The sequence below is a fragment of the Epinephelus lanceolatus genome, chromosome 4 (assembly GCF_041903045.1).
Source record: "Epinephelus lanceolatus isolate andai-2023 chromosome 4, ASM4190304v1, whole genome shotgun sequence".
Classification (NCBI taxonomy): domain Eukaryota; kingdom Metazoa; phylum Chordata; class Actinopteri; order Perciformes; family Serranidae; genus Epinephelus; species Epinephelus lanceolatus.
The window spans coordinates 13959406-14030016 of NC_135737.1; the positions used below are offsets into that span (position 1 = coordinate 13959406).

Sequence of the window (70611 nt, forward strand, 5' to 3'; positions counted from 1 at the left end):
TCATTTGTGAATATGATGTGTTTCCCCAATTCATTTTTATTCTGTAGACATTAGTGCCAAATCATTTTAGCCAGTGAGCAGAGTTGTGTGGTCTTTTATTTTTTCCCATTCATTCACTCACCGACATCTGTTTTCATCCCCTATCATCCACCTTGTTTGGTTCAGGTGATAACTCCAAACAGCCCGGGAGTTTTCAAAGAGCCAGCAGGGGTTAACATAAAGATGAGAGAGGAAAAGAGACGGAGCAAGAGATATGGTCTGCTGACTCAGACTGCGATAAACATCTTCGCTTAAACTGCAGGTGTGAAGTGCGAGGGACGGCGGGAAAGGTAAGACAGGTGGAGAGGGGAAAACCTGTCAACTCACGCCAGCCTTCTGCATATTCAGCAGTTCTGCCTTCACATAAAAATCTCAATGTTCAGTTAATGTGCTGACAATTTGAATTTCTGAGGACTCCAAGAGTTTAGTTTATATATATCACAAACAATCACACATAAAGATTTAGATCCACAACTACAACTATCACAAATCTTTTTTGGAAAGTGCAAATACAAACTGCAATTGATTTTACTCTGGCTTCCAAAATCACTGAAGTTGGTATTTACTTGCCCCTCGTATCAACAGATAATAAAGACCAGGGCTTCCACTACATTAAGGGGGTCAGTGGAATCTATGCTGGATGATGGATCGAACTACCAGTCACGCGCATATTGATTTTAGGGATGCATTAATTTACTGGTCAAACATGCATATCAGCCCATATTTGCCTTGTTTACTGCCATCGGCCTATCAGTTGATATGATGACATTTACCGATGGCAGTAGCTGAGGTTAAACATTTGTTAGCTTTCTTTTCTGGCATAGTTCCAGGAAGCACAGAAGGTTACAAATAATATCGATTAATATTTTGAGTTTATGGGTTATTGATTCATAGGATTTTTTTATTTAGATGATTTATTTTCTTTGTATTGTATGGTGTTGGGTTTGTGTAAATATTTTTCATGTCATGTGGTGGTGGTCCCACCTAAAGCCTGATTTATGGTCCTGCGTTAAATCAACGACGTACCTACGTCGTAGGGTATGTGGCTACGCAGGAGGCTCGCCATAGCCCCCAGCGTAGCCTGACGTGCACCTCCCAAAAAATGTAACTACACGTCGAGGCGACACAGACCCAGCGCAGACCGAGAGGGCTGTGATTGGTTTGCTTGGTAGCAACGCATTTCCGGTTCCGTATTTCCAGATTGCGCCATCCCCGCCATCTTTAAACATCGTCTGTTGCGATGTAGATGTTGCAGTATTAACATACTTTCTTCAAAATCCAACAACTCCAACTCCAGCAAGATTCTCTCTCTCTCGGTCGCCATTGTTCACTGTGACCGGAAAAGCTGGAAGCTAAACAAAGAATCAACTAGACGATGATAACCATTCAGGAAGGGAACGCAGCCCCCTACCGCTCTGGCGGTGAATTGCACAGCGACGAAATGGAGTGACGGACAACTGCAGCAGGGAAGGTATATAAAGCAGCCAGTAGCTTTTAGTATAGCTTGGTGTCTCATGGTGTCTGTAAGGAAGACAATAAATGCCATGATGTTTGCTTTGCAACTTACCTTTGTCTTATGCCTCTCTGTGTGAAACCAGCCACAGCTGGTCTTATACCGCTGTAAAATAGTAACAATGTTTCTTTGAAATAAATTCATGAAGTTTATAAATCATTACAGAGTCTTAAACTGACATTAAATGGCAGCCGGTGATCGAAATTGAAATTAAAATATGAAAATATATATAAATAATCACAACACAGTCATAACTTTGAGTAGGAAGGCATGTTTGTTGATGTGTGAGTATTTGTGTGTATATGCTCACAGATTCAGCACCTGGAGCAACAATGGCTCTGAGCAGCTGTGTGTTTGTGAAGCAGAGCTGAGCAGCAGCAGGACACCAGAGTGTGTTATTAAGGTCACAGTCAGCTCCGTCTGAGTCCACAGGAATTACACCGGCCTGCTTTACTGCTCCACTTTTAATGACCAGTTGTGGCAAAAAGATCAGTGGACATATAATTGCAAATGTCATAGATGTTGTAATAAGACGGAACCCAAAATAACATTTCAAGGACCGACGGCGTGGCGAATCAGCTTACGTTTGGCATGATCGGTTTTCATTGTGAACTTGTAAAAGTGCCTCAAAGAGAAAATGTTTCAGGCAGCGTTAGATGGAACAGAGCCTTTCATTTTTTGCAGATAAAAGAGGACCAATCGCAGCACACGGATGCAATTAAAGGGCCAATTATGTCAAAATTGTCTTATTCGCTCTGATGAAGTGCAACAACAGAACAATTTTCCGGTTACTCATGCAGTCATATAAACTTGGCACGTGGATTGCATTAGCGGTAAAAGAACACCTGCTTGACCTTGAAATGCTGCAGGCATCCTTCTTCACTCTTTTTTCTTGCGTAACACTCGTACACAGTGCGATGGATTCAAGTGCCCCTTTTTTTCTCTTTGGTTGGAGCGTTTTCTAGGTTGTGCTTCAGTATGCGGCAGGAGGTGTCAGCAGTTTGTTTCAGTCCCATAAAATGCCCGAGGGCTCCAGAGGAAGCAGCTGCTGAGAAATGAACATTGGTTAGAAGGACAAGCCTACTTAAGTTTGACTTCCCTCTGGGACTGTTCCATTAACACCATGATAGATTTATGAGTCTCTTGTCAGTCATACCCTTTGTTTGCTCATTATAGAGAAAGTTGAGCAGGAGGAGGTGCAGGCATCTTTAGAAACAAATTTTAATGATCTTGTCTCCTCCAACAAAACTCATGTTGTGCTTGTTTGGCTTTGGTAATGATTCTGTTTTCTTAGAGGAAAAAACCCTTATAACATTCCAATTACATCTGCCCTGCCAAGATAAAACAGCACATCTTGTGCCTCGGCACCATTAAATATCAAGACTTGGCAACAGATCTGTCTGAATCATTTTCAGAGGTGAGACAAAATGGGATTCAATTATGTTGATCATGTTTCATTTTACTTTGTTTATCTGCCTTTGGAGAGCACTTTCCAAACAAGCACTCTCTGTGTTGGCTCGCAGGAGGAAAATTCCTGCGCTTTCCAGAGGAACCCTGGGTAACATGACCAGCTTTGGAACAAGATAGCACAGCTCACTGTCACCTTGTTAGCAGCACAAGCATCCCCCACCATCACTCTGTAGCAAAGAGCTTATGTAAGGTATTTGACGTTGATGTGTTTGAGCCGTGGCTGTGTGTCAGTGGGTTCAGTGTTTTCATGTGCATGTGTACAGTATGTGTGTTTAATTTTCCATGTAGTCACTGCCCTTAAGTCTGGGACTTACCAACAGGTCTGGACCTGCTTTCCTCACTCCCAATTCAGCCTCGTGGGCTGCCAGTAATCCCTTGAGTACTGAGGGAGAGGGGTGGGGCTGGTAGGGTGGGGGTGCTCGGAGATAGTAAAAAAAAAATGTTGGTATGGTGTGCATCCTTGCAGGTAAAGGCAGTGCCAAGAGCGGGGCTGTACGTCTGGGAATTCTAGTGCTGGCGTAGCCGTTGGTGAAGCCCTGCAGGGCTGCTCTTCTTCAGTCAGTCCACACTCGTCAGAGTAAACAGGCATCTACTGCTTGCCCAGAAATAGACCACATGCACCTGGCATACGCCAAGCTTTTCCACTGGTGGATCTCTGGTGGACAGTCTTTACTAATTGCACAACCTGGTCTTGATGTGTGCTCTGTGCATGCTGAGTGAAGTATATCCCCATCAGCAAAGGATCAGATGAGAGATGTTTGAAGGTTAAGTGTGTAGGATTCAGAAGAATATATTGGCAGGAATGGAATATAATATAATATAATAAGTGTATTTTCTTTCATCTATAATCACCTTAAAAAACAGGGATTGTTGCACTTTCGTTACAATGAGCTGCTTATATCTACTTACGGAACTGCTTAGGGAACCAAACACTGGTTCAAGTTGAGGCTAATTGCATTTTTGTGTCAGCCACTTTAGTTAGCAGCCCCAAAGCAACGAGCTGAACAGCATTGAAAGAACAAATATTTTCTTTAACTTGGAAATGCTGTATGCTGTCTTTTTACTGGGTAAAATCACTGGGTCTGTTTGTTTTGGAGAGGAAGACGCCTCTGCGGATGATTCGGCTTCCAGTAAAAACCTCATGAACCTTGAGGAATCCTAACCAGGAGAAGTTTCAGCTGGTTGCAATCTGCAGTCCTCACCACTAGATGCCACTAAATTCTACACACTGCTCCTTTAAGTAGAAGAGTAACTTCATACTGAAAAGGTGTAGGAGGTGTTGTAGTTCCTCATTCATAGACCAAAACGACTAACACTAACAAGATTGAACATTATATTCTTGCTTTTTTTGTGATGAACAAAACAAAACTACATGTCTTAACGGTGATGGCATTCATGTCCACAACATTAGGTGTGTTTCAGTTTGTGCTCATTTCACAAAATGTTCACACCCCTTACCGTAATTTAATACACACACATACATATGCATGCACTGACAAGTGCAACACACACCTTCACAGCACAGCTCTCCGACAAGTGGAAACATTGCATGTGGTTTTATTTCCTCACAAAACTCTTCCACTCTGACGTGATAATTTAACATCAATGTTTATTTCAAATTGTTAAAATATTTACAAATTTCAAATGGTAAGTGCACTACAAAAAATATGTTAAACTAAAAAAATTGTGTTGGTTTTTATCCCTAAAACAAATCATAGAAGCTGAACTGATTCTTGAGCTGTGCAAAAAGCATCACACTTCAGATGAAAGTAAAAACTTGTCCTGAAATAAAAAAGGCAATAAATTGCCCCTAATTTGCTATGGCGATAAAAAACAAACAGCAAATGTGTGTACTGAGTCTGAATGACTTCCCTAAAACCAACACTACGACCACATCCCCTGACCCTCACCATCTAAAGACAACAAGCTGGCTGTAAATCCTAAGAGGGAGAAAACATGGTGTCATCACTCTTTCAACCATTCATGTTACTCATGGCTTTGACAGCACGGGAGGCTTCATAAGGACGAGCAGACATTCAACTATGAACACAAAAAGCATTGTATAAATCACGTGGGTTGAAAAAACAAACAAAGCAAGTAAAACTGATGGACGGTTCGTGTGAAACGTTGCTCAGATGGCTGACGACTCCAGCCTCTCTGTCAAAGGGAGTTTCCCCAGGTTGGACTGTCCCTGCGGTTGTCTGTTGTCCTTTACACCATAACTCTCTTCAAAAACACCTGTGGCGTTATCGTCCAGGAAAACCCCAACAACCACTGTTTCCACACCTGGGATTTAGCACCTTTAACTATGACCTCTTTAGGAAGATGACATGGAAATTACAGAAATGTCCCAGACAATCATCTGTGAAAACAAAAGTGTTCTTCCATTGAGGTCATTTTGGTCCTCGTGTCCTTTGGCATCCTTTATCCACATTTTAGGGGTTTTATAAATCATTTTTATCCTTTTCACTGTGACACCCTTTTAAGCATGTATATCACCTCGTTACAGATCTGTCCCTCCAACAAATAAATTAATTCATTTCAAGACAGATTTTTTGACTACTGCAAGTAAAAAGTGTTTACACACAGAAAATGATATTTGTAATGTCTTTATAAGGAACTCCACTGACTGATGTGCGTTCAAGATGATAATGGTAGAGCTCACAAGAGGAAAGGTTGACCACGAAGATCCCAATGGCTTTAAATATTTTGTTCCCTTCGTCCACATTATTCTCGTCCCCTTTATCTCCATTCACATGCTCCTCTCTGTGGTCTCAGACACATCTCTGTGTATGTTTGAGGGGAGGCAGAGCCGTGTGCCATGCTGTATTTTTAGCTACACTTGCAGGACTTCACAATCATATTGGACAGCTGCTCCACCTGAAAGTGAAAATCAACAGTGACGTGATAAATCATCTTCAAGTGTTGCTTTCACATAAAATGTTCTGTAAACATTTCACCTCAGGATGAAGGTTACTTGGCTGCAGTATAAATACCTTGTGTTGCCTGCCCACGTAGTAGAGGATTGGCAGGGGCTCTAGTGCCTGGGGAACACAGCAGGGTTGGGCAGAGGCTCCCGGGTTGTGATGCTTGTACAGGGCCAAAATCTGTAAACAATTATGTGGGGGAAAGACATGGAAACAGAGAACTTAGCTCAGAATTTCATCACCAACATGTGACGTGCAAAGCGGCTGTAACAGACAATGAATTTACAAGTTTGAGTTACAAGAGTGCTTTTGTTCAAATCCAGGTGTCTTGTTGAACAGTCTTTGCATAATCATTTATTTAATTCATTGTTAAAAACATTTGTAAATTAAAACATTAACTTAAATAATAATTAAGTTACGAATAATGTTTAACAGATTTTCCCTTTCCTAAAGTTTTAGTGAGTGCTGTTTTAGTGGCTATTCCACTCTGAAAAAGACTGAAGACTCAGACTAAATTAGCAAAAAACTGATACACATGACCGACTCAAAATGTTAGTTACATGTGACTACTGAACAAGCCTAAGAATCTACAGCCACACTAGTCACTGAGGCAACCTGTGGGGCTGAAAAATGAGGCCAACACGGAAAACTGCAGTTCCTCTAATGGCCACTTGAGGCTGGCTCCAAAAGTTAGTCAATCCTCAGAGACTTTCATGTTAATGCTAAACTTTACAGCAGAAATAAACATGTTTACAGCCTGGTAAAAATGGTTTTGGTCTCTTAAGCTATTTTTGGGGGGTTGAATTTTTATATAAATCACCCGTTTACATTTTATTAAGGCTTAAAGTTACACATAATTAAGGGCGGGCTGCCTTTAGTGACAGGCTGTCTGTGAGGCATCACCTTGGGTCGTCATTTAGATCCACCTCTCACAGATCCAACCTCTCGTCCAAAAAAGACACTTATGGCGCCAAGATGATGATGGCCGAAATGCCAAAATTGAGTCCATTATTTCATACAGTCAATGGTAGCGACTCACTACCATGCTAACATTTGCTAATTATCACTAAACAAAAGGTGTGTAGCTGAGGCTGATGGGAATGTTACTAGTTTTGTATGTATCTGGTAATTAAGTATAGTATTAAAGCTGACAGTGGCACTAGAAGTATGCTATTTTTCTAATTAATTGATTGAAGATTGTGAAAAAGGCTGATTGCAATTTTTTATAGCTTAATGTGATATCTTCGAAATGTGTTTTTTGCCCGACCAACAACAGCAAAATTTTACATTTTAAAGGGGTTCTATGCAAAATTCAGAGCATTTGAGTTGTCTGGACACAGTTTACAAAATGGCTGAGCCAGCGACTAGCAGCTAACACTGCTAACTCCATAAAAAGTGCTAAACAATGGGAACAGTGCTGACAGAGCTAACAGTGTTAACTACGGGAGAACTGGGGGCTGGGTGCTACGCTTTTGCGATGACACTGTCTAGATATCTGCAGTAACTGCTGTATGAACACAGTAAAGAGTGGTGGCCATGAGCTAGCCAGTGGGATACACACACATAGAGTTAGCCTGACTTCATTTTCTGTCTCTCTCATTCCCATGGCATCAAATACCAACACTTTATCACGATCCTTGATGTGATATCAACAGCATAGGCACCCTTTAGTGTCTCTTTGAGATGCACCAGGCTAAACTAACTTCAATATAAACCCATGCAAACCAATGAAGCTGAGAGCAACTGACATAGTATGAGTGAGGGGAGGTGGACGGGTCAAACAAAATCATTTGTATCATCTAGGAGTTATGTTACATAACAAACACACTCGTTTTAAGCAAAAACATTATCTTTTTTTAGTTGTTTTGTTGCCCAAATGTGACAGTTTCACAACATTTACCACATGTTACACTGTGTTTTCAGCTGTGGCTCAAATGGGCACACAAAAGAGTGCCCTATGTGTTGCAATGTGATGTGATGCCAAGGGGTGTTATTGTCTGCTCAAGATGCCATTACTATACCATTACTATGTCCTTACATAGCAAATAGTGGTTTGCTGTTATATTAATGCTCTGAAGGTTGCATACAGAACCTTTAAGAAGCTGTAACATTGAATGTTTGACTTTTCTTCTCAATGAACAACTAAAATGATTCATCAGAATTGTTTATTTTCTGTCAACCAACAGAGTGATGGACATTTTAGCACTAATGTAACTCCTCTCAACAAGCCGTTACAACACAAACTTCACCACTTCATGTGTTTCACACTACTGGTATGTGAATCAAAACAGTCCTTCAGTAACCAGAGGGGGAGAAAATCATGTTTTGAGGAATCTTTCCGTCTGAGCTGCCAAACCTTCAGTCAGCCATGTGATCAGATGTGATTTGCACACTACAGTGAGTTGTTGCACTATACCTGTGAATATTTGTTTTCAGCATTCCAGATGTAGGTGCAGGACCCCATGCAGTAGTTAGCGTTGTAGCCTGTTGGCTTATGTATCCACTTCCAGCCCAGATCTTTCCTGAAGTCGATATACAAGCTCCGCACGCAGCAGGTCTCTGTCTGACTGCATGTGAGGAAACAGAGAAACATCAGCTGTAGAAGGTACATTTTCAACATCAGTCAGTTTTAAAGCTGCACTAAGGAGAGTTTTAATGTAAAATTACACGTATCCTGTCAGTGTAAAAGCTGCATTTTTTCCCAGCCTAAATAAGACCCAAAGATTTACTGTATTTACCTAAATGAAAGTCGGGCGTCTGACTTACTGCAGCCACTTCTTTCCTGAAGCAAGTAACACATTAAATATAGGCTACAATACAAACTGTCTCTTTAACGCCCAGACACACCAAACCGACATAATGAACTGGTGATGTCTGTTGCGTTTCCTCACCACAGCTGTATCTCAGCCAAAAAGGTGTGCTTGAACACACCGCAAAGACTACAGCCAGCAGCCAATGAGCACAAATGTTCTGCACCTGCGTAAGAGGAAATAACTGTCCATACCAGCAGCTGCAGGTAGTTTGTATTTGTCAGTTAAAAGGGAAACCAGAAGACCGACAGTATGGATTCAATACCTTGGTTAGCCAGTTAGCACACTGTTAACACAACCCGTTAAAACAACCTGTTGAATGCTCCTAACAACTAATGTCCCTGATGTTTTCACATTTAAACTTAGACGAGTCAACTAGACTAACGGTAAAAAAGCACTCAGAAAACAATCAAATTTTAGCACAATTTAATCTATAGGGGTAAAAATTGTCTGAAAAAATGTGTATATTACAAGAGCCATTTGATATTGTTAATCTTATTTATTTAATTAGCAAATTGTGTTATACCACTGAAATGATTGTTGCTTTGCACTGTGCAGTATGAACACTGCATGCTATCCTACAATACATAACAAACACCTCACTAAATGAAAATTAACAAGTAACATTTATTGAAAACAATATTCTTTCAGAAATGTGCTTGACTTGATTACAACAGCATTTTTATTTGGTCAACACAATCACATAAAATAATAATAATTTTACTGATTACTTCAACTGACTTGTATTTGTAGTGCCAACTAGTACGGGTGGCAACACTTAATTGACTGTTCAACTAATCATGCACATTTCCAATATTTACTGTATGCTAGTGAAGAATAACAAAAACAGTTACACACCATTTCCACTCACAAGCTCAATAGTTAAAGAAATAACTTACCTAATATACCAAGTGTGTATCAATGTCACATACTCTTTACTGTAGCCATTTGTTTGCTTTCCTCACATCTGTTTCTCTTCTGGTGCAATGAGCTGAACTGCCAATCAGAGTGATTTCATTAACCGACAGCCTCACCATGAACAACAACAGACGACAAAGGCCGACCAGGGCCAACTAATGCCAACAGACGCACCACAAAAACTAGGGTGACAGAAACTCACTGACAGCCCAACACTCACCAACGGCCGATCATTGGCTTCTTGTGTCAGGGCCCTAAGATTTACTCTGTTTACCTAAATGAAAGTCTGGTGTCTGATATACAGCAGCTACTTTACAGAAGAAAGTGACAAATCAAGTGTAAAATACAAACTGTCCCTGTAAGGCCCAGAAACACCAACTGACTGTCTGCTGTTGGTCAACATCAGGCCATTGGTGAGCGTCTGTCACGCGGGTTTGTGCAAAGTGTCCCGAACCATTGGCACTAGTCGGCCCTCATCAGTTTTTATGGCTAATTCAGCATTTTGACTATACATCGGACCTGATGGAGCCCATCGATGAGTGAAATCTCTCTGATTGGCACGAGAAGAGACACAGAAGTGAGAAAATCAAACAAATGGCTGAAGTCAAGAGGGCGTGAGATAAAACAAACTTGTTATGTTGAGTAATACTTTCTTTTTAGCTATTGAGCTCTTTAGTAGAAACAGTCGTTAATTGTTTTTGTGGTTGTTTGCTAGTGCACTGTAAATCTCGTGTTTTGGTGGTTGTGTTGTTAATATGCTATCTGGCTAACTAGCATCTTGAATCCATCCTTTCGGTCTTCAAGTTTCCCATTTTAAATGACAAATACAGATTATTGCTGCCTGCTGCGATGGAGAGTTATTTCCTCTCAAGCAGGTGCAGGACATGTGCTAGTTGATCATTGGCTGTAGTTTTTGCAGTGTGCTCAAGTACAGCTTTTTGCCCGAGGCACAGACGACGTGAGGCGATGCATTCATTGCCTCTTGTTCTTTGACATCAGCTTGGTGTGTCAGGGCCTGAACGGCACTGAGCAGTTCTACAGCACATGTGTGCCTCAGAAGAAAGAGTAGATTGGTGGTTTGAACCCCAGCTCCTCCTGTGCACACATCAAAGTGTCTTTGAGCAAGACACTGAGCCCCAGTTGCTTCACACTGCAGCTCAGCCTTGCGTTAGTGTGTGTGAGGGGATGAATGAGAGGCACATTGTAAAGTGCTTAATCCAGCTGAGGTTGAAAAGCTCAGTAGTCTATTTACCATACAGTGATCGAAGCTGCCTGTACGTTAGGTTAGCTTTAAAAATGTCAGTGAAATAAAACACAACAGAACAGTGTGATTGCTTACGCTGTACACGTATCCTTTACATCCGTGGAGCGTTTTTTGCGCGAGGTGAGGTGGCTGCTGACGTTCTGAGGGATGGACATGGTCAGGATGTAGGGTGGTTGCTGTGTCATCGTTTGTATCAATCCTGTGTCTCCCCTACCAGTATTTATCCCAGAGATGGTAAAACTGAAGCCGCGGTCATCACTTATCTGGCCGCATTCACAAAACAGCCGAAGTTGGAAACTCCGCTCATCCTCTGGTAAGACAAAAATTTAGAACTGTGATCAATTTAAAACTGGTTGGTTACTTTTTCTGTAAAGGTAAATATACTCCGGAACCAAACAAATGGACAGAGGTCACAGTAGTATCAGATCAATAAATGAAGCTTGTTTCTCACCATTCCCTTTGAGCCAGTTCTGCAGGGTCTCAGTGACATCGAAGGACAGCCATTTGTTTTTCCACTGATTGGTGATGAAGCGGGAAGCGAGGTAGCGGGATGTTGTCCCCATATCCTGATACAGCTCCACCCGCTCCTCAGCAGTAGGTATGTTAGTTTGCCTGATGAGCATCCGGAGCTCAGCACTGGTCAGCAGGCGGTAATCCCCCACACTCCGCCGTATCTCGGAGATGTCAAAGAACATCGGGATAATTTTTGACGTCTTGGTGGTTCCCGTGTCATTTTTTGCTGTGGGATTGAAAACAATTACTCATTAGGAGATTTGACAAAACCATTTTGTGCTTGACTTTATCTCAACACTGATTCTGAGTTTTTGGATGTTTAAAGGCACAACATGCCATGTATGAAGGAATATAAGTGAGAAAAAGCCTACTGGCCTGTCATATAATGTGTGTCTCAAAACAACATTTTCCCTAAAGAAGGGAAATTACTTTGAATGGGAATTGTAATTATAAATGCTCTAACTTTTTGATCTGCATCTTTAAGCTATTTATGATATTTGTTAGTATTTTAGCATCAGTTATTTATCCAAAAAAAGAGTGCTGGCAGTGAGACCAAGTCATTGTTTTGCAAGTTACAAATAAGTCTCTGCACTCAAGTCCCAAGTCAAGTCCCAAGTCCTAACCCTTGAGTCCTAAACAAGTCAAAATGTGCTCTTCCCCAAATGTAATGCCATGTGGCGAGTATGCTGAATATTGTTTTCAATAAATGTAATTTGTTAACTTTTATTTAGTGAGGCGTTGTCGTCTTCTTTAGGATAATGTGCAAAATCCATAATGCACGGGGCAAAGTGCAAAACATATCAGCAGTATTTAAAACAACATCTGGTTACTGAAAAATGTGATTCATGATTTTAAATGGCTCCTAGAATGTATGCGATATTATATCGGACAGTGTACACCCTTGTAGATAATACTGTGCTAAATCTGGATTGTTTTTTAAATGCTTTCCTGCTTTTAGACTAGTAGACTAGTCTAAGGTTAAACTTCCATTGAAATGTCAGGGAAATTAGTCGTTAGGAATGGTCCTTGTAAAACACTTTGCTGCAATATCTCTTGGCACAAGAACGCAGGATTTTTCAACTAATAAAACATGACAACTAGACAAATGGATGCTCTCACAGGACAATTAATGGATGTAAGGTTCAAAGAATCAGGTCCTTACTGAGCTTAAAAGTTCAGCTAATTTGAGCTGTGAACATTTTTCTGTATTACACTATGTTCAAAATTCCTTTTAGTAAGTCTTTACTTATTTTCATACTTGATCCACACATCAATGCAATTTTCTGAATGATGTAACAGTAAGATGTTTATTACTCTGTTTTTCATAAACAAACTTCAGAATTCTTTGCACACACTAATAAAATGTAATAGCCAAATCCACAGTGTTACTCAATAATCTTAACTGCAGCCAAACATTCATCTCTTCCAGCTGCTGTAAAGTTGACCATAGAGAGTGTTTTGTGTTCTTACAGTATTCCTGCCCATATTTGCAACTTTTATTCCGGAGCCTGCCCATATCATGACAGCAGGAACGTTCCTCCTGCAGAGGCTGATAGAAAACAGAGCCAAGCTACTGAAGACTTTAACACCATAAATCTACCAGCGTTACATTACAAAGGATTAAGTAGAAGGGAGACGTGCAAAGATAAGAAGGCAGATGATCGCTATTGAAACACCGTGCAGAAAGACAGAGAGTGGGAGGAGGTGTAGAAGGAGGGGGTTGTAACCGACAAAGAAAACAGCAACATGAAGAATGCACTCATATGAATGTAACACAGTTGTGAGGGGTGGAAGGGTGTAAGTGGGGGTGCAGAGAAACTGGAGATGTGTATCAATGGAGCTCGGGTCTGGCTCAGGCCCAAACCTTCTACTCTGCCTCAGCCTGCCAAAGCCAGGATTCTCTGCTCTCAAGTCCGGGAATTACTCTCTGACAGGAGCTACAGCCCAGCCTTGCATACTTGTGATCCAGGCTATACCAGGAGCCATGGCTGCTTGTGTATCATTTACCAGTATCACCATCTGTGTTGCTGCTTAGGTAGTGTTTCACCCCTAGTAGTGAAGCCAAACTGAAACTGAGAAAAGAGCTGGTGCAGAGTGTAAAGGGAAACGAGATGGCATTTTACTGGTCCCACCCAGAGCATAGTCAAATGTTTGGTTGTAATTGCCTAAATGGAAACACAGAGTGTCAGTACAGTATGAAGTGCAGTGAACTGGCAAGGATGTACCAAGCAACGCCAAGCACGGAAAGTCATCGTCTCCGGCCAGTTTGAGTAAACTGAGATAAATGTGTTAAGGGTTAGAGAAGTGTTTACGAAACAGGAAATTAAGTCACTTCCTCTAAGAAGCATACTGGCTGCATTGCCATAATTATGGTGAAGCTTTATCCTCACTTCTACTTTCCAATTAACACAGCTTGAATTGTCTTCCTATTACTAAATTGCTCATCTGCTCAAAATACAAAGTGCAAAATCTCTTCTTCATGCTCAGCTGAGAAAAGGCCTCCAGGTAGGGGTAAAGATAGTACCCCAGCTTGCATACTAACATGGGTGTGGGGGGATTTGTGTGTTGAATCAGGGCCTATCTGCAGGTAAGCTGGGGACAGCTGTTGTGACAGGTAGGGAGACAGCACTGTAATTACCAGTGGGAGGAACCAGATTCCAGCAACAGGCTAAATATCTGCCTCCTTCATACGCTCAACTACACCCTCCTAGAGCTCACTAGTCAATCTCTAGTGTCCCACCTCACTCTGTTTTACACAAACGGACCCCCGTTTCTACTCTTCTTCATCGTAGGGTAAATAAAATAAGTACTCAGTAAACTCATTTCACTCCTGTGAATGGTGCAAAGTGGCTAGTGTTCACTGTGTTTATGAGCTGAATTACATTTGGACCAACACCATGTTGAACGGGAGAGGTGAATTTGTGTGGGCTTCAAGGGGGGTGGGGGATGTGACTGCTAATTTACTAAGGGAATCTAGCCTAATCCACCACACAATTACCATGATGGAGGCTAAAACTATTAAGTTCTAAAATGTTCTGCACACAGATATGCATGCCCGCAGGCATTTTTTGGGGTATCAGGAAAATGTGAGTCGTACAATAAAAAGAACCGCAAATTGAAGTGACGAATAGGATTTGCTAATGGATATTTTAAAACCGTGTTCTCCACTTGGCTTCTTTTTTAATTGCTTTGCTCAAACACAGTCCTCTGTCTTTTAAGAGCAGAGGCTGAATTGTCTCCCACACCCTTTTGTGTGTGTGTTTTAAATAATTGCAAAACATTTCTTGCTGGGCCTGCACATGTACACTCATGCACTTCCATTTCCCAGTATGTAGAGGTTGAGTCTGTTTTAAGGCCCTGTGCTGAGGGATAAATGGATACGATCTTTTAACCAAGTCTGTATCATAACAATGTGTATAGTATGTGTAAATGAACTACGTTAAATTCTCTCCATCTTACCAGTGGCCAGATCTCCGTGCTCATGTCTCAGCTCAAAAAAACACGTCACCTGGTGGATTTTGGCTGGCTCTAGGACTGTCGCTTGAACTACCCAGCCCCAAGGAACAGCGTCAGCCTTTTAAGACAATTTTACAAAATAGCCAAATAGAATTACAACGTCAAGGGATATCGCTTGGAACCAAAAAGACTTTTTCTCGTAGACTTACATTGTGAATGAGATGTCTGTAAATCAGTGGATTACTGTTGAAGGTCTAGTTACCGAAACACTGCAATAAATATATTTCTTTGGCAGGTAAGAGTGCGTGTGGGAGTTTCACTGCAAACTGAGCTGCTTGATTGCTCTAGTGCGCTTGCTCTATGGGCCTCACAGTTCGGAAAATCCGAGTAATTTTATGCTGGGGTAACAGAGCTTTTTTGGCCTCGTGTGCCACTGAGCAACTTTCATAGGAATGAAAGACTGCATTTTTGTTTGTCCACCACCAAGGACACAAAGAGCACAGAAGCAAATCAAGAAAGACCCACCCCTCTCTCTCAAACTCAAATCAAACGGTAAAACTAGGCAATGCTGTTTTTTTGCAATGCTCATTAGGTAAAGGTAAAGGTAAAGGTAAAGTTCCACTGATTGTCACACACCTGAATGTGTGAAATTTGTTCTCCGCATTTGACCCATCCACCGAGGGAGCGGTGAGCAGCAGCGGTGCAGCGATGCTGAGTGTCAAGCAGGGAGGCAATGGGTCCCATTTTTATAGTCTTTGGTATGACCCGGCCGGGGATCGAACCCACGACCTCCCAGTCTCAGGGCGGACACTCTACCACAAGGCCACTGAGCATTACCCATGCCATTGGAGCAGAGCTGCACCAATCACATCAGTGTATCTGATATAGGCGGGCCAGAGGCGAGCTAAACAGATGATGACAGCGCTGCGACGACGAAGTCCGGATTCAGTCAGTTAACATTGCAAGATGGCTACGGATGAACACCAGTTGTTTGAAATGGCTTTGGCCGCTACAGTGAACGAGTTAGACTTGGCTTTTTCTCTAAAAGAGGAACAGAAGACGGCGCTCGAGTCTTTCCTTTGCAAGAAGGATGTTTTTGCTGTTTTGCTGACCGGATACGGCAAGAGTCTAATCTACCAGTTAGCTCCGCTGGTAGCTAAGCTCTGGATACGTTACCCCGTGTATTGTTCTGATAGGTCGTAGTGTTATCTAATTGCGTGCAGTGATATTTTCAAATTCATGCTTGGTGCCACCCATCGAGTTAGGCCATTTGCATTACTCATAGCCAGACCCCAAATCTTTCTAGATTTGGGTCTGGATTTCCAGGCTACTGTAAAAGACACCTTGAACTGCAAACAAGGACTCTTTTTATTCTGAATTTTTGAGCCATGGAGGTTTTATCTTTGTAAAACTGTCCTCAAGCCGAAGAAATCGATTTAGAAATCTGTAAGGCCATTACAATGTAAAGTCTATAAGGCAAGTGGAAACTTGCAGACAGGGCCAGCGGGAGAAACACTACTGCACATATTCAATGGGCCTCATACCATGAAAGTAAACCCAGGAAGCGAGAAAATTGTTTTTGTGTATGTACCAGCAGTATTGGAATGAATAGGCACCATCTTCAGATCCGCTATGTAGTTATAATTATACATCTATATCTCAACTCTCATCAAACTCTGTTCGCATGGTAAAACTAAGCAAAGCTGATCAAATATAAACTTGCCTAAAATGTCTTCACAAACATATTTTAGTGCACTGTTTGGCTGTAATATGAGAATTTGTGGACAGGGAGCAGGCATCTTACTGTTTCCTGTATTGAGAAAATGAGGGCTGAAAATAAGCAAAGTTGTGCTGATTTAACATCAACCAAAATTCTGTTTCTGCAATGCCTTTTTCTTGCTTAAAGTATTTTTCAGAAACATATTTTGGTTTACTGTTTATCTCTAATTTCATATTGTTTGTTACCAGTTGGCAGCCATATTTTTTCCTGTGGGAAAAAAGCCAACCTCGCATTACGTCACCAAGCAGCAGGAGCATTAACTGGTCCAGTGCGGCACAGTGCATTCTGGTAATTATATGTTTTCTACCTCAAGCAAAAGCAAATGCCACAGCACTTTTCCTGTGTTTTCTATTTCTAGCACCAATTTCAATTTCAAGTATTAGTGTCTTTCATTTGCATAGACAGCTCAGTTTCATGAGAGAACATCTTTCCAGCAGTGAAACACTTCTTCAAGACAGTGGATGGGTGTTCTCTGGCATTCCACTGAGGTAGGAAACACATGCTCCCCATGGGCACCGCTTGCACCGGACCTGAGTCACACTCAAGATCTCAGTGGCCATCAGCCTGCCTTCCTTCCTGCCAAGCTGCCCTGTCACAAACATGCTGCAAACACACTGATAATAAGCTCAGGAAACCCAGCAGAGAGAGAGAGACAGACAGAAAGAGAGAGAGAGAGAAGGGTAATCATGGGCAGAGAGATATGGGAATGAAATGTGAAATGGTCAGGGAGAAAGAGATATGATGGAGAACAAGTGACAGGATAAGCAAGGGAGAACCCAGTGCTCAAGTTACAGGAAACCCCCAATCCCTGAGGGACAGAGAGAGAGAGAGAGAGACAGAGAGAGAGAGACAGAGACAGAGAGAGAAAGAGAGAAAACGAAAGAGAGGCAGGGTAAGGGCAAATTTTCTCAATTTTCCCATAATTCCCTCCTGTTCTTTGGTTTTCATCTAAGCAGAACAAAATCATGCCCCTTCATTTTGAAAGTTCCTTTGTTCTCCCTTTGGTCTGCACACTCCTGAGCACCGTCCATCCACTCAAGTCTTCCTTTTGAAGTGGTGGATAAAAGAGGGATAGTGTGGATGCCTGCCTGATAGGGTGAGGAGTATAGGCATGTAGAGAACAATAGAGCAAAGCAACAAACTAAGAAAAAAGTCTGTTTATCATAATAGTTTTGGGAGTCATTGCAAAACTACAGCCAAAAACCATTTGGCTGAACAAACAGCGTATGCGGGCAAGCCAAACAAACATCGCTAATAAAGCAGTAAAAATGCCATAGACACCACGAAAGCAACACGGAGCATAAGACCAGATGCAAAGCACAGTTCTCCTGCTAACTTGTTATGCCTGTGATCTCTGAACTCCTCAGGCTGCCTGAAGATGTTGGGTGGAGATCAGAAGGGGTACATATGTTGAGGGAATTTATGGAGGAGATTGGAATTGACACCAGCCATTGGGCATATGCTAATTAATTTGGGCTGTAGCCTCAAAGTTTGGAACGTGAAATATTGGCTTTAATGACAAGACACCTTCTTTGGCTTTATTTGTATGCAGTAGTTCTTGCTATAAATAGATTTCCCTCTGTCAATAGCAGTTGTGAATGTAAGACCTGAAGAAAAACGCAGGGAGCTTCTACCCTCTGAGCGGAGCACGAGACCAGTTGCTATAGAACAGGGCCGGTCAATGAATGTTATTGCCACGTTGTGCCATTGTTATTGTTCAGAAAGTGCCTCCAATGTGTCTATGTCACACTAGAGGCTGACACTGTTGTCCTACATGTCATGCCCATCATGCCTCTTTTGCTTCTGAGACACCAGCATTCTATTAAAAAAAAACACACTAGAGCGACACCATGCAAATGTTGTTTGGTTCTGTGTAAAAATACAACGGCAGTGTAAAGAAGGGTCTCTGTGGCGGCCCTACAGTGCAATCTTTGTGTAACAAAGGCTACTGTGTCCTTTTCCTAATTCATTTACTTCAATAAAGATTAAACATGACCGTTAACTTTAGTCTTTGTTGTTTTTTTCTGAACCAGTAATAAATATAACAATTCGTATAGGGGCAAGTAAAAATTGACTATGAGCAAGTAGATTTTTGTCCCACTTGCCCGACCGGAAAAGTGAAAAACAAAACATTGACGTGGAACCCTGTAATCATCTTCAGGATCTTTGCTGTGTGTGTGCGTGTGTGTGTCTTGAGCAGTTTGCCTGAAGTGCCTGTAAATGTAGGGAGCATAAATCACCATTGTACTATTACTTGACATTCTTAGTGCTGTAGTTAAGCCATCAGCAATTTCCCTCATTCTTGACAATGGGTGTCAGTGTGCCACAATACTTGACTGATGTGTTCTGAATGATCTGGCACTCACCGGTCATGTTGAACTTGTGCAGGACCTTGGCAAAGTACTCTTCCTCCTCCTGCTCTGTGGAGATGTCTGTCTGGACCTCGGTCTGCTGCTCCTTCAGCATCTCCTTGGTGCTGTTGTAGAGGGACAGTAGGGTGGAGGGGATCTCCTCCTCATCTCCTGCCTGATCTGGCTCTGGCTCTTTTGGCAAACGCAGTTTGCTGAGGATCTGGCTCCTGATGGCTTCGATGCGCTTTTTCTTCACCATCTCTAGGTCCAGCGTCTTACACGTAGACATACCACTTACATTGCCCACCATGTACACAACCATGAGCATCATGAACGTCAGCTTCATGGTGTCGACCTGACTGTTTGCACCCACGTAAGCACTTTGGTTCTGAGCAAATTCTCCCTTACCTTTTCTTTCACTGCCTTGCCTCCAACCGGGGATGCTTAGGGAACAGTGAATCACTCAGGGGAGAGGTGTGAGTGACGCAAGGTGTTTACACACAGCGGAACAATTAATGCAGTGTGGAGAGTCCGAAGAGTTCAGGACTGCTGGTGCCACCGCTGTCACTGCTGCTGTGAAAACCACCTAAAACTTTTGCCCTCTTTGCATAGAGGCAGATGGAGAGAATCCCAGTGGGCGGACAGACGTGGAGTGATGAGCCAGCCTCTGACTCAGCCACACAGGTAACACAATGACGTCCCAGACGCTGAAATGAGTTCAGAGTGGAGCTGTCAAATACTAACAGAGCCCAGCCAAACATACAAACAGACAGCACCACCAACACTTAGAAGGCCCTCACTGAGTCCACAACAATCAACACTCAGATAGGTAACGGAGCTGATTCTGTACTCAAAGACTAAATTGTGAATGTGATTTCAAGACCTGCAATATCAAATTGAATCCCTTCCTACTCAAAGCAAGTACATAAACCTCCACATGTCAGCTCAAGGTTGTGTTGCTTACCAGGCTTAACTTACAAAAAATTATTAGTGGCAGAGCCCAACGTACTTACTGCCTAAATCTACCACTTTTCAGCTGACACTGCTTCTTGTCCTCCTTGACCCACAAGGTCTCTTCATAGATTATTGAGGACTGCTCTTTACATGGGTGTAATGTCAAGGTCCTTTCTAAACGTCTCTAAGGAAGAGAAAACAGCAGCGATACGTCCTGTGCTTTAAGTGGAAAAACTGCCTTCCTGTTTCTCTGCTGGTGAAGTTTGATCAGATGACCCCTGAGGCTTTGGGTCAGGCCAGAGCCAATTAGATATCCACAGTGCAGAGAAACAAGGTACAATGTGGTATTTAAAATCTCACTGACTTACACCAGTCGCAAACATATGCAGCCAAGACCTAAAGAAACGTCCCCACAGATCTGATAAACTTGTATCGCTCTCCTCTCTCACTACCTCTTTTTAGCAATAACAGCATGTGATCTGATCTGTGTACAGCTGCAGTTCACCAGAAAATGCTTCAGCGCCTCCGACTCATGCCGACTTCACACACAGAGCAGCTGCCTCTGTAACTGTGTCTTCATTCTCAAACACAATAATGTGATCTCAGGCGAGGGATGTTATCAGAAGATAAAACCACAGCTTCTGCCAATCAAACCCTGTCCTCATGTAACAAAATGTTAAGTTTTGACACACCTTCTCTTTAACTGGGTATCATCCAGACACAGCAGCAGTACCGGCAGCAGTAGCAGGAGTAACAGTCCCTCTTAGCTCACACTGTTGTGAGAATCAGATTGTAGTCTTGTCTCTGTCCATCCATCGGTATCATCTTGTTTATGCCCTCTGCAGCTCCTTCACACCTTCCCTCTTGAGTCTCATCTGACACAACTCCCTATTCACACCTCTATTTAACTCCCTGCCTCTCTCCCCGTCTCTTGAGCGCTCCCTCTCTCTTGGTGCTTGTCAGAGCTTGCTGGTGACAAAGTGATTTGTGGGAGCTCGGCTAACTTTTCTCTCGCACTCCCTCGCTCTGCCTCTCTCTCTAACTCTTCTTTTCTTTCTGGTTCCTGTTACTCGTCTAATAGAGCGGGGAGCTCTCCGCCCAGGAAATGAGGGTAACGGCCGCAGTGTAAAACATCTGCTGTTTAACAGAGCTCTGCTGCCTGCCTTCTGTCCACATCAGGAAGCCAGGAGCTCAACACTCTGAATGACTGACTTTAGAGGCACCAGCTCTCTCACACTCTCTGGCCTGTCTGCCCACAGAGGCAGTGATGACTGACATGTCAACAAGCCCTGCATGGCACCAGTGTCCCGCCAACTGACCGCCACATTTACCTGGTGGCTGTGAAGGTGAACGCCTGCCAGGCCAAAGAACTGAGCAACTTGGGAGCAGCGTGTCTAAAAGTAGAATGGTGAATGTCAAGGGATGGAGAGCCAACAGGGCTGGACTGTGTGGTGCAGTGACCTAGGTCTGGGTGCTTTTTAGAGGTTGGATTGTGTATTTTCAAAAGGAAGGCAAGACTAAAACAAACCGGTGATGGTTTCAATCATTTTTTCTCTGTCTGTACAGGGAAGTAAAGATAGTAAATTGTTCTTTGGTCTTGGATTTTTTTAGGTTTTGCCCAAATGTGTTTCACATGTTTGTTTATTGTCTTCCATTCAGTGTGACAGTTATGAAGAAAGAGCCATTCATCATACACTGGCAATAAGTGGTGACATTTAACATAGGGAAACTCAACGCAAAAATCCCCTAAAATACCAGCACTAATAACAACTGAAAACAATGATGACTCAAACAAAGGCACTATAGACAATTAGTCCCACAGTCTCAACAACACTGTATCTCTGATTACCACTGACGATAAGCAGGTGGGAATAACATGAGTGTGGCTATCAACTGTCAACAACTATTACTGTAACTTGCCCTGTTGTGTTGATCTGTGGGAGCTTTGATGGGTGAGCACTGCCACCCGGTGGCCAAAGATGGTGCATCATTTAAAGGATTTTCATCCTGGTAAAAGGGCAACGAGGGCAACTGGGCAGCTGTGCTGAGCACATAGCAGCTGAACTTCTGGGGGTCATCCTTGTTGAGCAACTATCCTGGCAGAGGCACACTGATAAAATATTTGGGGAAAATGAGGATAGGTACACCTATGACCAGAAGATGCTCCTTTTTCCTTATACCTGACCACTTTGCAGGTCATACAAGCCATATTAAATCATCTTGACTACTGCCATGGTCAAGCACTGCAGATAAAGAGCTACACAAGCTTAGTGCAGAACAGAGCAGCTCATCTTGCACTTAAGAGTTCAAGAGGAGAAGTGTAGACTAAATGCACACTGATCTGAGCCTAGCTGAAAGCAGTCTTCTAATTATATTTGGAAACATATGCATTTTAAAACAACTCTACGGCCTGTACTTTAAAAAAAAAAAAAACGTTTTCCAGAACAGACAACCACAACATAAGACATTTTAGGAGGGATCAGGTTACAATTCCTCAAACTAGAAACAAATGCAATGAAAGAAACTGTTATTTATAGAGCCATTTCTCACTGGAATAGTTTCTCAAATTGTATAACTCAAGAAACAAGTAAAGAAAGTTTTTAAAAGCAACTAAAGAGTTTATTCTGGGTAGAGGCCTATATAATTTGGTGAAACAGGTAATTGTTCTTATACTGTTTTAACTGGGGTGGGTGGGAGGCAAGGTTGGTGATGTAAGTGTATTTGCTGTAGGCATGTATGTGAAACAATAAACAACTTTGTGGTTGACATCGCTGTCTTTAAGCCTTAAGTTTAAACATTTGCCTTTTTTTCTGATCCACACTACAATGTAAAATGTACACAACTGTAAAATCAGTAGTGCAACTGAGGAAGAGAAAGGTCACAACAAATAAAGTTTCAGATCTCCCTCCTGTAACATTTTGTCAAAGACAAAATAACAGCAGTGACTTCTTCCATACACCCATAGCTTTGGTTAACATCGCAGTCATGTATTTCAAAATTCCTCTTTCACTCTTTTAACCAGAGATGCATCCTGTAATAAAGTTAAGAGCTTCTGAGCACTATCAGACAAAAAGAATATGAAAGCTGAACAGAGGAAATGCCAAAAACATACTGTGCTAAATTTTGCCCCAGCAACACAAGCATTCTTATCATGCAAAGAAAGCCTGATTAAAAATCCAAAGTAAATGCTCTGACCTATTTTCTCTTCCAACATACTGTCTCTGAACACAACAACCTACGTGACTTACTGACCCCTGTTCATCTGTTTTACCAGTCTGCCATGGGGTATTTCATACCCTTCACCACAAGGCCTCCATGCCAGCACCTCAGGGTGTCTGTGTGTCTCTGAGCACATGAGTGCAACATGGTCTGCTTTCCCATAATTCACCCTGAAGTCCTAAATGATTCTGTGTGTGATTCTGCAGAGGATCCCATGGAGCTGTGGCAAACCCAAAAGTCTCTAAGCCAGACGAGCCGAGGGAGGACACTGAGGGAGAAAAAAATTCACAGTCAACAGAGAGAATAGAACAGTCTATTAATCATGCAACCACATCAGAGTTGGTCCTGCATACATTTCGTATCTGTGGCAGAGTGACATGACGCTGTAGCTTCTATGTGACTGCTGCAACCAGGCTTGCTCTGGAACTTTATTTTGGATAACAGCTATATTAATGGTCGCCATTTCAAGTCCCCATATGGACCAGCATGAAGTGTGGACCGGCGACTGGAGAGGTGCCAGCTTGCCTGCTGGGCACTGCCGAGGTGCCCCTGAGCAAGGTACTGAACCTCCAACTGTTCGGGGTGCCTGTCCAAGGGCAGCCCCCTCAATCTGATACCTCTCCATTGAATGCATGTATAGGTCCTGTTTGTGCATGTGTGTGTATTTCTTGTGTGTATATGACAACAGAATGGAAAAATGCAAATTTGCCCTCTGTGATTAATAAAGTACAGTACAGGCCAAAAGTTTGGACACACCTTCTCATTCAATGCGTTTTCTTTATTTTCATGACTATTTACATTGTAGATTCTCACTGAAGGCATCAAAACTATGAATGAACACATGTGGAGTTATGTACTTAACAAAAAAAGGTGAAATAACTGAAAACATGTTTTATATTCTAGTTTCTTCAAAATAGCCACCCTTTGCTCTGATTACTGCTTTGCACACTCTTGGCATTCTCTCCATGAGCTTCAAGAGGTAGTCACCTGAAATGGTTTTCCAACAGTCTTGAAGGAGTTCCCAGAGGTGTTTAGCACTTGTTGGCCCCTTTGCCTTCACTCTGCGGTCCAGCTCACCCCAAACCATCTCAATTGGGTTCAGGTCCGGTGACTGTGGAGGCCAGGTCATCTGCCGCAGCACTCCATCACTCTCCTTCTTGGTCAAATAGCCCTTACACAGCCTGGAGGTGTGTTTGGGGTCATTGTCCTGTTGAAAATTAAATGATCGTCCAACTAAACGCAAACCGGATGGGATGGCATGTTGCTGCAGGATGCTGTGGTAGCCATGCTGGTTCAGTGTGCCTTCAATTTTGAATAAATCCCCAACAGTGTCACCAGCAAAACACCCCCACACCATCACACCTCCTCCTCCATGCTTCACAGTGGGAACCAGGCATGTGGAATCCATCCGTTCACCTTTTCTGCATCTCACAAAGACACGGCGGTTAGAACCAAAGATCTCAAATTTGGACTCATCAGACCAAAGCACAGATTTCCACTGGTCTAATGTCCATTCCTTGTGTTTCTTGGCCCAAACAAATCTCTTCTGCTTGTTGCCTCTCCTTAGCAGTGGTTTCCTAGCAGCTATTTGACCATGAAGGCCTGATTCGCGCAGTCTCCTCTTAACAGTTGTTCTAGAGATGGGTCTGCTGCTAGAACTCTGTGTGGCATTCATCTGGTCTCTGATCTGAGCTGCTGTTAACTTGCGATTTCTGAGGCTGGTGACTCGGATGAACTTATCCTCAGAAGCAGAGGTGACTCTTGGTCTTCCTTTCCTGGGTCGGTCCTCATGTGTGCCAGTTTCGTTGTAGCGCTTCATGGTTTTTGTGACTCCACTTGGGGACACATTTAAAGTTTTTGCAATTTTCCGGACTGACTGACCTTCATTTCTTAAAGTAATGATGGCCACTCGTTTTTCTTTAGTTAGCTGATTGGTTCTTGCCATAATATGAATTTTAACAGTTGTCCAATAGGGCTGTCGGCTGTGTATTAACCTGACTTCTGCACAACACAACTGATGGTCCCAACCCCATTGATAAAGCAAGAAATTCCACTAATTAACCCTGATAAGGCACACCTGTGAAGTGGAAACCATTTCAGGTGACTACCTCTTGAAGCTCATGGAGAGAATGCCAAGAGTGTGCAAAGCAGTAATCAGAGCAAAGGGTGGCTATTTTGAAGAAACTAGAATATAAAACATGTTTTCAGTTATTTCACCTTTTTTTGTTAAGTACATAACTCCACATGTGTTCATTCATAGTTTTGATGCCTTCAGTGAGAATCTACAATGTAAATAGTCATGAAAATAAAGAAAACGCATTGAATGAGAAGGTGTGTCCAAACTTTTGGCCTGTACTGTATATCGTCTTCTCCTAACTATGAGGCATATTCTTATGTCAGTGCATTATAAGCACTGGGATCTGTTACTTAAGTAAAAGTAATAAAACACATATTTTGACTCAAATGCAGGATTGGGCACAAACAGACAAAGAGAGCAGACAAGATCAATTAAGTGATTTATTGCCAAAGTGAAGGTATATAAGGATGTATATAGACTTACAGGCAGGCAGAAGGTCAGGTGGACAGGTACAGGCTCAAGGTGACAGGATTACAGGTTGCAGGGATCAGAGGCTTGAAAGCAAATGGGCCAGTTAAATGGGCTGTTAAGGGTGGTAAAGTAAGGTCAGGCAACTGTAGAGCAGGCAGCTTAGTGGGAACAGGTGAGTAGGTGGGTGGGGCAGTCTGGAGAAAGGGAAAGGAGGGAAAATGCCAGGGCATCTGGTGACCTGATAGAAAATGGGAGAATGCGGAGGAGGGACAGAGAGGCGCACTAAAAAATTCAAGTCCTGCATTCAAAATCTTACTCAGGTAAAAGATCATCAGGCAAATGTAGGCTACTTAAAAGTATCAAAAGTAAAAGCAAGTTTTATGCAGCTGAATGGCTGCTGTCAACGTTATATTATCATATATTACGTTATTATTGCACATGTATTATGAGAAAAGAAGCATTTTGTTGTAGCTGGTCAAATTTGAGCTCCTTCTAAGTACTTTATATGCTGTTGGGTGTATTGAAATAGATTATATTTCATAAATTGATCATATATTCTGGATGTAAAACATTAAAGGAACTTTTATATCAACTACTCACCTTGTGTTACACTGAATTTGTGAGTTTTTCTCACATGCATCCACAGTGAACAGAGAATCCAAAAAGGGCAAACACTCTATCAATTTAAGTAAACGGAGAACACATTTAATAACAGTAAAACTATATCAAAACATCCCTTTACAAACTCTCACACAACTCCTGCAGTATAATTATGGTCAAAGAATAAATAAACGTTCGTCTAAAGGCTATTTGTAGGCACAAAAATGATATGACTGAAAAGCTATGAATACTGTGCCACTGTTATGCCTACTCTCCTACTCTCCTCTGTCTTTACATGCTGAGCTTAGTAATTGTTCGAAACTGACATTAACGGGCGAAATAAGCAAATTACCATATTTTTTAGACGATCAAATTTCATTGAGGTTATTGTCCTGCATAGTTAGCGAACCTCAGTGGGTTTTTTCGTTTGTTAAATAGCAAAGCCTGACGCCAACTCATATTCAAAAGTTACATTTAACATTGTGATTAAGTTTTTAGTCTATCTTTTAGCTAATTGATTAGAAATACTACGCCTTGGTCTTTTTCCTGTAAACGTGCGTCCAATTCACCTCACGGGCCACCCGTTTCCATGGTTACAACGAAAGTGTAGCCACGTGCGTATATTAACTGACGTAGACAGTATTGTGAATTGCTATCCTGTTGGCAGTGACCTACTGCTCTTACCTGCGCCGTGTTTGAGAGGTAAGTCAAACGTTATAGTGTCCGTGTCTATGAATGTAGCAGACATGGTTTCAGCCTGAACATTTGTATTAAAAATGAAGACGTACAGTATATTGAGTTAGACTGTGCTGAGGGGGAATAATAACCTGAGAGCGTTACCAAGACAGCGACGACGCACCGGACGCGGAGACAGCAAAGAGACAGAGACACAGAGGGAGTGAGAGAGACCTGTGTAATCCTTACTGGTGAAATATTTCACTCTGACGTTATGAAATTAGGCCCAGAGAGGCTGCGCACGCACACATGTAGCTTTGCTGACTTTTGGTGGAGTTAAATCATCCGCAGACTCGCTGCTGACTCGTCGATGAAGACCCTCTTAGATTCTGGACAGGTGAGTGTGTGTCTCATGCTGGTTGTGGCACTGTAGTTTAAGGTCTGCATGATCCCTGCATGTTACAGTTAGTTAAGTGCTGAGTTTGTGTCTTTTGACAGGTGACATCTACAAACTGCCCAATGGAGAAATATGAAAAGTTGGCCAAAATTGGCGAGGGTTCCTATGGCGTGGTGTTCAAGTGCAGACACAGAGACACTGGCCAGATAGTAGCCATCAAGAAGTTTGTGGAATCTGAAGATGACCCTGTCATTAAGAAGATTGCATTGCGAGAAATACGTATGCTGAAGGTGAGAAGAGATTACCGTAGTATCACTCTATAGTATCAAGTTTGGGTACATCTAACACCACAGGCAGAGTAGACACGTGCACGCACCCAGGTGCACATGCACTCATTAAGGTATATGATCTTTTGTTACTTTGTTGGGAATCTGTCATGCACAGGCAGCCTATACACAGTTAGTTTAAGTTAGTTGAAAATACTTTACAAACATTTACATGTTTAGAAACAAAGTGTGAACATGTTGGGGGTAAAATAAAGCCATAAACACAATGTTAGGATGCAGCAGAAGATAACAGGGTTTTAAGTCTGCTCTTAAAGGCAGAGTTGGGGCACAGCTGAGATGCTCTGTAGGTTTAATTAAACATTTTTGCTGCACAGTGCTGACACAGTGTCCATGTTCTCTGTTGGTCCTGCAGCAGCTGAAACACGTGAATCTGGTCAATCTTCTAGAGGTCTTCAGGAGGAAAAGACGGCTCCACTTGGTGTTTGAGTTCTGCGAGCAGACAGTCCTCAATGAGCTGGACAAACACCCCCGAGGGTAGGTCAGGGGAAACACAGTAAGGCCATGTCTCTGAGTTGTTCTGAATTAGACCAGTGAGTTATGGAAGATACCGAAGTTAAAGATACTCAGTCACTTTAAGCATTAGAAGTGTATTTGTTATCTTTTTTTGTTGGCACCTCTCTTAGAATCCATGACCAAAGTGCAGTGGTAAAAGGTACTTTTAATCAAGTACTGTACTTGAGCACAATATTGAGGCACTTGTACTTTGAGTACTTCCCTTTTATGCCACTTTATACTTCACTACATCTTAGACAGAGAAATTGTATTTTTTACTCCACTGCCTTTATTTGACAGTTACAGGTACTAGTCTTTTTGCAGGTTAAGATTTTACATACAAAACCTAAAGTCAGTTTATAAAGTATGATGCCTTTTTTTTAAAGTGTCACCACCCACATGTGTATAAATGAGTTGAAATTACCTGTTAGTCAACCAGCTACGTTAAAATTCTGCCCACATGCTAACACTGACAGGGGCTTGTCTGTTACTTAATTGTTAAAGTACAACATGAATGTGGAACTTTTAGTTGTATTTGAGTAGCCTATTTTTACAATGTAGTATTGTTATGCTTACTTAAAAGAATACTTCACCTGTAAAATGACTATTTAAATATTAATTATTCACCAGTGTTATGGTGAATTCATGGAGAAAACTTTTTCACGCATCTCTCCACAGTGAACAGATAATCCAAAAAAACATTCGTTAAGTACTAGGGGTCTGCATTTAATAACAGTAAAACATATCAAAACATCTGTCAATTCAATCTCTTACACAACTTGTGCAGTGTAATACAGGCCTCACTTAGACAGTTGTATGCTCAATACTTCCAAAACACTTGCATTTCACTAAAACATTACATTATAAAAACACATCCACCTCCGAGTAGTGCACCCTGAGCGTGCCTGAACACACATGCATGACACTGTTTGTACTTATGTGCTTTAAATCTTCAGGTTTTACCAAAACTACATGTGTTTGGGAAGTAGTGAACATTCAACTGGATACCTGAGACTCGGATTATACTGCACAAGTTGTGTAAGAATATATTAACGGATGTTTTGATATAGTTTTGCTGTTGTTAAATGTCTTCCTCACTTCAATTGATGAAGAGTGTTCCTCTGTTTTGGATTATCTGTTCACTGTGGATGCAGGAAAAACAAAGCTTTCTTCATGAAAGTATTCCTTTCAGTAAAGCATCTAAATATTTCTGCCATCACTGCAAAAGTGTGCCTCTCTTTTGAAAGAGATATCTGAATAACTGCTTACAAGAGAAGGGCAGCAGAAAGGAACAGGGTGAATTACAAAGAGGGAGTCAAGACTGTTGCCAAAAGATTTCAAAGACATAGTGTTGGCAGCGGAGTGAGGGAGGAAGGGCCGAGTCTAAAACAAAATATTACTTCAGTATTTAGGGGAAAGGGTTCTCCTTTTGGCTTTGTGCTTTTAGGACTCCTCATGCAACCTAATGTCACAAGATAAGGTGTACATTTGTCATGTGAGGTCACACAGCGAGCACACGCCACAGTGACTAGTTGCTGTCTGACCATTTTTCCTTTTCCCACAAGGCTGTGCAGCAGAAACTCTAGCTGCTCCTGAAAACAAAGGTGCTGTTGCTGTTAGACACAGGCCTAAGGTTACCCGGGTGACAGTAGGGCTGTGTAAAGCACCACTTCTTTTTTTTTTTTTTAAATAATAAACAAGGAAAACATGAGGAGTCAATAGGCTTTGTTTTGTTCCTCTTACATCAATCGATATTCCTTTGTCTCTGTAGGGTACCCGAGGCTCAGCTGAAAAGTATAGTGTGGCAGACGCTGCAGGCTGTCAACTTTTGCCACAAGCACAATGTCAGTATGTTTTTAATCTGGTATTTCATTTAGAGCTTTTCCTGTTATTTCCATGAATTATTTTTTTAGTTTCTCCCACATTGTTAATTTCTTCTCCTTTTTTTTTTTTTGTAATAAAGAATAGTATTTGGGTTTTTCTGGTCCTTAGAGCAATACTCGGCCACATATTCCATATGTACAGTACATTGAATTTACTGGTCTCAGTAATAATTTCCTCCTTGCTGTACTGGCCATTCAGTGATCCATTTCATGTGTGACAACACTATAAAAGATGCAGGACAAATCCCCAGCCTCATATACTGTAAACTCCTGAATTAAAGGGACAGTTCACCCCCTAATTCAAAAACACGTATTTTTCTTCTCACTTGTTTTGCTGTTTATGAGTCTAGATTGTTTTGGTGTGATTTCCTGAGTGCATAGAGTTGCACAGAGATGTCTGCCTTCTCTCTAATATGACAGAAATAGACGGCACTCGGCTTGTGGTGCTCAAAGTGCCAAAAAAAAAAACCCTTTGAAAAGTCCAACAGCAATAATGACACGGTTTCTCAAGGTAATCCACAGACCCAAAACAATCTAGACAGATACATAGCACTGCAGGTAAGAGAAAAAAATATGTATTTTTGCTTTGTGGGTGAACTGTCCCTTTAAGAATAAATGTTTTACAGAATGAAAACTGTGAATTTTGTTCCTATATTTTACAGTGTATTGAAAAAGGACAAATGACTACAGCAACAAATGACAAGTACATACAGAATCTGATTGTTTTAAGATAGACTTGAAAAAAATCTGAAAATATCCTTAACATGTTTTTTTCCCACTGTTAACCTGTTGACTATTTTACTTTTACCAGACATGTTATTTATTGTTTTGTTGCTTCACTATTCTGCTTAACTTTATCTCTACATTTTAATTTAATGACATAGCTGTATCATTTCATTACATATGCTATATTTTATTATTAATCATTATATAAGGTAAATACAGAGCCTCTAAAGTCCCAAAAGGTGATATTTTTTATTTTGTTCACACAAAATAAAAAAATGAAAAAAGTATAATATGTTAAAGTAGGTAATTCGCTGACTGTGGCTGCTCATAACATCTTCCTGTCACAATTGTAAACAGAATATGGCAAAACTATCTTATATTTCACTAGCTCAGTTTTCAGTGCAAAATATTTGTCTGGAAAACTTGTTAGAATTGACTGAGGTTGTCCAGCAGGCACCTGTAGGCAGCTGTTTAGATAATGAGCAGGGTTGACTGAGAAATTTGATCTTTCTCAAACTACAAAACTCATGAACAACTGCTCTAACTTCTCTAACTAAAACTGAGCATAATTCCAATCCATAATGAGCAGACTCTGACTTTTCTTAGGCTGCAGTTCCCCCAGTAAGACTTACTGAAGTCTCAGTATTCAGTATCCAGTTTCAATATTAAAATGTGTATAGGTTTCTGAACTCATGCTATTGTTTCTCCACATCCATTCCTCATCTGTCATCCTAATATAATCTTCTCTTTCTGTCACTATGACACCATGTATCGAGTTGCCATATCCCTGATGCTGAGTGTTTATGTTGCAGTGCATACACCGTGATGTGAAGCCAGAAAACATCCTCCTCACCAAAACCGGAGTCATCAAGCTCTGCGACTTCGGTTTTGCCCGCATTCTGAGTAGGTCATCAAGAGAGCGAGTGCATTTATGTGCGTTTAGTGTTAATCTACCTCTAATGACTTATTCAACATGGAACCTGAATCAGCTGCTGCTGATGGCCTCCTCACTTTCAATGTTCCAATGAATGCATTGCACAGGAGGACTGTTCAGTCAGTTAGTGCTCCTGTGTGTAGTGTGTCTCTGTTTACCCTGCCTGCTTTAGGTTTCGGTGTTAGGTTACCATACATTAACATGTAGTCATTCAGCAGGCCTTGTAATCCCTTCTTCTACAATGTACGTGTTATTTAGTGTTCATTATTCAGCATCTAAGTGTACGTGTGTCCGTACACGTTATCGCCATCTGCCTGTGTGTCTGTACACTCAGCTGGACCAGAGGATGACTACACAGACTACGTAGCGACCCGCTGGTACCGCGCTCCTGAGCTGCTGGTCGGGGATACTCAGTACGGGCCTCCTGTGGATGTGTGGGCTCTGGGATGCGTCTTCGCTGAGCTGCTTCATGGGAATCCGCTCTGGCCTGGGAAGTCTGACGTTGACCAGCTCTACCTCATCCGAAAAACTCTCGGTACACTGATAAGGGGCCATATGCTTAACAGAACTAAACAACCTATGGATGCACTTCCACAAACTCACTTGCATAATTATCAATTATGAAACTGTCTTACTATGGACTTTGCTTTTGTGGGTTTCTTCAACTTGTATAGAAAGCAGGCCTTGTCCTTTTTTTAAAGGAGATAATGCCAAAACCTGACACCCATGGGTGTTTGAAATTTAAACATGTTTGTTTTTGTAGTTAGACATTTTATTTACCAGAATGTCCACCCCTCCACACACACACTGGTTCACATTTTGGTTCTGTATGGAGATTCTGATTGTCTCATTTCTGACCTCAGGTGACCTGATCCCTCGTCACCAGCAGATCTTCCGCTCCAATGTTTTCTTCAGTGGAGTCAGTATTCCTGAACCTGACACGACGGTATGACTCCTGTTACCACTAAGAACGCATGTCTTTATGGAGAGGCAATGAAGTGTGGTTGACGTTAACGTTCCTTTTTATTTGTACTCTTAGGAGCCTTTGGAAAAGCGCTTCCATGGCGTGTCTCTGCATGCCCTCCAGGTTATGAAGGTATTTTATGTTTATATGTGATGAAGCCTGACAGACAGACCTGCATGTGCAATATTATTGGTCGATACATCTGTATTAGTGTACTGTATAATGTTGGCTGATAGGTAACAAGAAATTGCAGTGCAGAAAAGCTAAAGATACTAGGCTATATATTTGAGGTCATTTACAAACAGCGTTGTCATTACATACTGTAGTTTGTCCACCAGACAGCACTGAGAAGCTCAAAGCAAAGCCACTGTTTTGAAATGACAAAGATTTATGTTCACTTTGTGTGAGCAGTCATGCCTGGTGATGGACCCCTCTCTCCGGCTGTCCTGTGAGGAGCTGCTGGAGTTGCCTTACTTCCAGGAAGAAGGAGGAGCCAACTGGGGCCGTGAGGGTGAGCGACCCGGAAGACGACATGACAAAGGCTCCCGACGCCGACAGCCAGGGGTGAGTATGACACACTGGTGGCGAGATATCCGCCCATAACCCCAAACTGTACACCCTGCGACAGCCACACGTCCTTACGTTGGTCATTTTACGTACACTTATTTGCATGGTCACTGGGGATAAAGCAGAGAGCCAGACCTGCTCACTTACACTTCACTAAGGCCTAACAGACGCTTTTTATAACGACGTTGTAAAATGAAAACCATCACCGTACACATGAGCGCTGTAGCACCATTTTAGAGCTTACTTCTGTCCATACTAACACACCAGAAAACACATATCACATGACCATTCACGTACACTGGGCATGCGCTTGCTGGTGTAAACAGGAAGCAAATTGTCTACTCTGTGCTTGGTTTCTTAGTTACAGAAAATACTACAGAGATGGTGAAAAGTAAGACCAAAGATTCCTTGGTTTGGATAGAAGATAAAGTGGAACTGTTACTGAAAGTCACATGAGTATAAAGTGGTCAAGTCAGCAGAAAATGGCAAATATGGCATTATGTGAGAGTGGCACTGGTCGAACATTATTAATCATCAGAGGAGGCCAAGGCAATAGGAAAGGAGTAACATTACCCACACAAGAAGGATAAATTCACACAAGATAGACCTAGCTATGTTTTCAATTGACATGTCATGAGTGATAAGACCTAATTGAGAGACAAAACGTCTCAGCGAATGCAGCTGAGTGACCATTACCTGTCGAGGCAATAATGTGGACAGTGCCTGATGTGATGCACTTGGAAAGCTAGCTTGCTAGCTAATGTTTGCTAAAGCATGCTAATAAATACTGCAGGATGTTACTGGTGCACTTTCCATTTTCTTACAATCCAGAGATCCAAATTTGCTTTGCCACTAAAAGTGAATTTTTTATTCGCACTTTTGCTCATAATGAGTGGGAGTATGGAATGGAAGCCAATGTTAATTTTGCTCACGTGTGACTGTACCCTAAAAGGCAACCCCAGAGTTTTCATACTAACATGGGGTCAACAGCGTTTTTTTTAAGGTTTTCATTTTCGGTGTTCCCAACTCCGGAGTAGTGTGTATGCTAGGCGTAAATGTAGAAATTGTATGCATATTCATATGAAAACATATTAATGTGGATGTAGCTTAGGAAGCACACTCCACCCAAAATGTTTTCAGGATACAAGATTTTCCTCTGTATGCTTGAATAAGCTACTATTTTGTTCTGCATTTATTCGCTTCATACGTTCAAAACACAGCTAACATTTGTAAGACACACAAGTGCTGCTTTTTAACAAGCTACATGTACAGTAAACCATTGCCATGCATATTAACTTTTTTTAAATTATCTACTTTTAGCAGTCACCTAAAGTAAACTACGGTTCCTCTTACTACATTCACAGCTAGACATCTTCATACTATCTCAAACTTTTTTCTCTTTCTCTTTCCTCTCTCTAGGCTCAGTACCTGCCTCAGCTACCAAACAGCAACATCTCACCAGCACCGGATGTTAAGAAACAGGTCAAGCATAAATATCACCTGCCCAACATTTAACAAAGCAACAAGTTTTTGGCTGAGCAGAGAGAGATGGACAAGTGCGATACTTTGTGCAATCATTTGAGTACAGTACAGTTTGAGGACACATATTTTTTTGTGTGACAGTGAAGAAGTGTATTTTAATTGTATGATCACTTTCACTTGTCATTTTTGTTGATTTTATCCCTTCATATTCTTTACACGATAGGGCATTTACAGTTGCAGGTTAGGGAACACACTGACAGTACTATTATGAAAGAACAGAGCACGCATCAGGTCTGAAGATATGGGTACTTCACTTTAACATTACACATGAAATTATTAAATAGGTCTTTAAAGTCACCAGTGTGCCATCATTACTTGGACAAAAGTACTACAGGTTCCATGTTATCTGATCCCTGTGCGGGTTCATACCACACATTCAAAATATGAAATACATGTAAGGATTATTGCATTTAATAAGATAGTCAAAAAACACAATTTAAATGTTTTATTTCTGGATAGATTTTTATTGAAAAAATATAGAATGAATAAATGCATTGTTTAGCTGAAGGTAAAGTAGACATGTTGTAAATGTTGTATTACAAAACCAAAAAAAAAGAGATGAGTATATAATAGAATAGCACATATAATGCTGTAGAGTCTGTGTGTAACTTCCTGGGTCTTATCAAAGTTCAATAAAGCCTGCCATAACAGCTGACCGTAAGTAATATGATGAGCTCTTAACATATTGCAGGCTCAGTCTTAAACAACGATCCCTAAAGTCTGACATGGATGTTTACACTCTGTTGCTTAGACACAAGACAGTGATACACTGGGACACTCATCAACCCACTGACAGTCAGACACACTGCTCTGACTGATCACCTGACCTTGAACTCATCAAATTACAGATGTATCTCCATGCTAAACATCACTGTGCTACAGCCTGTAAACCAGCAGGTCTCACAGGGATAGTTTGGGTCTTTTTAAGTGGGGTTGTATGAGGTGCCTGTCCATAGTCACTGTATTACATACAGTAGAAGCATGTGATACGCTCCAAGTTTAAGCAGCAGGAGCGTCGACATGGAGGCTAAGAAATGTGCTACTCTGGACAGGGGCAGCAGCAAAGCATGTTAAAGGCACCTAAAATAATCCCACATGAAAAAATTTACACCATTTTAAGTGTAGGCTATATTGAGAGTAGTTTCACAGCTTTACCTTTCTGTCAAACAGCTTCTTTAGATAGGGAAGCCCTTAATGTCTTCTGTTAGCCATCTATGCTCTAATCAAAGCCACCAGACTCTGCTGACAAAACACTAATTTTGGCTCGCTGAACATGGTAGCTACTTGTATGCTGCTGCCTCAGTTAGTTAGTGTTATTGTATGACTTTGGTGAATCCAAACACACAAACAAACTAACTGATCAAGGCAGCAGTAGACTGGCAGCTCCAGTGTTTAGTGACGTGAGATCACTGATTTCTTAATGGAGTCTGGCTTTGAAGAGAGCAATATAATGGCTTTAGCTCACTGTCGAAAATCTACAGTTGGTCACAAGATGACTGATTGAACTTGGGCAAAACATTCAAGTATTTCGTTTTATCATTAAATCTGTTCATATACAGTTCTTTTTATATGATCATCATGTCATTAATGTAGTTTTCTCTTAACCCCTTAAAAACCCAGAGAGTAAAAGATATAGTCAAGTGAGGAAGCAAAACATAACAATAAGGGACTTTATCTGCTCTTTGAGATCATTTTAGAATATTATTGGTACAGAAGATAAATTGTGTGATCACTTTGTATTTCTGGATCATAAAAAAAACTCGGGAAAAATAACGGGGAAATAAAATCAAAGCAAGACAGCCTTTTTATAATCTTTGGTATAACATTTTTAACATTTGGTCAAACCTTTAATCCTTGATCGTACCCAAAAACAAATGCTGTAAATCATTACCATCGGGGCGTGGCAATGATCTTGTACCTGCGAGGCACATTGGCGAAGCTGCTGTACTCTGGGCTGAGATCCACACTGTCAGGTCCTCCAGGACAGGACAAGGTGAAACGCTGCAGAAGTGACACTATGAAGAGGAAAATCTCCATGCGAGCAAGGGACTCACCGACACAAGATCTCTTTCCTGAGAGACAACCACATACAAACCAGCGAGAGTGAGAATATAAACGTGCGTTAAATGGAAAATCATTGTGGGGACTGGCTTTATAATTGGCATCTTAAAAAGAAAATAACAGCTGAAAAAAAAAGGATGACAAAAAATAAAATCTGCTTAGCAAGCTGTACTAATGTTCAGCCACATTTGTACATGTACTTATTAATTCACCTGCAGAGAAAGGCAGGAATGCAGGATTTTTCTTGAAGTTGCCATTCTGGTCCAGAAAGTGCTGTGGGTTGAAGGACCATGGGGTCTCCCACTGTTTTTCGTCTTTCAGCACAGAGTGCAACAAGGGAATAATTAATGTATCCTGTTGAGACAAGACATAGTATCAGTTTTAAATGATCTGGTAATATTTAACATCAATAACACTTAATGTGATGAAACCAGAATACCTTCGGAATAGTGTAACCCCTGAAAGTGATGTCCTGGAGTGCATAGTGAGGAACGTTCATGGGAACAATATCTATTAGACGCTGAATTTCATGGAGGACTGCATCTGTGAAGGGTAGGGACTTCCTGTCCTCCATATAAGGACAACGCTCCTGTCCAATCACTCTGTCGATCTCCTGCTGCATATTCTCTTAAGAATGAGGAAAACACAGCTATTTAACTAGTGCTGAAACAATTAGTGGATTAATTAAAGCTGGGGTAGGCAGTCCTATTTTGGTGTCATTGGGCAAAAATCCCACAACAAACTTTGATCATAATGTAGTTTAAGTGAGCTGAGAGAAAACTAGACTTCTGCACCTCCTCTTGGCTTGTTCTCAGGCTTTAGAAAATGATTGTGGCTTCAAGTTCAAGTTTATGTAGCTAATGTTAGCCAAAGCCTCGAATCACAGTGTGTTCCGCACCTCACTCCCCACCACGACAGACCACCTCACTGGGAGAAGAGCTAGCAGTAATATAATTCATCTTCTGAATTCCTAGAATTTAATGTACAATAAATATAACAGTGGGGCAACCACAACCACTGACAAGGTACACGGTAAAGAGCTGTAGTGTCCTGAGTCTTAAAAAAATATATCTGTGAACCTACAACAAACTTGTCAAATAGCCATGTGTTTAAAAGACATCTAATGGCTGTAGAGGTCATTGGTGTACAGGGTTTCTTAGACCTACCCTGTATTTTGGGGTATTTGATCAGCACACTCAGTCCAAATCTGATAGTTGAGCTGGTGGTTTCAGTTCCTGCCAGGTACAGGTTCAACACTGTTGACGCCAAGTTGTCATGGTGGAACTCAGTTGTGGGAATATGCTTCTCCTAAAGAAATGAAACAGACATTTTACTGATATGACAACACAATCGACCTGCAGGATAACAAGTCAAAGTGCACTGGAAGGAGTGCATCTGTGCACCTAGTGGTCTGTGGGTGTATGTGAATTTGCATCAGTGAATAAGCAAGTATAGTGAGTAAGCATGCTCAACATGTCCACAGTAAATATAAGAAACATGATTTTCAGCTCAGAGGCTTATTCTGGTTAATAAACTGAGTTCTGTCATACCTGACTGAGTCTCATGAGGAAGCAGTCAATGTAATCTCTGGTTGAGCTGGGGTCCAGCGTGTCCTGGTGTTCCTGGATCTTCTTCAAAATAAAATCTCTCAGCTTCTCAATTTTGGCAAACATCACGTGCTGTCGACCTGGCAGCCATTCCATCAAGCGAGGGAAGATATTATACAGCTGTGATGAGGAGTGGAAAGGACTTGTGAATAATAACCAGTTGTTAGGTGAGTTAAAGGACCTGCGACCTTTGGTATTTGAGGTGCTGCTCAAAAAGGAATGCACCATCCGTCTCTACATATAAACCGCAGATCATTCTTCACAGGACAGACGACAGAGCCGGGGTGTCAGTGGCTTAGTGGAAGAGCAGGCGCCCCATGTACAAGGCTGTTGCCGCAGCGGCCCAGGTTCGACTCCAGCCTGTGGCAGCAAAGGCTGCATGTCACTCCCTCTCTCTCTCCCCCTTTCACGCTTGTCTGTCCTATCAATTAAAGGCCAAAATGCCCCAAAAAATATCTTTAAAAAAAAAAAAAAAGGACAGACGACAGAGCCTTGATAGCTACACTCATACTTGGCACAGTGTGGAAATAAACCTAACCATCAGTACAAACACACTTTAAAAGACGTCATATGTCAACAGTATTCTTGTCAACTGGGAATCGATATAATCTATACAGATAAACTGTATCTGTGTACACACTTTACATTTTGGATTTTGTTGCCTTGACTTGCTAAATGCCTGTATTGGTTCGCTGTGCTAATTTTGTGGGAGGATGCTGTGGGAATGAGAGACCACCTGTTTCAAAAATTAAGATTTCCCTCTAAAATAAGTGCTGCTTGGTGGATCAAGTACACTCCACGAGTCCACAAGTTTCTCCTCCTTTTCCACAGTACAAGAGAGCTGTGACTTGTTCATGTTCTTACCTCCCCTCCATGTTCACTATCTCCCCTGCTGGCTGCTTCCCATTTGGTGCTGGAGAGCAGCAGCTATTGTTTGTGGACAATGCTTGCTTCATTGAACTTCAACATTTGCCCATGACAAGACAAAAATCTTAAGTCAAGTCAACTCACTTTAACTTATATAGCACATTTAAAAACAACAGGAGCTGAAACAAAGCGCCTTCCAGTCGAAGGAGATGAATAAGAATCTGCCTGAACGCAGGAGCTTATGATATTAAACATGTCTGATTTTGTCGGAACATCAAGATGAGATAAAGACTGACTTAAGACAGCTCAGACTGAGTTTTATGACCACTTTACCACCATCTGAGGAAAAATGCTTCAAGTCATTTGGTGTAAGGTCGGTATTAAGGGTCCTGCTGCGCAGTGATCTTCCTAACCATCTTACCTGACCCCAGGGACTGCTGCCAAATTTCAGTATGTCTGCGATTATCTGCAGAAGGGAGAGGAAGTGGTCGTCGTCATAGCTGAAGCGTTGACCAAACACCAAGCAGCAGATCACGTTGGACACGGTGCAGCTCAGGAAGAAGGTGGGATCAAAAGGTGTGGCTGGGGATAAAGGAAAGAACGCTGTCAAGAAGGCCAACACGACTTGGATTATTCTATCCCGCTCCAAGGTTTTTGTCTGCTCAGTCTTCAAAGTTGAGCACCAATGCACAAGGGTCACCCTTTTCCATACAATCCTGATATATCTGATGAGAAATATGCAAACATACATGGCAGGCACATACATACCTTTGGTATTATTTACGCGTGCCACCAGATGTTTGCTCTCCTCTTGGATCCACTCTTCCATCCCCTTGCGCCCCATGCCAAAGTCTCTCAGCGTTGTCAGGGTGAAACGTCTCAACTGCCGCCACCGCTCTCCATTACTGATTGCCAAACCTTGGTAGTTAAGAGAACCTCATAATCAATCTGGTCTCCACATACAAAAGAAACAATAAAATTACAGCTTCTGAGGCGCAATTAGAGCGAGAGTTAAATAACAAACAGTAAGACTGAGACCTGACTGTAAAAAAATAGAATAAAAACAAATGGACACATTTTTTTCCAAAATGTGCAGAAAACAATCCTCAAATAATTTCACAGGATCATTTGGGAAGATGACACTAATAAAGCCACTGTCTGCATTATTATACAGATTATAACATCACTGTTTGATATGGTTAGAGGTGCAAGAGAACACAGACTTAAAACTTTCAGCCAGAAAAGAACAGTGACACAATAATTTGCAGCCTGGTATTAAAGGTACTGTTCACCGTAAAATCACAAATACATGTTTTTCCTCTTACCTGTGGGGCTGTTTATCAGTCTGCATTGTTCTGGTATGAGTTGCCAAGTGTTGGAGATTTCATCTATAGAGATGTCAGCTTGCGGTGCTCAAAACGCCAGAAAAAATACATTTGGAAAACCTCAACAGCAATGTCTCTTTCCTAGCCAGTGTCAGTCTGAAGCTCCCAGAACCTTCAGTCTGACATGGCTTCCATTGAAGGCGATTTACAAGGGGGAGGGAATTTGATTTTTCCCTAACCAATCAGTAGAGATCAACGACTCACCCAGAATCTGACGTCATTAGTATCCATGCCTCGGGGGTGCCGAAAAAACAAGCAAGCATTGCCCGTCGTGCATGCCCAGCTGCATCGCCGTTAAATCCAGTTTATCAGCTTCCTTAATTTGGTCCTCCATTAACGCGAGTAGTGGCGAAATACCTCGATAGCATCGTTAATGTGGTCTGTAGGATCTGTAGCGGTCGCCATTGTTGCTATCCTCACCAGTTACCCACCGGCGTACAGCTTGACATCAGCGTGGCGCTGATTGGCTAATCGCTAGACCCGCCCCCACCCCCGGCGTTCATTGGTCCGCCCATCGTTTGGACGAGATAAATCGCAAATTCATTGCAGTATGCCAGACCAGAGATGCAAGCCTACTCAGTTGAGTGGGCGGGGTCTATGGTCTGGAACCAGGCTATCTCTTTCCAGAAATCATGGTTACTCAAGATAATCCACAGACCTTGTTGTGAACAGTTTCATGTAGGAACTACTTTCTTTATACCAAACTACACCTGCCAACCGTATCACTGTGTGGAAGGAAGCTCAAGATGTAAACATCAATGGCGTCCTCCTTGGCTGAGCTGTAACGTTAGCTTGTTCAGTGGTAAGATGCACGCTCCCTTCTGCGCAGTGATGAAGTTTGGTGGGTGTATTTTTGTAGAAAGAAAATAGTTCCTAAATGAAACTGCTCACAACAAGGTCTGAGTATTCTGGTCATGATTTCTGGAAAGCGACATTGCTGTGGAGTTTTTCAAGTATATCTTTTTTTATGCTCAGATCACCACAAGCTGAGCGCCATCAAGTTCTAGTATATTAGAGAGAAGGCTGACAAAATCTCCAACACTCGGCAACTCACACCAAAACAATCTAGATTGATAAGTAGCATTACAGTCAAGAGGAAAATGTGTATTTTTGATTTTGGGTTGAACTGTCTCTTTAAGGGCACAGTACATTATGTTGATCTGTCACACATATCATCACAAAATTCCCATCTTACCATAGCCCCTGGTAGCTCTCATCAAGAAAGGAATAGGTCCTCTGCCAATGAAGTCATCTGCCTGGTCCACCAGTGCCTCCTTCACAGCATCATACCCTACCAGCACTACGATACGCTGACGGCCCATGTACATAGTCATCACAGGGCCATAGCTTTCGCTGAGCTTGGGGTTAAACAGAGCAAACATGCTTTTGATTCTTGTACCTGCAAGGAGCAAATCAATATACACTGTGCACTGCAGAGAAGAAAACAGATACCCTAACAAAACATAATAATACACAGGTATGATTATTCAGCTATATACACAAGTACACAAACATATATAACTGAGACTTGGTTAGAAAAAATATAAATAAGCAAAAGCAGACTTAAAGCACGGAATATCTCTATTTCTGCTAACAAGTAAGGTTGGCTTTACACATATAACACAACTGACAACAAAGCTAAATTCCTTATGTAATTTAAAGATCCAGCATAGAGGATTTAGGGGGATATAATGGCAGAAATGGAGTACGTGTGTTTTCTTTTGTGTATAATCACCTAGAGATAAGACCTGAAGTGTTTTTGTCATCTTCGAATGAACTGTTTGTATCTACATAGGGTGCAGGTCCTTATAAATGGAGTCTGCCATGATGCACCGCCTTGTTTCTACAGTAGCCCAGAACAGACAAAGCAAACACTGGCTCAAGATAGTTAGATAGATAAACTGATTCATGCAGTGGTTTTTACTAGTTTTAATCACCAGGGCCGTTTGTTTCAGAGAGGAAGAGACCTCTGCAGACGATCTGACTCCTGGTAAAAAACAAAACAAAAAACAAACTCCCAAATAACTCGATCTCAAGTTATCAGGGAAAAAAGTAAACACATATTAGCAGGTGCTGGGCAGCCTTGGAGAAAAAGCTGATTTTAGTGAAATTGCTTTATTCACTGGTTTTACTGGTTTTAACCACCTGCTTCATTTGTTTGGGAGAGGAAGATACCTCTGCAGATAATTTGGCCTCTGGTAAAAACCTCCTTAACAAACACTTAAGGAATCCTAAGTGGGAGCTCACGTTTTGCAACTGCAACCCACATCGTTAGATGCCACTTGGTTAGGGCTGTCTTTGCAGTTCAAATTACAAAAGAGTGAAGGGATGTGGGTGTTTCTGATCAGCCACTGTAGGGATATCAATGTCTAGAGTCAAGAAAAATTCTCAATGCATTGGATTCAAGTAACATAAGTCGGCGATAAGCTGCGGCTAGGTGATTTCAACATACTGACCCAGGGAAACATTCACTGAACATTTCAGCTTTAGGGAAAAAAACATTGCTGCGAATAATAAACCCTTTAAAAGATCTTTTAAAGAATATTGAGCTGGGGAACAGAGGACCTTTCTCACCTGTCGCATAGTTTTGAAAGGAGCCCTTTTGTCCAGCTGTAGCAGGTTCCCTATGATAGGCAGTGCGGACGGTCCCGGAGGTAAACAGACGTGTTTACGGCTCCTCAGGCTGAACAGCCACAGCAAAGCGACAATAAGCCCCGCTAAAATCAGCGTGACAAACAACTCCATAATGCTCGACGAAAGAGAAAACAAGTTTAGTCCCTGAAGTACTATAAAAATTTAAATCTTTAGTGAGATCAACTGATTGCACAATTCCACACAGCTGTCACTACTGCTGTGTGACGTGACGGGCGCTCATGGCTGCAGACTGGAGCCTCTCGTCTCATGGCTCTCGTCTCATGACCTCTCGTGTCATGACTTGGGCGTGTACAACAGCAAGTCTACAGGGTCAAAAATGCAAATTCGCGATTTCTTGACACTCTTGCCACCAATAAATCAAACCGAGAGGAGAAGAAGAAGAAGAAGATGGCAGCGGCGTTACAGGTAAATACCCAAAGAGACCAGTTTTTTTTACTATCCATTTAAAAAAATAAAACGGTTAAACTCTTAACTTTACAATTTTAACCATCCGGATAGTTTGTAACGTTGCATTTGAAACGTAAGATGATACTACGTGTCCCTTGGGTTAACACATAACACTTGCGGAGATCTAAGGGGAGAGGAGGTAGCAACAAAACTCCACCTAATGGAGGCTTACGGCACCCCCGATTCAAACGGCCAAAAACACAAATGAGCACACACACGTGAACGCAGTGCACAGAGAGGCAGTTAGAGCTACAGGCTACAATGAGGCTAAAAACAGAGTTCAAATGACGTTTTTCCAAACAACTTTTTATGTCGGGGCTTCAGGACACTTGGATCACTACGGACGAGCAGTATGGAGATATTTTGTGGTTTCAATTATGTGTTTTTGGACATTTGAATCTGGGGCGCTGTAAGCCTCCATTAGGTGGAGTTTTGTTGCTACCTCCTCTCCCCTGTGATCTCTGCAAGTGTTGTGAGGACTCTAAAACTTCACCTGAGCCTTCATCGGCGTATGGGTGAGTAGATAATGGCTGAATTTTCATTTTTGGGTGCACTATCCCTTTAAAGTGAATATATGTTGTATTGACTTAAAAGTGGGGCGCACTGGTAGTTCACATGGGAAAGGTGCGGCTAGCCTTTGTTGCAGCGGTGGGGGTTGGAATCTGGCCTTCGTTCTTTGCTGCATGTCTTCCTTGCTCTCTCGGTTAGGCCTAGATAAGAAATTAGCTCTCTAGCGCCCCCATTTTGTTTGATCGGGTCAATTATGGAGGGGTCCCCTCAGATTATGTATGGTCATATGCCTACAAAGTTGCGTGGTGATCGGTGAAACCCTTGAGATGTTATACACCTTTATGTGATGAGCCACGCCCTCCGCAATATTCATTGCCTTATAGAAGCTCAGTTTTAGTAAGTTTTCCAACTTTTGCCAAGAGGGAACTTTAGATATTGGTCCTTAGTCTGTTTATCTTTCCAGTTGACTAGGATTGTTTTCTTGGCGATGGCGAGAGCTACAAGAAGAGAGTTGCAGTGGCTGTTTGGGAGGTTAATTGTCATCAGGTCACCAATTAAGCACAGGTTGGGAGATAATGGGATCCTGCAGTCCAAAATGGAGGAGAGTTTTTGGGTGACTGTAGACCAGAAGTGCTGGACGGGTGAACATAACCACAGTGCATGAAAGTAGGTGTCTGCAGTGTTCTGAGTACACTGAGTGCATGTGTCAGATTGACTAAAGCCCATTCTATTCATCTTTTGTTGGGTGATGTGTGTTCTGTGGAGTACTTTAAATTGGATAAGTTGTATATTAGTGTGTCTTGTCATCTTAAATGTATTTTTGCATATCTGAGTCCAGAAGTCAGGGTCCGGTGATACACCCAGTTCTTTTTCCCATTTTAAAGTTGGTAAATGTATAGAACTGGTCTTTGACAGTAATTTATAAATCTTAGAAAGGTTCTTCTTATTACTCGGAGAAAGCTTTGTAATATGTTTGGCAAATTCTGGTGGCTGCAAAGTGTCCTGAGGCGCTGGAATTCTCCTCTTGATTGTTTTTATCAATTGTAAATATCGTAGAAAATTGCCATTTCTTATTTCAAAAGTTTGAAATAAGTTTGTGTATGTCATAAGTATATTGTCTTGGAAAAGGTGATGGAGATGAGTTACTCCCTTCATCTCCCATGTGCTAAAATGGAGAGGTCTTTTGTTAATTTCAAAATCCGGGTTGTGCCAAATTGGAGAGAGCAAGCAAGGTTCTATCGGAGAGTTTGTGATTTCTAGTGTTTTCCACCAGGCTGATAAGGTGGAAGCAATCATTGGGTTCTTAAAACAGTTATGACGTCTGAGTGTAGTGGTGATAAACGGGAGGTCAGAGAGTTTTATATTGTTGCAGTCCGCCTGTTCTAGTTCGAGCCAGGAGTTGTAGTCTTCGTTAGGATATAACTATTTCAATAGGTATTGTAGCTGGTTAGCTAAATAGTAATGTTTAAAGTTAGGAGCGTCCAATCCCCCTTCCAATTTGTTTTTCTGAAGGGTGCTTAGGCTAATTTTTGCTGTTTTGTTCTTTGAGTAGAATTTTATAATTGCAGAATCTAATGACAGGAACCATTTTGATGTGGGTGTGAATGGAATCATGGAAAAAAAATAGTTAATTTGGGGTAGAATTTTCATCTTAACTGTGGCTATTCGTCCCAGGAGGGAGATGGGAAGATTGTTCCAGCGCTTCAGGTCACCACAGATCTTATCTAGCAGCGGGCTAAAGTTCAGGTGGACCAGGTCTGATAGTTTGGGTGAAATATTTATGCCAAGATATCTTATGTTGCCCGCAGGGAGAGAAAATTTTTGGTCTGCAGGATTCCAAGAGTTCTCCGTTATTGGCATTATTGTCGATTTGGACCAGTTGATGGAGTAGTCCGAAAGTTTAGAAAAATGTGTTATGAGATTAAATACTTCATGTAAAGACGATTTCGGTTCTTGTAGATAAAGTAAAATGTCGTCGGCATATAGATTAATTTTATGCTCTGAATTGGCGGAATGGATACCTATGATCTTGCTGTTCTGACAGACTGCCATAGCCAATGGTTCGATGAATATTGCAAACAGTAGAGGCGAGAGTGGGCACCCTTGTCTGGTTCCTCTCTGCAAAATGAAGCTTTTAGATGTGATCCCGTTGGTGGTGACTGTGGCCTTAGGGGAATTGTATAAGGCTGATACCCACTGGATAAATGACTCTCCAAAGCCAAATCCACTCAGGGTGGCAAATAGGAAGGACCAGTTGACCTTGTCAAAGGCTTTTTCTGCATCAAGTGACAAAATAATTGCTTTTGTATTAACGCGTTGTGCTTTACTTATCAGATTAAGAACTCTTCTGACATTATTGCTTGAGTGTCTGCCATTAATGAAGCCCGTTTGATCATTATGAATTATTGATGCGATTATTTTCTCCAGTCTAGAAGCAAGTGCCTTTGAGATAATTTTGATATCACTGTTAATTAGTGATAGAGGACGGTAGCTAGAAGGAAGTGTGGGGTCTTTGTCTGGCTTTAGTAATAATTTGATTGCTGCTGTATTCATGTGAGGTCTTATACCTCCGTTCTTTTTGATCTCTGTCACTGTTCTGATGAAAAGTGGTGCTAATATTGTCCAGAAATGTTTTATAAATTCGGCAGGAAAGCCGTCTGGACCTGGAGCCTTACCTGTTGGCATTTTGTCTAATGCGCTCTGCAGGTCATTAATAGTCAGGGGGGCGTCTAACATATTTCTGTGTTCCGTGGATAACTGAGGTAAATTTAGGTTATCGAGAAAAGCCTGAATATCTTCTGGGTTTGGATTGTTTACTGTTGAATATAAGTTATGGTAGAAAGAATAGAAAATCTGACTGATCTCCTGAGGAGATTGTGTATAATTTCCGGACGGCCCCTGGATTGTTGGTATCAGAGATTTTTCTTTATTGCGTTGGAGCTGATTAGCCAAAAACTTTCCTGATTTGTTGCTGTGTTCAAAATTATTATATCTTAGTTGTTGTATGATAAATTCAGTTTTCTTTGATAGAATATTGTCCAGTTGCGATTTTGTACACTGTAATTGGGTCCATACTTGATCACTTGGATTGTTTGCATATTCCTGTGTTAGTTGTTTAATTTTTTCCTCAATGTTTTTTTCTGCTTGCAATTTCTTTTTCTTCTTGTAGGAGGAGTATGATATAATTTTTCCTCTGATTACTGCCTTCCCAGTTTCCCATATTAAAGATGGAGATAAAGTTGGAGAGTCATTGTCTTCAAGAAAGTTTGCCCACTCCCGTCTCACCATTTTGTCAAAGTCTGGGTCTTTGAGTAAAGAGATATTAAAGCGCCATGTTGGGGGCCGTTTATGGATGGTTTCTATTTGCAGATTGAGTGATATTGGTGCATGGTCGCTGATAATGATCGGGTGTATTTTTGTGGTAATTTTTTGTGAGATGGAGTTATTTAAGAGAAAAAAGTCAATTCTTGAAAATGAGCGATGCACAGGAGAGAAGAAAGTATATTCCCTCTTCGATGGGTATTTGAGTCTCCAGCCATCGCCAAGCCCAAAATCATCCATGTATTCCTGTATTACCTTAGCCGATTGTGATTGCTTTGTGTGTACTGAGTTGCTAGATCGGTCTAATGAAGCATTTAGGACTGTGTTAAAGTCTCCTCCAATTATAGTTGTCGAGCTGTCTGATAGGTTAGATAGTAAAGAGAAGATTGTGTGAAAGAAGGCTGGATCATCATTATTAGGGGCATACAGATTAACGATTGTATATAATTTGTTAAAGATTGTTGCCTGAACAATGATGTAGCGGCCTTCTGGGTCTGTTACCGTGCTGTTTAATAAAGTAAATGGTAGTCTCTTGTGGACCATGATAGAGACACCTCTTTGTCTGTTGTTATAGCAGGATAAAAAAATTTGACTAAAATTTGGATCTTTAAGAGATTTTTCTTCTGACTTTAGCAAGTGGGTTTCTTGTAGGAGAAAAATATCTGTTTTCAATCTTGTGACAAAGTGAAGTGAAGTGTTTTTCAAAAAATTCAAAATGGCGGAAAATCTATAAAACCAGAAGTTATGGGTTCTTGAGGCAAATTTGTTCATCATGAGGAGAGGCATCTCTGTGCAAAGTTTCATGTCTCTATGACATATGGGGCATGAGATATGCCCATTCAAAGTTTGCACTTTCAAATGGTTGCTATAGCGCCCCCCTTTGGCCAATTGATGTAATATTGCTTCATTTGCATCCTCCCATGACCCTCTACCACTGTGCCAAATTTCACATGGATTGACCAAGTCAGTGAGGAGAAAAACATGGAACAGACACACCCACGCACACACTCACAGAGTTTTTGTCATTATATAGTAAGATTTATTTATTTATGCCATTTTGTGTGTACTACTAACAACAACAAAACAAAAACATATTCTGCTAAAGTTTTTGTACCCAGTGTGCATTCAGCATCTTTACACATCCTATAAACTCCACATGATAAATCAGCCACAGGATGTAAACCCCAGTCTCTTGTGTGAAAATCCTGCACTTGACCTATTCATCCACCACATCTTACTCCCATCACAGACTGTAACTGTTTATACTATGTTCAGAGTTGGTTATAACGCGTTACAAAGTACTTTGATTACTTTTTGCAGTAACAAGTAACCTAACGCGTTAGTTTGTTGTTTGAGTAATCAAATACTTAAGTACATTTTCAAACAAGACATCAGTTACTTCCGTTACTTTTAGAACGCTGGTCCTTCAGCTCCGAAACAGCAACGACTGTCGTTTGGTTCTAATAACGGAGATAACATTAAACCTATCAGTCTGAAAGAAGCCACGGAGCTTGTGATTCGCTACGTGGTCGGAGAAATGCTGCCCTTGTCTATGGTGGAGTCTAAATAGGTGGAGTAGGACTCGCTGACAGACATATTTCAGACTCAGGACTTGCATTATGCCTGGTACACGTTACACGCTGGTACTTACCAATTATCCCCGGTCGTCTTTCACGGTGTGTGTGATGTCATCGGGTTATTCTTGTGCTATTTTTATTACTTTCACTATTATTTGAGTCACTGCCAGAACTGTGTCTGTTCATGTGCCAGCCGACATGTTGTTGTAGTCACCTAAAAGCGTCAGCAGATGGCAGGAGCTACATTTGAAGTGCCATAAGTAAACTGTCAAGCTACTGTATCTTCCACAGGAAGTTCTGACAAATGTTTCAGAATAAAAGCCTATTTAGAAAATGGAGGGATTCTCTCAGCCGAGGTTATAAGGGGCTTTTAATTTGAAACAAGTGTTGAGTTTGAAATGACGGTGCAATATGTTAACTTTACATAGACAACGGAGGGTATAAAAAGTAAATCTATAAAAACACACAGAGGGATTAATAAATAACAGACTGTCTATAATGTAGTTTGTTTCAAATGAAGCTGGGAGCCTCTGCAGTTGTGGTGAGTAAAAGCCCGGCCGCTATTTGTTAATTTTATTACTTTATGTCCGACCGTGAGGATGTACCATTGTTTGCTAGCTTGATGCTAATGACAGTAACGTTAACTCAGCGGGTTGACAAAGTGCCTCTGCTGTTTCACACCATCATTTCCCCCTTTTACTCTGTGTGGTAACATCCCTAGAGGAAATATTAAAAATGCTGGGGTGTTGTTGTCATACAGTTGTCTACGGCAGCAGATCGTTCTGTGTTTCTACTGGTCAAAGTGACGGCTGTGATGGGAGAATTGGATCTCAGTGAAGGGCAAGTGGTCCATAACTTTAATTTTTGGAGACAAAAAATGTAGGCTTAGCGCCCTGTGGTCCATTGCCCAATAGGAAACATAGAATACTCAAAAGTATTTTAAAAGTGCTTGAGTTACTTTTCTCAGGGAGTAACGTTGGAAGTACTTTTAAAGTAATTGAGTTACTTTACTCAGGGAGTAACGCAGTAAAGTAACTGGTTACTTTTTTAAAAGTAACGCAGTAACGTACTTTGATTACTTTTAAAGCAACCCTTACCCAACACTGACTATGTCACTTGATTTTCTGGCAGTACATTTGTGATTTTTTTTCTCTCGTAAATTTACCACTTACCACTGCCCTAATCCTAACGGCTCTCGTCCTTGAAGCGTCAGCATGATGAATACTACTGTAGCCCATCACTTAACGCAGTGGGATCCATAGTAACACATCATAGGGAGGGGTGTAAATAGCCGAATACCTGCAGTGTGACTATTCTCGTCTGGGTGCAGATACATACTCCAAAATTTTTTATCATGATACTGTTTTGAGCACCCAGCTCCCAGTGAAAGCAATCTAGAAGAAATGAGAAAAATACTCAGTCATTCACAATCTATGCTATAATGCTAACAGTTAATATCATATTAAAGGATGAAATATTTGTCTCAATTAGGGACATTTTCTTGAAATGCAGTTGTTGAGTGTCCTTTTGCTAAAATTAGAATATTGAAACAGAGAGCTTTAACAGTGACAATTCATTTGATGATTGAAGACCTTGGTATTAACAGTCACTATTACAATTTCCCACCAAACTTAGACTTATAAATATATAGGTCAAAGATATGAAATGACATTTGTCAAATAAAAAGAGTCTGAAATGATTTATTTTCAAGTGTTTTTCAACATTTTAATTTTCACAAGTGGGCAGCTCTTCTTCCAATCAAACTCAATATTATTTAAAATATATTTTTGTTAAAAAGAATAGAATTTCTTGTTATAAAGAAAACATGTTCACAATTAACACAGGAACCAAGAACTGATTCATACAAATATATACAAAATGAAAAATATATGGAAAAAGACAACCAAAGCAAAAGATAGGACAATTTATAATTATGCCTGGAGATAAACTGTTGCTTAAATTTTGAGTTTGATGAGACTCCCTGTGTTATCAGTCAGGTATCAGCAAACAGCAACTGTACACAAACACTGCTGTGTCAAAATGAAGCAATGTGTGTTGTAGACGTGTCCTTGTGAGTGACTCAGAATGCTTTAAGCGACGATAGAAGGAGTCTGAGCGTTTCTCCTGTTCTCACCGTGGTGTGGCAATGATCTGGTACCTGCGAGGCAAATTGGCAAAGCCGCTGTACTCAGGAATGAGGTTAATACTGTCGGGGCCTTTGGTGCAGGAAAGGGTGAAATTTTGCAGCAGTGACACCAGGAAGATAAAAAGCTCCATACGAGCCAGAGACTCGCCAACACAGGCTCTCTTCCCTGTGGAGAGACACAATCACAAACACAACACTGTAAATAAAAAAAATATATTGCTTGTGATTGAAGAGGGGCAATGAGTAAGACATATAAAATGACCCATCAGTCATGGACAAACCACATGCACAAACAGGACTACCAAATAAAATATTATTAATATGAGGTTTGTAAATATTCACATTAACTGATGATGTACAAACTGAGGGCGGTGTTTTACCTGCAGCAAATGGCAGGAAAGCAGGATTTTTCTTGAAGTTGCCATTTTGGTCCAAGAAGTGCTCGGGGTTAAAGGACCAGGGAGTCGCCCATTGCTTTTCCTCTTTCAGCACAGAGTGCAACAAGGGAATAATCACAGTGTCCTATTGAGGTGTTAGATATGATGTTAGTGTAATACTCCATCTTTTATCTCATAAATATGATACCTTTGAGATCAATATTACCTTGGGAATTGTGTAACCCCTGAAAGAGATGTCGTGGAGTGCGTAGTGAGGGAGGCTGAAAGGAACAATGTCCAGAAAACGCTGCACCTCGTGGATGACTGCATCTGTGAAAGGGAGGGACTTCCTGTTCTCCATGCTTGGGCAAAGGCCTTTTGTGATCACAGTGTCAATCTCCTGCTGCATTTTCTCTGTACAGGACGACAAAACATGTTATTAGGCAGGTAGAGGATTATTCAGTTCTTTTTTTTTTCCTTTTTTTAATTTAATTTTCTATTTTTAATATAACGGCACATTCACAGATGCAAATGTGCCTTTCCCAGGATAGCAAAGACATGACCACCCTACTCTGCCTCACTCTGCCTCTGACTGGCCTACCCTGACATTCTTGACATTCTGCAGACACACTCCTCATCCTACCATCATCATTACATTACTACTCTTGCACATATATATATATATATATATATATATATATATATATATATTTAAGCAATATCACACGAGAGGGAGTGATGCTGTACTGTGATATCGTCACACAGCCGTGACGATATCACAGTACAACAACACGAGCTCGAGTGTGATATTGCTTTTATACAACAGTTCAACAGTTAAATAAGCAAGGCTGATTAAGAAATGTTGAAAAAATGAGGACAAAATAGATAATTTAAGTATTTTATTTGTCTTCCGCCAACAAAAATGGTTCCCTCAGGACTCCGCTGTCACCGTTGCTATGTAACGCAGACATGGTGTGCCAGGCACTTACTCTTTATACACATTTATCTGCACATTTCCATTAATTGTGCAGCCGGTGAAATAAGTCTCTGGTGACTGCATGGTGGACTGTCGCTTCACAGGCACAGCCGACTGCCTTCTGATCTGACAGTATGTTGCTTTTCTCCAAGTCACTGAGCTCCGCTGATGAAACACTGACAAACCTGGATGTGTGCTCAGATGGATTCAGCTTCTCCTCTCCCTCATCTTCCTCTGCTGACCATTCATAGTTCAATTCAAAACTTATTTTAGGAAATAAATCCATATTTTTGGCTGTTTGACAGTGGATGAATTAATTAGCCTACAACGCAACTGCTGACCTAACTGACACTAACCGTCAGTTTTGATTTGATTGTTGATTGCAATCAGCTGTGAGGCAGAGTGATACATACAGAGTGAAATAACTGTGATGTTGTACTCCAATATCGTCACGGTTTTACTGTCTCTCAACCAATCAGATTGCAGGGCCGGAACTAACTGTTGTATAAATATATATATATATATATATATATATTACCCCAATTACACTGTAAACTCTAACAACCCCCAGACAATAAATTGCATATTGATATTCATGTACAAGTGTACACTTTAAAAACAGAATAACTTTACATATCTACGTATTCTTATATTTACATTTATTTTTTTCATCTTCTATTCTACATTTTCTTAATATCAGTCTATTTTTTATATGTCTTGATATTTTTGCACTGTGTTTAATGTTATGCACCAAATCATCAAGTTAATTTCCTTGTAAATGCAAAGTCACATCCATCCATTTTCAAACCACTTATCCTCTTGAGGGTCCTGGGGGGACTGAAGCCAGCTGACATTGAGAGGCAGGGTACACCCTGGACAGGTCGCCAGACTATCGCAGGGCTGACGCATAGAGACAGACAACCATTCACACCTATGGACAATTTAGAGTCACCAGTTAACCTAGTCCCCAACCTACATGTCTTTGGACTGTGGGAGGAAGCCGGAGTACCCGGAGAAAACCCACGCTGACACGGGGAGATCATGCAAACTCTGCACAGAAGGGCTCCCACACCCGACATCGAACCAGGAACCCTCTTGCTGTGAGGCGACAGTGCTAACCACCACACCACCGTGCCGCCCTGTTTCTCTTTCAACTTAACCCAACCCTAACCAGTCTCAGTCCTCTTGACTAAACCTAACCAACATTGCTATGAAGCCAATCAGCGGAAGAGTAGGACAGGTCATGCCTTCACCAACCTAAGAAACGCAAATTTGCTGCCCGAACATGGGACCCCACAAAAGGTTAGAATTATTCAGTTCTCAACCATAATAGAACTGGTCAAAATCAGATCGCTGTGTCAGGTCAGGGGACCTACCCTGTATGTTGGGATATTTGACCAGCACACCGAGGGCATATCTGATGGTGGTGCTGGTGGTTTCTGTTCCTGCCAGGAAGAGATTCATCACTGTAGCGACCAAGTTGTCATAGTTGAACTCAGTTGTGGGATTGTCCTTTTCCTGAGAGGACAAAGGAGTAAACATGTTTTAGGATGCAAAACCGTTTAAGATGCAAACACAGTGTAAGGAGTCGACAGTTCTGTCTGATGTCAGCAACATTTAATTAAATAATTTTATTTTAGAATTAGATCTGCCACAGCTACACAAAGGAAACCATCGTTAGCACCTGAGGTAATGTTAAGTGGTAACTTTAATGAACAGGTGAAACTCCAAGGTGAAAGTTGTGGTCTCAGGTTCCCTAAACAAAACAAATGAAATTTTGTCCAACCTGATTCATTCGGATGAGAAAGCAGTCAATATAGTCCCGCGGGGAGCTGGAGTCCAGTGTCTCTTTGTGCTCTTGGATCTTCATTTTGATAAACTCTCTCATCTCATCAACCTGGGCAAAAACAGTATGCTGGTTGCCAGGCAGATGCTCTAGGAGCCAGGGAAAGATGTTGTACATCTGTGGGTGGGAAGCACACAGCACACTGCAGCTCTGTCTCTCAATGAAAATACAGCATAAGGAAGCCATATGAAAACCAGACTTAAATAAACACTGATCTGTATTTGGAGGACCGTCAGCCTCCCACCTCCTTACCTGACCCCTAAAGCTGCTGTTGAACTTTAAAATCTCAGATATGATGTTGAGGAGGTATAGGAAGCTCTTGTCTTCATAACTGAAGCGTTCACCAAACACCAGGCAGCAGATCACATTGGACACAGTGCGGCTCAACAAGAACGTGGGGTCAAATGGTGTACCTGTAGGAGAAGAGGAAAACATATTAATCAGAAGGGGAAAAAATTATGTGAGTGACAAAAATCCACTGAGAACACACTTTACCTGCCATTCATATGTTTATTTAGACAGTTTCTTCAATCATAATCTTTTACGGTCAATAAAAAAGGTAAAAGCATTCAATAAGAGTACTATTTAAATTCACATTGATAAAATTGATCGCATCCAGTGAGACGATTTACCACTTATTTGTTCAAATATAAATGCAGTTTAAAATGTCCTATTTGGTAAATCAAGGCTGTGAGTGAAACTCCAGTGTTTTAGCAGGTTATGTAACATTCTGTGTTTACTTTGGACAAACTGCCATCAGACAGAGATAAGGATAAAAGAGGGCAGCTGAAGCAAGAGATATAAACACACCGAGCAATCTAACAAAGCTTCCACACTCTCTTTGCAGTTGTCAACTTTAGATCTACAGTATGCCTTGTGCAGTCATACATATTAATACAGACAATAATTAAATTTTTGCTAGAGGTGTTTATGACTGATAAGGTGTTTTTGCATAGGAATGTATTTCAGGTGGGATGCAGGGGACTTGTCACCCTCAATATTTAGAATATGCATTTGTCACCCTAATAAATTAATGTAAGCAAGAAAGGACTTTTATTTTGACAAAATTAAATATATTTACTCTAGGCTTGGGCAGTATCTATTTTTTTATACCTTAACACTTACCTGACATTTCACATGTGTATATACTGTAGTAGCTAGTATGTGTGTAAACGCTGAGTTGCTGCTTATCAAGTCACTGAAGTATGTATCTCATGGTCTAGCCTACAGTGCTGTGTTTCTTATATACAATAGCCTACTTAGACACATTTAGCTGAGTCCAAATACTTATGGCCCATAGAATAATAAACAGATAGGGAATAAGCTCAGAGGACGTCATCACAAGATAAAGTTATATGTGGCAATACTCCCAAACAGTAGTCCTCTAACATTTTCCCCACACCCTGGCAGTTGGCATGTTTTTTGGCTCAGTTGCCCATTCCACCAGTAGAGACTGATCTCTGGTGGCGCATGTTGTGCACTACACCACATTACCCCAATACAGCATTGGGGTACAGCCATATCGGTTTAATAGAAAGAGGAGTGTGTATATTTTTGATGGTACTGAAAATCATACATTCAGGATTTCTAAATACCTTGGTATGTCATAATACCTTGAAACTACCCAAGACTAATTTACCCCATACATTCATGCAGAAAAGGCACAAATTGGTGCATATAAATTCAACAGAATGCAGGAAATTTGCCCCCCACAATCAGTGTTGAAACAAAGCCTACGCCCCTTGCTTTCAGCGTATCTCAAATCCCAGATGTAATGCTGAATTTCTTGTTGGTCATATTTCATTGTGCTGTACTGGAACAGGACTTAAGCTGTGACTCAGCACAGTTCAAAGTAAATGTAATTTGACAGATTATGTAATAATCCCCTTTCACATCAACCCTGTGTGAAATATGTGCTCTTGCACAACTGAAAACACACCTTTGAATGTATCTATGCGGGCCCTCATGTGTTTGCTCTCCTCTTGGATCCACTCTTCCATCCCCTTGCGTCCCATCCCAAAGTCTCTCAGCGTGGTCAAAGTGAAACGTCGCAGCTGCCGCCAACGCTCTCCATTACTGATTCCCAAACCTGACAAAAGGAAATGTGTGCTTGTTTGTCATGTAGATACAGAGACATGCAGGCACGAAACAATTGAAAATCACTGATCCCTTGACAGAGGTGACAGATTTTCAAGTGTCTTGTGTTACCGTAGCCCTTGGTAGCCTTGAGCAGAAATGGCAGTGGTCCTCTGCCTTTGAAGTCGTCTGCTTGGTCCACCAGAGCCTCCTTCACTGCGTCATATCCCACCAATACAACTGTCCTCTGCCAGCCCAGGTGCAATGTCATCAGAGGGCCGTAGGTTTCACTGAGCTACAAAAAGACATGATTTATTAGGAAACATTGTGATGCAAATGTGATCTGTGCAAAAGTAAACGTGCAATCCAAAATCTAATTCTGTTCGACTGATTAAAGAGGAGAATATTCTTCTCAAATGACAGAGTACATTATTATACAGCCCTCAGTCAGTGTGAATAGTGCAAAATAAATTCTTACCTTGATGAAGCTTTTAAAAGGTGCATTTTTCTGCAGCTGTGGCAGGTTTCCTATGAGAGGAAGTGCAAAGGGTCCTGGAGGCAAACGATGCTTCCTACTGTTCTTGACACTAAACAACCACAGCAGAGCTAAAATGAGCCCTGCCAAAATCATTGATGCAGAAAACTCCATCATGCTCTTTACACCTTGTCTTCTTGACTCTGCGCTGGTCAACAGATCTCTACCCGCTTTTATCCTGTGAGTGGTGTTTATATCTGAATATGTTTATGTGTAACAGGTTGTTGGCAGGAGCACTGCATTAGGCCACAGGTGAACCATGTGACTAAACAGTTTATGTCAGTTCACCTTCACCTGATTAGTGTTTTTATTGACTAAAAGCCAGTGTGAAGCGAGGCTGTCAAAGCTAATATCTCATTTGTCATGTCATTCACTTCTTCTCTCCAACTGACAGGAATGAACATGCACTTTTAGCACTTCTTTTACTAAATGTTTCAAAGTTCGTTTAAAAAAAAACAGAAAATCATTAACTTTGGAGTATTGTTATCATGCTGAAACTGTTTAAAAAATGAGAAACCTGCAGCCCAGTCGCCTGAAGAAAATGATATTGTACACTTCTGCAAATCATGAATACATTAATATTTGCACATTTCATATGTATCATATCAACATTTCTAAAGGGACATAGTATATGAGCTGATTTTGTCATCAGGAGGTGGAGGGGATGGTGGATGGTGTGACACCAAGGCGAGATGGCTGCCAAGCTGCAGACCACTGTTCCATACCAACAAACAACAAAACTTGTTGTTCTGTAATTGCTGCAGCCCCCAATAATGAATGATTTTTGGTGACCTGTCACTGTTTTTCCAGCAGGGATAGGGCCATGAAAAGTGGTTATTTTTTTAGCGAACCATTGATGTGTTTCCAATGGCTTTCTAGGCACTAAACCTGAGTGTTTTTTAGGGACATGTCGCTGTTTTTCCTGCAGCTTTATAGCCCCCAGAGGTGAGTGTTTTTTAGCAAGCCATGCCTCTTTTTACAGCTGCTTTTTAGCCCCCAAACATGGGTGTTTTGTAGCAACCCCTTGTTGTTTTTCCAGCTGGGATAGTACCAAGAAAAGTGCTTGTTTTCTCCTGTAACATTGCTGCGTTTCCTGCCAAGGATTGTGCCCCCAAAACTGGGTATTTTAAGCCAAAACATTATCTTTTCCTACCCATAACCAAGTGGTTTCTGTGGCTGAACATAGCCACATGTTAACCACAGGGTTGTGGAAATGTAAAGTTTCAATATGCGCCACATAAAAACATGCAAATGTAATGTGTCTGTGGTTTGGGTTGAACCTGTACTGTCAACAGGAGGCCAGTAGTCATGACTGGAATAACATGCTGGGGGGACAAAAACTAGCAGATGGGCCCCTGTTGATCTTTGTTTTCACCAAAAGATTGATTGAAGTAATGCGAAGAGTAGAAATACAATATGCATCTGCACAGTAGTAGTTACAATCACTGTGGTCTAAAAACAATAAACTCTGAGGCTCATTGCCATTGACAATAAAAAACACAGCACAAAATCATAACAGCAGCCACATACATACAGTGGCAAAGTGCAAATACTCATTACTGAAATAATCTTTTTTATTAGCCTAAATTACCATGCACGCTGCACTCAAATAAAAGTGTAATTCAGCATAACATACTGTGTGTTGTATCTTAGTAAATGAAGCCTATGAGTCGAGCGTCAGCATGTCAAACAGTTATGTAACATGTTCTATGTTTATTTTGCATCATTAGAAAGAGGTGAGGATTAAAGGATGTGGCTGAAGAGAGAGAGATAAACGCGGCAACCAGTCCCACAAAGCTTTCACACTATCATTCATCTTGTTTATTCTGTAAATTAATCTGTAAAATCTGATTTGGTCAAAATTCTGATCTTCTTTTTGTCTGGCTGCTCCTCTTAGCATCTATTGTGTGTGTCAAAATTTTAATGCCAAAGATACTGTTTTGTTTGGTCCCGTTTAGGTTGCTAAATGTGAAAACACACCTTTGACTGTGTTAAATCTTCTACATTCGCTCTCCTATCCTGTTGCATCCATCCCATAATCTGTGAGCGTTGTCAGTGTTTAATGTCCATTACTGATCCCCAAACCTAACAATATGGAGAAAAATTATTGTTTTATTAATTTACACAGTGGCCAGGTCAACAGAGCAGCAGCAAATAGAAGACAGACTCTGTAAAACTTAAAACACAGCTTTATAATAAATGAGATATGAAGAGAGTAATCAAATGCGATCAAAAGCATAAACTATAACAGCAGCCCAAATGAACATGAATAAAAACCTAAACATTGCTCTGTTTGCAGCTACCAAAAGCTGGTATTGTGCTTTTTCTGCCTAAACACAGCCGCACGATAACCACAGCTTTTTTAAATTTAAAAAAAAAGGTAAAGTTTCAACATATCCGTCACGTGATAATGTACAAATATAACGTATCCATGGTTTGCAGAGACATACAAGGCCAACATTTTATTCTGCCAATTGGGTTGACACTCAAAAAGCTACATGCAAGACACTGTAAAGGAATCACTGTTTTCATTGATAAGAGATTTGAATGCACCCTTTGTTTGTTCTTGGTAAATTTGAGTTAAGTCTGTTTTTGCACTCTGCCACTGAAGTTATCTGCCTGCTGCACCAGGGGCTCCTTCACTGAATAATGATCCACTGCCAGCCCAGTTACAGTATCATCACAGGCCTCGAAATTTCACTGAGCTGGACCAAGATGTGATTTATCAGACTGCAACATTCACGATTATACAAACTAAAAGAATTAAACTGATTAATTGCCGAACTTTGACAGATTTCATATGTGTGTGGGTTTTCATGCTAAATAGCCACAGCAAAGCTAAGACCAGCACTGCCAACATCACAGTTAATTGAAAATCCCATAACATTCTCTGCACTTTGTATTCTCGTCATCTCCTTGTTGGTCTCTCATACTGAATTACTTTCTGCCAGTCTCTAGTTTTGTGTTTAAAGCTCTTAAAACTCAATTTTAACTCTTAAACTTTAAAGACAGAGCTGCAACACCATTTACTTTAACCTGTGCCTTAGTAGTGCATGTTGTCAAACACATTTGTATCTACTGTATATTTAACTATAATTACCAACCCACACAACTTGCTCCTTTCAGAGGCTGTTTGGCCTGGTTGGCAGTCATGCCAATATTATGCAACAAGGCTTTGATGTATTGCACAACATTCATGATATGATAAACATAGTGATATGTGTGGAAAGATAAACTAAAGATTATCAAAAACTACTTCTAAGCAGTTATATTTATATTTTGATGGGAAGTATTCTCCAGGATGTCAATGATTTATATTTATCTGTGTGTAAAATAACAATTTCTCTTCATTTATGGCATCATGATCACTGTGTCAGTCAAGTCCTTCTTGTATGTGACAAAAGAAGGTTTTTCTGGATGTTCATCGCCGCACATGAAGCCCATTCGGGTGTAAAAACTGAGAGCGCACACAAGCTCGTATACAACTCCAAATCCAACACATGAGCTATAAACCCATGAGATTATTTTTTTACTGTTCGACAAAATCCCACATAAGCACACATGGCTGTTCAGGCTCTGCATATCCCCCTCTTGTGCAAATCTGCTCCATCATCCCTCCTCTCCAACCCTTGGCCTGCTGTCTGCACTGCGGCTCCATGCCAGCCAGCAAACAGCAGATGGATGTAGAGAGAAAGACGCACGGTCATGGTGACAGCAGGATTTATTTAGAGTTCGCCTTTGGACTGCATTTCATGTGAGATACTGGTTTGTGCAGATGGTGGGTAATGGGGGTGGTTTCTAAAAGCAGGGCAAAAGGAACCAAGCAAAGTGCCAAGAATATGGATAAATATTCACAGAGGTCAAACCTTAAAAAAAAAATTATTAAATGAACAATGATGAGACCAACGGCAGAGAAACACAACTGCCCCACAAAATGGCAGGGCCATTGTTCAGATGGCCCAAAATTCTGTTTGGCCATTTCTCTTACAGCCTGTTATGCCAAAAGCAATTGCCCATTGCTCCCAAGTCCCTTTTCTCTGAAAATACACACTCCCTACAGTTGGACAACTCAATCGCCAGAAGCAATGTTTGCATTGTAAGTTTCTGTAAACCATGGCTACCTTACATTTTTTCAACAATACTGTGGTGAATGTGTGGTCAGGTTTAAGCACAAAAAACACTTGGTTATGGTTGGAAAATGATCATGTTTTGGCTTAAAACACCCACGTGTGGCGGCACAAGTCACTGTAAAAGCAGGGAAGGGTTGATGAAAAACACCTTGGTTCGGTGGCTCACATGCCACTGGGAAACACTGCAAAGGTTTGGAGAAAAAAAACAAGTGATCAGTAGCTCAAACACCACTGAGAAACTGCAAAGGGTTGGTAAAAAAAGACAGGGATCGGTGTCTCAAATGTTACTGTGAAATGCCGAAAGGTTCGGTTAAAACACTCACAATTGGTGGCTTGGACAACTGAGAAATGCTAACTGCAGAGAGTGTGTATTTTCTGAGAAACAGAACTGTGGATGCGACTTTTTTCAGGATTATGGGGCTTTGGAATTTTGGGCCGTCGGAATATTGGCATGGCACCAAATACAGCTGCACAAAAGAGACTTGGATTATACTACACAAGTTGTGTGTTTTGACATCATTTTGCTGCAGTTAAACGTCTGTCTTTGGATTCTTCATTCACCTTTAGGGCATGCAAGAAACAAAGTTTTCTTCATGAATTCAAGGTAACACTGGGTGAGTAACTGTTATACAAATAGTCATTTTGTGGGTAAAGTATTTCTTTAAAAGACTAAAATGTCCTCATAAACGTCAGTGTGGCTGTCTGGAACCTCCACACTGCTCACTGAGTTAACCTCAAGCCGTCCTGAGGCATGGAAAGACTGATACAACACAGACAGACAGTGTTCAGAGGAGTCACGATCATGAATGATTTACCTGAGGAGCATGGGCGTAAAGACAGGAAGAACACCTTCATTAATTTATAAATTAGACGCATAGATAACAAATGAGTGATTAATTAATTACAATGCCCTTATATCTTAAAGGAATACCAACACAGGGATTTCAATGAGAAGAAAAGGGTCTTTGAAACAGTTTCTCTCTCAGTCTTTCTAGTCAAAACTAAAACGCAAATCCTCCACAGTCAAATGCATCGAAGTCGGAGTCTCCTTCAAAGTCGAAGCTGTTGAAGTGAGGGGAGTCTACGTCCTGGCTGCAGGCATGGAAAGAGCCTCCTGCGGGGAGCTCAGAGAAGCCCCCTACGCCATGAGCGATCTCTGGGGCTCTGCTGGCAAGGGGAGAAGAAGGGGAGCAGGAGTTGAGGTAGCCCAGGGCAGAAGAGGCCGCTGCCCCTCCCATCAGCAGGCACACTGCCCGCACTGCCCGTGCATCGCTGCTGTTGCCATGGCGAAGACAATCAGACACACGATGAGGGGGGGCCACAGAAACACTGCGAAAAGGCCGTCGTGGTACACTGGCTGCAGAGGTAATGCGAAAAAATAATATCAACAATATGCATGTAGATAAGTTTTGAAGATTTTCACCTTTTTGCTCTTTATTTAAAGTAAATTAATTTCTGTCATTCCCCTGCCTTTAACATTTAAAGGACCAGTGTGTAGAATTTAGGAGGATATATTGGCTGAAATGCAATATAATATAAGAAGTATGTTTTCTTCAGTATATGATCCATAATGCAGCTTTAATGGGCTCTCTCCAACATTCAGAGCAATATTATAGCATCAAACCACTATTTGCTATGTAAAAAATATGGTGGAGTAACGGTATCATGTGCAGAGAATGAAGTCGAGCTACCTCTGTGTGTTGCAATCTTAGCTTCTCTGTGGTTTGTTGTGGTAAGGCAGTCTGGCCATGCGTGCGTGTCAGTGCATATGTGTATCCCACTGGCCAGCTTATCACCATCGCACTGCACTGCGCTCATACGACAGTTACAGCCAAATCTGGTTGGTGTCACCGCGCCCATCCTCTGTTTCCCCCTTATTAACACTGTTAGCTCTGTCAGCACTGTTGCTATTGTTTGGCGCTGTTAGCTGCTGGCTCAGCCACCTCCATGTTGAGAACAGTGTAGAGTCAAATCATCGCTCTGAATTTCGCATAGAGCCCCATGAAATTGTGAGTTACTACATCTGGTTGACCTGACAGCTGACCTTGGTTTTGGCCCCTGTCTCTGAATGAGCCTCCCCGTTCAGTGACTCGAGACAAAGGAGGGGTGCCCTCACAAAACCTCGGGGACCCAGGGTCTTTATCACTGGAGGAGTCAGGCAGGGGGTCTCTGTCGGTGATACAGGGAGTGATGCTGCACTGTCTCTGAATGGTCAGGGGTGACATAACACCCTAGGAAATGAGACATGCAGGGTTATTATGTCACAGAGATACACTGTGTAACAGCAACACCATGTTATTAAAACAGCCAACAGATATTATTAGAAACTTATGTATGAACACAATTTTAGGTGAAGACATGAGGACAAGGTTGAATGAAGCAACAGCAGGACCAGACTCGAGCCAAAACTGCTGACTCACCTCTCTCACTTTCCTGATCAAATTCAGCCACAGACTGTAAAAGGTAAAATGACAAGTCATTTCATAGAACGAGATCCAGGCATGTAGATTCTTATGCCAACAACGGAAAAAGTTCAGTATGATCTGTTAACCATCAGCAGTAAACATGAATGATAGTAAATGGGACAAAGGAGACCTAAATTCCAGCATGTGTGTGTGTCACTATGTGCAGTTAACATCTGATAATGAATGGGGCAAAGGACATGTTCGTGTGTGTGTGTGTGTGTGTGTGTGTGTGTGTGTGTGTGTTTGTGAGTGAGAGAGGGAGAGAGAGAGAGAGACGCACTTGCAGTCATCAGAATTGTCAGTGAGGAGCAGCAGGAATTTGTTTTGTGGCAGGATGAGGGCGAAGCAGCAGTCCCTCCTGCCCCCTGGAGGCAACTTAGGCAAGTCCAGGATTTCTCGTCCCTCTACAATCATCTCACAGTTGGTTTGTAGTGCAACCACCTGGTCTGGAGGGGACTCTGCATCTCGGCACACCAACAAACTTCCCTCCAGGGTCAGCACGATATACTTCTCCTTCCACTGTTTGAACATAAACCCCCCTGCAGCAAATAAAAGAAACAAGAGGGGCATGTTTACGGGGTAGAGTTAGTCTCCTTGGTTTTGCTTTTGTTAAAGTCAAATAGTGCAGTTATACTGGATGATTTATGGTGATACCGTAGATGAAAATAGATGGCGAAAATCTGGACAGAAGAAGTTAAAAAAAGTAGGACTAATAGTCCACTACTATGTTGGCAGCAGTGCCTGTGTATGCATGTGTATGAATCTGTGTAGCTCGACTTGACGGCCTGAACAAGCTTGAAGGCATCGCTTAATCAGAAACATTTTTATTTTGAACTCATAAAGAAAAGTTGGGGAATCACTAAAACTGTTTGGATTTGTCCTCCTGGAACCACAACCAATGTCATGGAAATCCATTCAGTAGTTGTTGAGATATTTCAGTCTGAAGTCCAATAACAGACCAACTTCTCATCCATAAAGCCGCGCTGTTAGCCTGGCTAAAAACGATCAATCATCTTTAAAATTCCTGCCAGTTTTGCATGTGCCTGCACTCTGTCAGCACAGTGAAGAGTTTGATTTTTTCAGTTGTATCTATTTGCTATCATTCATTTTTGTTTAGCATGAAAAACCTAAAATTTTGAAATGCTCAGTTCACTTTTGAGTCCTCCTTTAGTTGTCTATGTGTTGACTCAATTTTCTGAGGCTGTGCTTTGGACTGCACTCTATTAAATGATGGGGTTTTTTTTATTTAGTATTATGACCAAATCATTGATAACTATTGTGATCGAATAATATCACAAATCAAAAACACACAATACAACAACGACAGCGCCAACTGCTATCCTGATAAATGACGATAGAGCTGAATAGTCACATTTCGGTCAACAAAAATCAAACGTGGATACATTTCACAAATAAAGTACTTGCATGCACTGCAAAAGAGGAAATTCTCGGAGAAGAAATCAAGAAATCGTGTGAATGTCCATTAAGCATAACATTGCTTTACAAATGCAATTTTCATACTGTAGTTCTTTCATTTACCTGGACAGCATTTAAATTACAGGCTGTTCTAAACCTGACTATAACAGAATGCAATTGCGTGTGGCCTAAATTCTAAACTAACCACAGGCAGTAAACAACAGTGCACAGAGCAGCATGAAGGTGTGAAAGCATAATTTAAATAACTATACCTGAATCTCCTCGTCCTTGAAACCAGCCATTTAGGGCAAGTCTCTACACAGTAGTGCACTGTTAGTCAACATATTTCATATTAAGGGTGCAAAATATGTGTATCTTTTAACAGGGACTTTTAACCCATAGAAACAACAGCCTCTGTGTTTGGAACATACTGTGAGTTTTCAGGACAGCACACACGATGCCGTTAGATTGTAAGTGTCCCAGACAGCCGCCTATTGTGTAATACTGATAATAGATGGAGAGCACATGTTGATGGACGAAGAAGATCTGCTCTATTTCTCCATACAGAGGATTAAAGATGAACAGGTGGATTTTGTGCGAGAGAGAGAGAGAGAGAGAGAGAGAGAGAGGGAGGTATGAATTTAGATGGGCTGCCTGTTATCAGACGCATCTACTGATTTACTAACACCTTTATAGATTTGACATCATAAAACATGAAAGTTTAATAGTATTAATAGAGTCCACTGTTAAGAGAGAAAGATCATAACAAATTTAATCTGAACTGCTGACAACACAGTATCTTCTGCCTCAGTCCAGATGACGCCACTATCAAATGAAATCAGTGGAGATATAAAACAGATGTAACATTAGCACAAAGACATGAGACACTGGCTGAGTCCTGAGCCTGACTTGGCTTTCAAAACCAACATCTCGTCATTCTGTAAAAACACATCTGGGAGCGATTATATCACACAAAGTGACTTTCAGATTGATATCACTCATGTTTAGAGTTGGTGTGTTGATCCTCTTCACTCATTGTTAAGTTTACAGCTATTCTTAGAGGAATAAACACCAAAAATGTATCACTCCTTGGGCAGAAAATATCACAAGTCCAACATACTCAATACAGTAAGTCTAAATTTGTCTAATAAATACTGTAAAGGTGTAATTTTGTCAACTAAAAGATCTGAGATCCTCCAAAAGTATAATCATTTGTTTTATTTTTGGCTTTCAATTACGTTTGAAGGACAGCTTTTTTGTTTTTCACCGTAATTTATGGCAATTTTAGATCAAAACTCTCTACGAAGACCAAATAATGACATCAGTTCTGATCATTCACAGTCTGCATATCCAGATTTTCGGATCTTCCTATAGGTGACATAGCCATACCAATTGTAATCTTATTTTTATTTTGTTGACATTCATCAAACATAAGAGAAAAATGAGGGTTACAGCCTCTAGTCTTGCCAGTGAGGTTCACCTGAACGTGTTCATAAGTGTTCATCAGTGTTCATCAGTGTTGTATGACTTAAGACTGTTTTTAATTTCTTTTTTTATTATTGTCTAACATTTTTAAATTTATAAAACACCTTGTAACTTTTTTTTTAAAAAAAAGCACTATATAAACAAAGTGTATTATTGTCATTTTTATTATTATTAAAAATGCCATCAGAGGGAAGAAGACAATATTTGCATAGTACCATTTTAAATTATACGTTATTTATTATTATCATTATTGTTTGTTTGCTAAGTTGTTGGAGAGGAGGGCATCAATTAACCTACATTTAATGCTGAAGTAAATACAGTAGAATGAGCACAAACAGGATCAGACAAAGAAATAAAGTCTGTCGCCCATTAATGAAGGCACGGAACTGCACACGGATAAAGGAATCAAAGCAGGCCTACCATATTTCCTGAGGAAGCCTCGATGAACGCCTGCTGTGCTCATGCCTGTGGTCATCACAGCAACAGGGACTAAATGAGAGACAGAGCATTTGATGTTGGAAAATAGGGTAAAAGAGAGAGAGAGAGGGAGAGAGAGGAAGACTAATCCCCACGATTTAGGCCTTCCTTCCTTAAACCCGTGCTGTTGTGAGTGGAATTGGAACCGTCCCTGCTTATGCACACATAAACATCACATGAGGCCAAATAATCACAACAGTGATGGATAAATCCCACCAGAAACATCCTATGATTCTCATGGCGGCCATCACCAGATGTCACGTTGGACGTTTCCCATACTGCTCGTCTCTCAGGAGCACAGATTTAAGCCTGTGTCTTGCACACAGCATATGGGTGATTCATAATAGCTCATCATTAAACTGTCATCAGACCTGTTTCCCAGTGTATCTCTCTGCCCTTGGACAGCTTCCTGAGTCAGGGCTTGGATCACCTCCCACTCAGCCAGATTAAAACAGAGGGATTATTATTCCTGCACAGCTGGAAGCCTGTTGCTGCTGTGCTGTGGATAGGCCCAACCAAGATTTTAATCTGGGCCAGACCTGGGGCACGACGCCCGTCCAAGCAACAGCCTCCTCATAAGTCAGAGCAGGATTTAACGCTTCTCATTGTCTCGGCATGTGCTTGCTTATCACAGTTGGAATACCATTATGTAACAAGAGGGATCGAGGAGAGACCACACAATCAAACAGTACAGTACATTCATGGATTAATGGGCTGTAAGATAGTGGAAGCCTAAAAGAGAAAGACAGACAGACAGTTGATTTATCTCTTGGAGAAAATACCCTAACTAGGATTTAGCCAGAGATGGCACATAGAATTCAGTGACTTGCTCAAGAGGACTTCAACAAGCCTGACACGTGCCAACACTGGGCTTAAATCTAGGAGTTCTAGGTGAGCGGTAGTCTGTACTAAGACAGTGATCCTCCCACTGCAGCCAGAGGCATTCAGGGAAAGAAGCTTAAAGGTGCAGTTCATAGCAAAATCACAAATGCATATTTTTCCTCTTACCTATAGTGCTATTTAACAATCTTGATTGTTTTGGTGTAAGTTACTAAGTGTTGGACATATCGACCGTAGAGATGTCTGCCTTCTCTCCAATATAATGGAACTATTTCACGTAGTAACTTTTTTTTCTATGTAACTACAACTGGCAACCAAACCATCTTGCTGAAGGAAGGGTGCATCTACTCCCAGACGTGAGGCTTATGTTCATGACAGCGCGAGATGTTAACATTAATGGCATCCTCCTCAGCTGAGCTGTAATGCTAGCTAGCTCAGTGGTGCTAAGTGAGCTAACAGTAGATGCACGCTTCCCTGTGCACCGTGATATGGTTCGCAGGTGTAGCTTGGTAGAAAAAAATTGTTAGTTCCCACATGAAACTGCTGACAACAAGGTCTTGGATTATCTTTAGTAACCAGGTCATGATTTCTGGAAAGAGACATTGCTTTTGAGTTTGTTTTTTGGTGCTTTAAGCATCACAAGCTGAGTGCCATATAGTTCCATTATATCCAAAAGAAGGCAGACATCTCTACCCCGATATCTCCAACACTCGGCAACTCACACCAAAACAATCTAGACTGATAAATAGCACTACAGGTAAAAGGAAAAATATGTGTTTTTGATTTTGGGGTGGACTGTCCCTTTAAGAAGAAGCAGAATTAAAATCTGTATATATATATACTTGAACACAACTACACTTTTATTTAATAATTAACCCTGTACAAGAAGGAGTAATTCAAGCTATCTCTTCATGCACAGTGTATATACTTCTGAATGAAAACTTGTGGTTTCAAGGGACAAAACTCATTAAACAGGGGAAACCCCCGTAACCTCATGTGTGCTTATCTCATTGTCTACGATTCTGACCCAATTGATTTAATTAAATTTTAAAAAATTCTTACATTACAGTAGAATCAGGACACATGAAACTTTCATGTTCAGCTGGGACTGTGGGTGTAATTTTAACTGTTAGCTGATGTCCAGCCCTGCATGTTTATCCAGATAAATTCTGAGTCAAGAGGAGTTTCACTGTATGCATTCAAACTAAAAACAAACACCTGACAACTTAATAAAAACAGGTAGGGGTCTGAAGAATAATAGCTTCGTGCTAACAACAATTGAAAGAAGGGCTTCACAAACAACATAAAATATACACAGAGTCTGTAGAAGACCAAACGGGCATAAAATCTCTCACGAAAAGGTTATCAAGGAGAAATGATCTGAGATGTACAGCATGACACACACAATGTGCCAAATATTTGTTTGAAGCCTATTTCAGTTGTGAGTGAGTCACTTTATTCCCAGTGATAACCTGCTGTGTTTAAAGTTGATCATAAACAGAGCTCTTTATGAAAAGCCAAGTGTTGATGGGAAAGCAGGTTCTCATCCTCACAGTGACTGTTATTTTTCCATCTGACACATCTGTGCTATCAAGTGGATTTTAATGAACTCTATACATGCATAAAGAAAAGCAGATGCTCAAAATCTAAATGTGTCAGACTTCAGAAAGGCTGAGCTCATCAGGCATCTGCTCTGCTATGTGTTGCTGGTGGTGTGTTCACTGCTGCAGGTTGCAAAGTAACCACTCAAGACATTTGTGCACCATCAAACAAACAAAAAAAAAAGTTTGTTGTTGCCACTGACAGGCTCAGATTATAAGTATAAGTGTCTGACAGCATTATGGATAGGATCCCCACAGAGATAGACATTTTTGTTAAAGAGTAAAATTCTTTTTGTTGAACCAGTAAAACCCCTGAAATCACTATTGCCAAACCCACCAGACTTCATTGAAATAACAAGTAATTTTAGGATGTATAGAGTTAGCTTATTTCCACATCTAACTGGGTGAATTGAGGGTTTATTTCAACCGAACTGTAATTGGTGATTGTTGGAATAGTGGAAAGAGGAACCAAAATGGCTTTTTTTAAATTTTATTTTGTTTCTGTCAACTTCGTCTGAAGTGTGTTTTACAATGATAAAATTATTGTTTATTTAAATGGAGTCTGGTGGGTTTGACGATACTATTTTTGAGGCTATTTCTGGTTAAACATCCAGGATCTTACTCTCTAACAAAAAGGTCTGTCTCTTTAGGAATCCTTTCCGTAATGTTGTCAGACACTTAAAATAATCATTTAAACCTGTCTGTGGCAAAAACAAGCACTAATTGTGGATGTAAATTGACAGAACACAAATACCCCAAGTGGTTACAGCCCGTTTTACCACAGCAGTCTCACTCAGTACTTGAACAATTCAAAAATTGTTGTTCCCATTAGTCTCTTAAACACAAAAACATGGGAAAATAGGGTCCAGGTTGAAAAGTATCAAATTAACCCTTTAATGTGTGTAACTATTTGCCAAAAGCA

General features: G+C 41.1%; 5 protein-coding genes across 5 annotated transcripts; 1 reads left to right on the top strand and 4 right to left on the bottom strand.

Moving 5' to 3' along the window:
• Positions 1 to 4613: 4613 nt before the first annotated feature.
• Positions 4614 to 21069, bottom strand: tgfb1a (transforming growth factor, beta 1a). Its single transcript, XM_033631740.2, has 7 exons — positions 20688 to 21069; positions 19057 to 19748; positions 11393 to 11680; positions 11017 to 11251; positions 8366 to 8516; positions 6019 to 6129; positions 4614 to 5902 (listed from the first exon to the last, which is right to left on the bottom strand). The coding sequence occupies exons 2-7, from the start codon at positions 19385 to 19387 to the stop codon at positions 5855 to 5857; spliced, it is 1164 nt and encodes a 387-aa protein (XP_033487631.1). The 5' UTR covers positions 19388 to 19748; positions 20688 to 21069; the 3' UTR covers positions 4614 to 5854.
• A 4465-nt stretch (positions 21070 to 25534) lies between these two features.
• Positions 25535 to 35339, top strand: LOC117259935 (cyclin-dependent kinase-like 1). Its single transcript, XM_033631741.2, has 10 exons — positions 25535 to 27434; positions 27536 to 27724; positions 28134 to 28255; positions 30045 to 30117; positions 31695 to 31785; positions 32151 to 32351; positions 32680 to 32762; positions 32856 to 32912; positions 33192 to 33344; positions 34767 to 35339. Exons 1-10 carry the CDS (start codon positions 27408 to 27410, stop codon positions 34860 to 34862), a joined length of 1092 nt encoding a protein of 363 aa, XP_033487632.1. The 5' UTR covers positions 25535 to 27407; the 3' UTR covers positions 34863 to 35339.
• Positions 35333 to 43715, bottom strand: LOC117259932 (cytochrome P450 2F3-like). Its single transcript, XM_033631739.2, has 9 exons — positions 43384 to 43715; positions 42005 to 42167; positions 40193 to 40342; positions 39846 to 40006; positions 38501 to 38677; positions 38117 to 38258; positions 37390 to 37577; positions 37163 to 37304; positions 35333 to 36961 (listed from the first exon to the last, which is right to left on the bottom strand). The coding sequence occupies exons 1-9, from the start codon at positions 43552 to 43554 to the stop codon at positions 36777 to 36779; spliced, it is 1479 nt and encodes a 492-aa protein (XP_033487630.2). The 5' UTR covers positions 43555 to 43715; the 3' UTR covers positions 35333 to 36776.
• Positions 43716 to 51018: 7303 nt separating this feature from the next.
• Positions 51019 to 57451, bottom strand: LOC117259370 (cytochrome P450 2G1-like). Its single transcript, XM_033630659.2, has 9 exons — positions 57219 to 57451; positions 56873 to 57035; positions 56604 to 56753; positions 54917 to 55077; positions 54605 to 54781; positions 54195 to 54336; positions 52069 to 52256; positions 51846 to 51987; positions 51019 to 51631 (listed from the first exon to the last, which is right to left on the bottom strand). The coding sequence occupies exons 1-9, from the start codon at positions 57390 to 57392 to the stop codon at positions 51450 to 51452; spliced, it is 1479 nt and encodes a 492-aa protein (XP_033486550.1). The 5' UTR covers positions 57393 to 57451; the 3' UTR covers positions 51019 to 51449.
• A 3527-nt stretch (positions 57452 to 60978) lies between these two features.
• On the bottom strand, positions 60979 to 67351 carry LOC117259483 (uncharacterized). Its single transcript, XM_033630837.2, has 5 exons — positions 67192 to 67351; positions 64151 to 64409; positions 63826 to 63859; positions 63450 to 63636; positions 60979 to 62762 (listed from the first exon to the last, which is right to left on the bottom strand). The coding sequence occupies exons 1-5, from the start codon at positions 67244 to 67246 to the stop codon at positions 62407 to 62409; spliced, it is 891 nt and encodes a 296-aa protein (XP_033486728.2). The 5' UTR covers positions 67247 to 67351; the 3' UTR covers positions 60979 to 62406.
• Positions 67352 to 70611: the final 3260 nt, after the last annotated feature.

What these genes read in the sequence shown, in the direction of transcription:
- tgfb1a (XM_033631740.2), bottom strand. Translation starts at nt 19,387, where the DNA reads ATGAAGCTGACGTTCATGATGCTCATGGTTGTGTACATGGTGGGCAAT. An exon ending in GAACTGGCTCAAAGGGAATG is followed by an intron (nt 11,252 to 11,392) that starts GTGAGAAACAAG and finishes TTGTCTTACCAG; the next exon opens with AGGATGAGCGGAGTTTCCAA. An exon ending in GTAAAGGATACGTGTACAGC is followed by an intron (nt 8,517 to 11,016) that starts GTAAGCAATCAC and finishes CCTCACATGCAG; the next exon opens with TCAGACAGAGACCTGCTGCG.
- LOC117259935 (XM_033631741.2), top strand. Translation starts at nt 27,408, where the DNA reads ATGAAGACCCTCTTAGATTCTGGACAG. An exon ending in CCCTCTTAGATTCTGGACAG is followed by an intron (nt 27,435 to 27,535) that starts GTGAGTGTGTGT and finishes GTCTTTTGACAG; the next exon opens with GTGACATCTACAAACTGCCC. An exon ending in TTCCTGAACCTGACACGACG is followed by an intron (nt 32,763 to 32,855) that starts GTATGACTCCTG and finishes TTGTACTCTTAG; the next exon opens with GAGCCTTTGGAAAAGCGCTT.
- LOC117259932 (XM_033631739.2), bottom strand. Translation starts at nt 43,554, where the DNA reads ATGGAGTTGTTTGTCACGCTGATTTTAGCGGGGCTTATTGTCGCTTTG. An exon ending in ACGCGTAAATAATACCAAAG is followed by an intron (nt 40,007 to 40,192) that starts GTATGTATGTGC and finishes CTTTATCCCCAG; the next exon opens with CCACACCTTTTGATCCCACC. An exon ending in GCAGCAGTCCCTGGGGTCAG is followed by an intron (nt 38,678 to 39,845) that starts GTAAGATGGTTA and finishes TCCTCATCACAG; the next exon opens with CTGTATAATATCTTCCCTCG.
- LOC117259370 (XM_033630659.2), bottom strand. Translation starts at nt 57,392, where the DNA reads ATGATGGAGTTTTCTGCATCAATGATTTTGGCAGGGCTCATTTTAGCT. An exon ending in ACAGCAGCTTTAGGGGTCAG is followed by an intron (nt 54,782 to 54,916) that starts GTAAGGAGGTGG and finishes TCCCACCCACAG; the next exon opens with ATGTACAACATCTTTCCCTG. An exon ending in CAAATATCCCAACATACAGG is followed by an intron (nt 52,257 to 54,194) that starts GTAGGTCCCCTG and finishes CGTCCTGTACAG; the next exon opens with AGAAAATGCAGCAGGAGATT.
- LOC117259483 (XM_033630837.2), bottom strand. Translation starts at nt 67,246, where the DNA reads ATGACCACAGGCATGAGCACAGCAGGCGTTCATCGAGGCTTCCTCAGG. An exon ending in AGGCTTCCTCAGGAAATATG is followed by an intron (nt 64,410 to 67,191) that starts GTAGGCCTGCTT and finishes TATTTGCTGCAG; the next exon opens with GGGGGTTTATGTTCAAACAG. An exon ending in AGACAGGGGCCAAAACCAAG is followed by an intron (nt 62,763 to 63,449) that starts GTCAGCTGTCAG and finishes TTACCTCTGCAG; the next exon opens with CCAGTGTACCACGACGGCCT.